The sequence below is a fragment of the Cavia porcellus genome, unplaced genomic scaffold, assembly GCF_034190915.1.
Source record: "Cavia porcellus strain 051 isolate PalLab524CR breed Dunkin Hartley unplaced genomic scaffold, mCavPor4.1 scaffold_5, whole genome shotgun sequence".
NCBI lineage: Eukaryota > Metazoa > Chordata > Mammalia > Rodentia > Caviidae > Cavia > Cavia porcellus.
Window position 1 is genome coordinate 12354532 of NW_026947488.1, and position 58726 is coordinate 12413257.

General features: G+C 56.6%; 1 protein-coding gene and 2 long non-coding RNA genes across 3 annotated transcripts; 2 read left to right on the forward strand and 1 right to left on the reverse strand.

Moving 5' to 3' along the window:
* Window positions 1-12826: 12826 nt before the first annotated feature.
* Window positions 12827-14850, forward strand: LOC134475974 (uncharacterized). The gene is made up of 2 exons (XR_010047337.1): window positions 12827-12957; window positions 14655-14850. It is a non-coding gene; the product is annotated as an uncharacterized LOC134475974 (long non-coding RNA).
* A 2626-nt stretch (window positions 14851-17476) lies between these two features.
* Window positions 17477-29197, forward strand: LOC134475976 (uncharacterized). Its single transcript, XR_010047338.1, has 3 exons — window positions 17477-17967; window positions 21474-22022; window positions 24291-29197. It is a non-coding gene; the product is annotated as an uncharacterized LOC134475976 (long non-coding RNA).
* Window positions 29198-33826: 4629 nt separating this feature from the next.
* Window positions 33827-35704, reverse strand: Cebpb (CCAAT enhancer binding protein beta). Its single transcript, XM_003467813.5, has one exon. The coding sequence runs from the start codon at window positions 35386-35388 to the stop codon at window positions 34363-34365; it is 1026 nt and encodes a 341-aa protein (XP_003467861.3). The 5' UTR covers window positions 35389-35704; the 3' UTR covers window positions 33827-34362.
* Between the last annotated feature and the right edge of the window lie 23022 nt (window positions 35705-58726).

A 58726-nucleotide genomic window follows, 5' to 3' on the forward strand; every position in this document is an offset into this window, starting at 1 on the left:
GAAGCACACTGCAGGGACACATGTCCAAGTGATGCCCTATGTACACCAACCTGCAACCAAAGCAGGACCCCAGACTCCCAGGGTATGTGGGCACGTGCGTGTTTAGAAATACAAAGATGTGGTCCAAGTGCCATGACTGCAGGAGGAGACCTGTGCATCCTCACGTAGTGAACCCGTTCCGGGACACACCAGAGGCAGAGCCGCCCACGGCCCCCGGAGGCCAAGGGAGCACGTGTTCACAGCAGCGCTGGCTGGAGTAGAGGGAGCTGGACTCGACCCACATCTCCAGGACAGGAAGGCGACAAGGCGCCCCGCACTCCGTCCACCCAGGGAATGCACAGAGCAATGGAGAGAGACACAGTCTCACAGAACCTGGAATATTACCTGGGCCAGGCGCCTGCGGGAGCCCCTGGGGGTCCCAGCACCGCAAGCTCACACACTTACAATTTGTGCAGTCTTCTGTGTGCAATATATATATATATATATATTTGCAGTTTTGTGGTTTTACAGAAGCACAAATCACGCACACAAGCCGTCTGCTCATTTTGTTCGCTGCGCAGCCTGGCACGGGGGACTCGGGTGCTGGCTGGGCCGCTCTTTCCACGACGGGCTTGCAGGTCTGGGAAGAGCGATCTCTGCGCAGTGAGATGTCTGCGCCCAGCAGCATCCCAGCTCCTGAGCGTGAGGCACCAGGGACTTTGGGCTGCACGAGCTTTGCTGTTTGTTGCTTCCATAACCTACGCTGGGCATCACAATCCGGCCCTTGAGCTTCTCTGTGCCCAGCCATCCGTGCCTCTGGGCTTCCGCCAGTTGCACTGAATTTTGACACCTCTGTCCCATTGGTGCCGGATGAAATTCTTCGTCCTCTTTTTGATGATCTTGGACTTCACCAGGGGTCTAAGGGCCACCGTGGTGCAGAGTCAGAGATGACTGCCACCCCAGTAGGCAGCGCGGGGAAGAGCTCGGTGTGCAATTCAGACGTGCATCAGGCAAATGACCGAAGGATAAAGACTCGCATGGGGAATCACACGGGCCTGATCTGTACCCTCGAAGAGAGGTAGAGGTGGGCAGGGGCATGCTGGAGGTCGGGGTGTCCTCTACTGAGGAGTTTTCTCTCTTAACCTAAGCAGCAGCTGCATCGAAGCTCATTTTATTATGCTTTAGACTTTCAGAACGTCTTAAAACCAAACCACAAACAAAAGCCATCTCCGCCTGTCTTGCTCCAGAGCACATAATGGCTCCCTACTGCCTCCCGGCTGAGGCCCACCCCGCCTCTGCTCGCCAGTCAAGGTCTCATCCCGCGCCTCAACCTGTCTTTCCAGCCCGTGCGCTCACCTCTCCCCGCCAGCCAGGCCGCGCTTCCCCCAACACGCCTGCCTCAAACATTCCCGTCTCCACGCCTGCCCTCCCACCTGCAATGCCCTCGCCATCCCCGTCTCCCTGCTCTGTGCGGGCGCGGTGCCCAGCGCCCGGGGCTATTAACTCCTGAGATCTGGGGCCCAGTCGTGGGGAAATTGGGGCACTGCTTTCAGCCCCAAATAATGTCTATCATTAGCTCCCAAAGCCACCCAAACAAACAAACACACAGCTGGGAGTGGCGGTGTGCCTTTACGATCCCAGCGCTCTGGAAGGCGGAGGTCGGAGATGGCAAGTCCCGGCTCGGCCTGGACAGTGTGGAGATTTAGCAAGTCTGTGCCTCCAAATAAAAACGCACAGGCCCTGGGTTCAATGCTCAGGGGCTCCACACACTAAACAGTGCCTCTGCGCCACTTTCAAGAGAGTCTCCCCGTGCCCAGCCATCCCACCGGCCCCTTCAGAGTAAAAATTCTGCTTGACTCAGTCCTTGTTCCTAAGCGGCGGATCTTTATCATTCCTGTTGTACACGGGTGAGACTGGGCTCAGACAGGGCAAGGGCCTTGCTGGAGACCTTCACCAAGCCCTGGCCTGCTCCCATGATCCTTTCTTCCTCCCACAGCTTCACAGCATGAGTGGCCCCTAGCATGCTCCCGCCTCAGGGCCTTTGCATTTGCTGTTCCCTATGTCTGGAATGCGCTTCTCCCAAGCACTCCCTTACCCCACTCTTTGTCCCCATTCTGGCCTCTAAATTCAGCTCCGCACTCCCGCTCCTGCCCCAGTGTCCAGACCCCACCCCATCTTTCTCTAGCCCAGAGCTCAGTGCTACCCAAACTCGCCTGCATTCGCCCTCGCTCACTATGACATGTGCAGCCCCAGCCGCGAGGCCATGTCCCAGAGCTGCCATAGCCGGTACTCAGCAATCCTGGGATCACCCCAGCAAGGCCCACAGTGAGGACACATGGACAGGGGACTCCTGACCACCTGGGCCAGAGCAGCTCCCTGGGCTCACCATCCAGCTGTCCAGGTGTAAAGCTAAGCCGGCTCACAGGGACAGGAAACAGGGACATCATCCGCAGGACGGCGCAGCCTCAGGTCCCCCTGCAACTGCCAAGCTGGTGGAAAGGGCCCGCGTCCACTGGGCATCAGAGGTGACAGTGGCAGAGACGGTGTGTGTACCTAAGTGACAGTAACCATAGTGACACTGATTGACAGTTACTATGATGACACTGACAGTAACCATGACGATACTGATGGACAGTAACCATGACAACACTGATGGAGCACTTACTGTATGCGAGCACTGTGCCAGCCAGGGCCATCCTGGGGCCTGCCAGGCTGGGCTCTTACCACGATCTGTGGGGTGTGCACCCCTTAATCCCAACCAGCACAGAGACGTCACAGGCAGAGCTTAGACGGCAGATCTGTCCCTCCCACCTCACCCCGAAAACCTGGGCTGTCTTTCTCATCTGGGTGTTAAGGGCCCAAGATGTTAAGGGTTTGTTTTGGGGTTTTTTTTTGGGTGGGGGGGGTTACTGAAACGCTTCAAGTTTCCTGGGATCTTGTTAAAAATGCAGGTTCTAAAGGCAGGTATGATGGTGCATGCCAGTACTCTGGAAGGCTGATGCAGAAAGGTCCCAAATTTTTGAGCATAAGCTTGGCAAACCAGTGACAACTATCTCAAATTAAAAAAAAAAAAAAAAAAAAAAAAAAGAACTGAGAATACAGCAAAAAGAAAGAAAAAAAGGGAAACAGTGCAGGTCCTAGCTGAGAGATCTGTGGAAGAGGAGACAGGTTGCTAATAACCTCCCAGCCCGGGGCCTAAGCTAGGGGAGCCCCAGGCCTCACGATGGACAAGGGGAGCCGAGAGCCTCCTCCCACCTCTGCACCCACCGAGTGGGGCCAGCCTGGCCCTGCAGCTGGGTTCCTCTCCCAGCTCTTTCCTGTTCGTCCTGGGAATTCCCCACAAGCACACTGTCCTGCACCCAAAGACAGCCACACAAAGCTGGTCATTGTGGCGTTGTTTGTACAAATTGAAGTCACCTAAACGTCCACCCATAGGGACTGTTAGGTAGCCCGGAATCCACGGGCCATTCCAAATCACAGAGCGAAATTCAAACACATGCGACTTTTGACCCAGTGAGTCCACTTCTAGGAACACATCCTGAGGACACACTTGTGTGTGGCAGTGACAGTTACACAAGGCTGTGTTGCAATTGGCAGTGGCGAAAGCCCGAGGGTCACCTAAGTGTCCACCCGTAGGGAGCTGGTGTGTCAAATCGGGGCTCATTTCCCCAAGGGAGGACCACGACCTGCACAGGGGAGGAGGATTCTGCTCCTGAGCCAGGGCCACATCCTCACGGTCTCCACCAAGTCAAGGAGGGAGCAGAAGCACGCTGACCCGTAGGCTCCGCAGGAAAGCAGTCGGGAGGGTCCGGCACGCAGAAGGCCCTCAGTTCCACTCCTGGAACCACAGGGGAAAGAAGGGAGGGAGGGGAGGGGAAGGGAGGGGAGGGAGGGGAGGGGAGGGGAAGGGAGGAGAAGGGAGGGGAGGGAAGGGGAGGGAAGGGAGGGGAGGGAGGGGAAGGGAGGGGAGGGAAGGGGAGGGAAGGGAAGGGGAGGGGAGGGGAGGGGAGGGGAGGGGAGGGGAGGGGAGGGGAGGGGAGGAAAAGGGGTGAAATCCCACAACCCTGCCCCACCGCTGCGTCATCCACGGCAGGAATAAATGAAAGAGAAAGCTCCCGGGCGAGGGCACCCGCCCCACCAGGGGCTGGGAGGCGACACCGGTGCAGAGTTACCCCGAGAAGACAGGTGACCCCCCTCACCAAGTCTCTTCTTCACGCACGTGGGTGCAGAGAGACTGTCACCCAACTGAAAACACAGAAGCTGCTCCTCTTCACACAGCTGGGCATCGGTTCATCTCCTCCAGACAGTGGGGAGAGGCAGAGACACCGGGATGATCCCCGTCTCACAGGAGGGGAAACTGAGGCCCTGGAGATGCAGTCACCAGTCCCAGGTCTCACAGCAGAGGGAGGCAGATCTGGGGTTAGCACCCCACCCTCAGGCCTGACAAACCGAGTGGTCTCTACTTCGTGCTTTGCATTTGGGGCCCTGTTGGAAGCTGACACAATGAATCCCCCTCTCCACGCCCCTCTGAAACAACGCGCCACCTGCTCCCCAACCAGCGGCCTCTCCTGTCACCGCGGCAGCCCCTGCCGCTCCTGGCTGAGGGACCCAAGCGGGTGGATGGAAAACAGTGTCTGCCGTCAGGTAGAAGCAGGGAAAGTGTCCCAGAGAAGAGGACACCACAGAGACTTGTCACCAGAAAAATAAATGAATGATACAATAAAATAAAAACAATCATGACGGACACTTTGGAGCCGAATGTTCCAGGTGTGATCAGGGCATGAGGGACACACAGTGGCTTGTCCAGGTGAAGGGCGGGGCATCTGCACCTGGTCGCCCAGTGCCACCCAGACCGAGGGAGACAGAGACGGAGAGAATGAGCCTGAGTGGGCAGAGTGTCTTCAGGGGTCGGCTGGGGTGACAACACCGCGGAGGCCCAAGTTTGAAATTTTTTCAAAATAAGAAGCCCGGTGGTCGCCAGGGGCTGGGGTGGCGAAGGGGATTCACAGTGGAGGACACCAAGAGCTCTCGGGGTAAGGAACTGTCCGTTCTGGCTCCGGGTGTGAGTGGCGTTGCACAATGCTGAGTGTGTCACAAGTCAGATCTGGGCACCGAGCAGGTGAGACCTACTGTATGCAAATTGTGGGTCTGTAAAAGTGACTTTAAAAACAAGAGTTGGGAGAGACAAAAAACCCCAGCAGGCCGCACCCACTAGCTGCACACACGCTGCCCAGATCGCACACACAGGCCCCCTCGGGCTCTCAGCACACGGGGGTCCTGCCGAGCCGGCCTCACCTGGCCTGCGCCCCAGTGGTCCCCGGGATGCGGCCACCTGAGCCTGCCGCCCCCAGAGCCCTAGCCTGGCTTCTGTGTGACTCCTCCCAAGCCTCCTGGGCCCAGGTCCAGGCCTGGAAGGTCCCTCGCCTCTTTTGTTGGACACGAGGAAGCAGGACTGGTCCCCTGCATGACATCTGCAGCGCGGGGGTCGCCACAGAAGCTGGCCACCCTCATCAGGCCATCCTGTCACTACCGGGGCCCAGCCAGAGCTTCGGGAGCCCAGAGGAGCCCAGAGGAGCCCAGTTCCTTGCCAGAGGCTGGGCCGGGTCATCCCGAAGCTCAACTCCAAGCCCAGACCAGCCCATCCAACCACCTCCACGTCTCGGGTTGGAAGACGGAGGCCCAGCTGGCCGCTGAGCACCGGCCCTGGAGCCCTGGAGCCCCCAACTCTGCCTGGTGGCCTTGCCCACGCGTGGCTCCCACAGGCGTGGCTGTGGCCTGCTCTCCTCACCAGCGTGCCTGTCATCGCACTGTCCCCTCCCAGGTTTCCTCGGCTGCCACCCGGCCGTCCATCAGGGCAGAGGGCCGGATGCAGGCAGGCAGGCAGGCAGGCAGGGCCCCGCCCACCCCAGCACCCCGGGGAGCACCCACATGGCACCGAGCCACAGATTCTGCCCAGCCCACGAAACTCACCTCACCCAGAGCCTGTTTCAACTGCTCCAGCGCTGCCTGGCAGCCGCGGAGCCTCATTAAGTGATGCCAGCACCTCCTACACACGGCCCGAGAAGGAAAGGGGCACCGCCCGACAGCAGGCTCCCCGCCTGCCCGGCCGCCCCTGCCCGGACGCCCGGGACCCCCAGGTGGGCACAGAGAGGCCTGGGCAGGCCTCGCCCGGCTGGGCCCGGGGGCTGGCTCCGGGCACGCCCCGCCCGCGCCTGTCCCGGACAGGCCTGCATGGGCCCCGCGGAGTTGTTTAACCTCCTTAATTAACTGGCAGTGATTAAGAGGCCACCTTGGAAGGCCCTTGGGGCTTCCAGAAGGGCTGGGGGCCCGAAATTGGGGGCAGGGCCCCTCAGCCAGGGTGGCGGGCTCAGAGCCCCACGCCCAGCCCCAGTGCATTGGGAAAGGGTCTCCTGCCCAGGCCCGAAGGCTCGCTGGAACAAGCCCACCCTCGCACAGGGGCTGTGTGGCACTGAGTAAGTGGCCTCACCTCTCTGAGCCTCAGTTTCCAGGAAGGGAGAGGATGCAGGGTGGCAGCGAGGCTTGATTAATGACTGTTTGTGAGAAGGTCCCAGAGATGCCGCTGATAGCAGGCCGGCTATTATTCTGGGAAGGCATCGCGGAGTGTCTGAGCCCGTAATTACCGAGGATGAAAACAGCACGGAGCGAGGAGGCCTCGCCCAGCCTGCCCGGCCCCCTGCGCGCCTGCCCGCCTGCCCGCCTGCCCAGCAGGGCCCTCTTCAGGGCACAGGCCCCTGAGACAGGACCTGGGGGCCTGGGCCTTCTACGCCTCCTCCTGACCCCCACGTTCTTAAGCTACACCCGTCTGCCCATTTCTTGGCTCATTCGACGATTCACTTGTTCTACCTGTGTTTATCAACCACCTTGTGTGTGCCAGGAAGCCAGACACAGCAGAAAGCAAGCCACCAGTTCCTGCCTGCAGGAGCCCAGTCTCCTGGAGAGGTAGACAGTAAACAGGGAAAATCCAACAAGAAAGAGGAATGCTAAAAACAAACGACCAACATCAGGTGATGTGAAGGGAAGACTCGGGGGAACTTTCACTCAGGAACCCAGAGAGAGCCACTCAGAACAGGTGAGGTGACATTCACTCTGAGAACCAGAGGGGGGATGCAGCCACCCCCGGGAGAGTGTCCCAGGAAGAGGCAACGCCTGTGCAAAGGGCCTGGGGTAGGAAACCAGGATGTCAGAGGGGCTGCCTAGAAAGCAAAAAGGGCAGAGTCCTGGCCAAGTGGGGTACCAGGTCAGCAAGGTCCCCGGGGCTGCAGGCAGGAGCCCCCATTCCCTACTCAGGACCAAGGGCACCAGGGGAGGAACGGAGGCAAGACCCTCTCCGCAGCACCCACACAACACACTCTGCACAGACAGGCTGACGTGAAATTCCAGGGCTGGGGCTGGGGCTCGGTGGGAGAGCACCTCCCAGAAAAATCAGGGTCCAGGCTCCATCCCCAGCACCGCAAAACGAGGAAGGAAGGGAAGGTGAGGGCGGAGAAATAACATGGTTGCATAGAGCCTAGCGGTGCCCACCCTGTCGGTGTGCAGGGCACGTTCCCTTCGGGGCCCAGATCCCAGCTCCCTGCTGCTGAGCGGCCTCGGACCTCGGCTTCTCCTCCTGCATTCCTGCCCTGGTTGGGGACGGGTGCCCCTACACAGAGGGGGAGCAGGAACACTGACCCCAGGAAACCAGTGAGCAGGAACTGTCCGAGCCCCTGCTGGGTGCGGGACTGGACAGCCTACGGCAGCCCCTGCCTTGGGGTCCAGCTCTGCCCTTGAGAGCTGTGTGGCTTGGACAAATGCCTTGGTCTTTCTGGGCCTCAGTTTCCTCACCATGAACTACGATCCATCAGGGATGATACCTCCCGGGAGATGTTATCAGGATTAAGGCACAGAAGGCAGGAGAATCAAGGCCTGGCCCGGAGCCCTGCTCGGTCCCTGATGGTGCACCGACGTCCCCAGTCCCCTCTGTGAGCGTCCCACCCCACTGGCCCTGCTGCTCCCCAGGGCTGGGCTTCTCCACCCATCCCCACTCCAGGTCAGTCTGCCCTCTCGGTTCTGGCCCCCTCTAGCAGCAGAAGGATGGCTCCCATCACACATCCCCTCTGTGCAACCCAGGCCAGGGTCCACCCGAGGGTCTGAGCATCCCGGGCCTCCTGGCTCCTTTCCTACCTCCCACCCTGAGTTCCGGAAGTTCCTGGAGCAACTTGCAGGCCTCTGCGTTCCCCCGCCCTGCCCCTGCTCCCTGTGCATGTGGTGCCTCGCACCCGAATGCCCTTCCCCCCTGGGGAGACTCCAGGGCTCCCCAGGACTGTCTTACGCTGCTCCCAACCCGGCACCTGCTGGATGGACCCTCGAAGGCCCCCACTAGACAGTATCCTGGGGTCAGGCAGAAAGATCTCTTTTCTGCAGGCCTGGAAGGGATCAGGAGGAGGGCGAGGTTTGGCGATGAGACAGGGTGGGAGCCGGGGTCGGGCAGGCGCAGCAGTTCGGCTGAGTTCAGATGACAAGGTGAGTTGAGGATTCGGGGCGGGGCCGCCGAGTGGGGCAGCAGATGGGGCAGGACTGACGGGCGAGCTGAGTGGAAGTGGGGGGCGAGCTGAGGTGAGGCGAATTCGCTGGAGCTGAACTGGGGTGCAGGGAGCTGAGGGGAGGCGAGAGGGGAGCAGAGCTCGCCGAGGTGCATCTCACACTGAAGCGAGCTGCAAGCGGTGTGTGGCCGAGGTCACGAAGCCCAGCGGTGGACAAGAGGGCCGTGAAGGCAGAGCCCAGTTACACCTCAGCCCGTGACTGAGGCTTGCTGGGCTCGACGGAGGAGCTGAGTCCAATCAATTCAAGCTGAGTTTTGTATGAAATCAAATTGAGTTAAACCAACATTTCTGGGACCATGGTAGCGGGGTCGGGACCTGGATTCAACCCTAGTATTGCAAAAATAGAGAAAGCTGGTGTCTCCCAACGTTTTTATTATCCTCTCCAGGGGGTTTTTAAACATTCTTCTCCTAGTTGCCCCTTATGAAATATTAGAGCCACAAGCAGGTGGTTTACCTGATTGTGTTTTCTATAAATGCCTTAGTTTTATACAGAAAGATACCAAGAGTCGGTTTCCACCCTGTTGGCGTGACATCTCACACACACACACACACACACACACACACACACACACACAGGAGCGCGTGTGCGTGTGCATGTGCACACAAACGACTGGCCTGGAGGGTGCTGACCGGGGTTTGGGATTCTGCTGAACAGGAACCTGGACCAAGCAGTCTCTGACCAGCACTGTGGCAAAGTCCACCTTGGTTCCAATTCTTTTCCCTTCTCCCATGTCCCCTGTGATGTGGAAACATAAAAGGACCAGCAAGCACATAGCCCCGGGCTGTGACATACATGTCAGTGGGCTAAGTTTAGCCAAAGGAGGCCCATGGAACTGGAGGAGCCAGAAGAGGGGAACAGGAGGCAAAGTCAACCAGTCTCTATCGTGTTGAACCTTGGGGGACTTGGAGGACTGTTTGGGTGTCATCGGGAGGATGACGGGGGGGCGATGAGAAGGTTCTGGGCAGGAGTGGGATGTGCCAGAAGGGAAAGTCCGGGATGGTGTATCTGATTGGCCGAACTGAGTCACATGTCTATGCTCTAGCTGCAAGGGAGGCAGGACACAGGGTCTCATTCTCAGCTGCCTTTGAGAGAGGCAGACTCTCTACCTCGCACAGCAGAGAATCCTACACACACAGGAAGGAAGTTAGAAGGCTGGACAGTTGGGAAATATTCCCAAGTTCCATAGTAACAACAAAACATTAGGCTGGATGCTGCAAGGTTGGCTGAGTGAAGGAGAAAGATCTAGCCTCGGCCTATTGGGGCTGCCACACCCAAAGACACCCACAGCAGCCCCTCACAGGCAAAGCCACTCCCAGGTGCCCAGTCTGGACAGGGCCCCACAATCTCATGCCAGCTGAGGCTGATTTCCCAGCACACATTGCCTGCCTCCTTCAGCCACCAAAGGCTGTTCTGGGGCTCTTAGGGACACCCTCAACCCAGTGTGTACCTCCAAGAGCCCTCTTTTGGAGGACAGGTCCCAGAGCTAAATAGCCCCAGATGTTTGCTAGACAGGTGGCTCGTGACTTCACCTCTCTAAGCCTGTTTCTTCACCATGGAAAGGTTAAACCATCCTGCCTTACCTCCTTCCCACCTGCGACATTAGGATAACCTGGTCATCAGGGACACAAAGATCCCAGTGACCAAGCACCAAATGGGTACTTCCGCCCCACAGTCCTACCCAGTCTCCCTGTGGCTCACAACAGAGCCAGGACTCAGCCCCAGGTGGGCTGGGCTGACTGTGAGCTCAGCTCTTAACATGGGGCCACAGGGCCCGGGCATGCCACGGCCACTCAGTCCCTACTGCGTGCAGAGGACTGCACTGGGCACTCAATGCTGATTCACAGGCTTCATCCTCACTGCTGACCTCCAGGAACAGACAGCTCCCTGTCCAGGAGAGGAGACTGAGGCTCAGAGCGGTGGGGGCTGCCGGAGGACACACAGGCGGGAAGCCGGGATTGCACCCAAGTACCAAAAGTACCAAGTACCAAGTACCCTGTGCTTCCCACCATGCTGGCGGTCAGAATGAGCAGGGACTGTCACACCCTCAGCAGGGGCCACGTGCCTGGGCCTGCTCTGGTCCCTTCGTCCTCCTTAGCATCACCATGGCCTGTGAAGGGGACTTGATATCAGTCTCTTTTTCCAGATGAGGAAACCAAGTTTCGGAGAGCTGTGTGAGCTGGAGTCCGTTCACACAGCGGGTCAGGGGCAGAGCAGGGGTGAGCCCAGGTGAGCCAGCCCCCTGAAGAGCCACCCCAAGGCCCCACCTCTGCCACCCTGGCCCCATGCACAGCCCCTCAGCACCCAAAGGGCTTCCCACATAAATAAATGCTCACCACCAACTGTGAGTGCCAGCCTTCCAGGGAGCTTTAGTGTGACCTGCCTCGGTCACCCATTGGTGTGGCCCCCCAAGGGGACCCAGGACAGAACTCACCTTTCCTTGATGAGTCATCAGACCCCCCAGCCATGACCAGGTCCCCAGCCCTGGCCTCCTGTCTGGTGACCTCAGGCTGTATGGGGAGGGGACTAGGGACGGGGAAGCAGCGGCGACAGCTCCGTGGGATGGTGGGGTCCCCTCTGCCCGTCTGCTCCCAAAGGCAGCTTTGGCAATCAGAGGAGACAGCGGTTTTACCAAGAAAAGGAGGAAGAAAACACAGGCAGAGGGCAAGACGCAGGGGTGGCATGGGTGAATCAGCACAAAGTGGACGACTGAAGCCACTCGGGGATGCTGAGGAGCTGCCAGCTGAGAGGGTCAGGATCTGGGAAGGGCTGCTGGAGAGCACTGGACGGACCTCAGCTGGGAGGAGGATGTGAATGTTGGAAGCACCTGGGGCCAGTTCAGGTCTCCTCAGCTCCCCCCAGCAGCCTGCAAGGTGGGCATCTGCATCCTGCACAATGGGGCAGACACTGAGCAGGGCAAAGCATCTTACCCCGGGTCACACAGCATCTGAGCGGTAGGCTGGCATCTGAACCAATGTTTGCGACTCAGAGAAAGGGCTCGAAGCTCAGACTTTATGGTCAGATCTGGCTTCTAACCCAGGCTCCGCAGTTTAGAACGTGCCCTTGAGTGTGTCCCTGTCCCCTGGGCTTTTGTTTCTCTGTGTACGACAGACATAGCCGTACACAAACCTCACAGATCACTGCAGGGAATCTGTAGCAGCACAGAGACCTCTCCACCCAGAGGGGCTATCATGGGGCTAGCGCTGCAAGCCCCCCTTCATGCGCCTTTGCTGGGGCGCTCACCGCCTTAGAGAACAGATTTTCCAGCTGTGAAACTTCTCCTTAATTTGAACTAAACAAACCCTGCTTTCCGTGGAATCATCCCAGCCTGGCCTCAGGAGATCTCTCTGCCCCATAGGATGGACCAAAGCCATGAGCTTGTGGAGAGGAGCCCTCAGTCACTTGGCAAACGTGCTGAGGTCCTACTGTGTGCCTAGCTGTGAACTAAGCCCTGAGACACAGAAGTAAACAAAACTCGCAGGGTCCCTCCCATCACAGGGCTGACACTCTGCGGGGAGGGGCGAGACTGGCGTTGAAAATGTAAACCCCAAAGAAACACAACCGCTGGATAATCGCTTGTTTGGGAAATTTCAATCCAGATACATCCAAATAACAGAACATGCAGGATAGATTTCCCTGGTTATCCATTCTTCACATGACGTCACTATATAGGTCAGATGAATTTCCTTCCCCCCAAAACCCTCGCAGGCTCCCGCTGTCCTCAGGATCCATGGACAAGGCCTTCACCCCTCCACCAGAGCTCAGTGTGGCCTGGGGCCTGTGCCTCTGCCTGGCCACCTGTGTGGCTTCCTCACCGTCCCTCGGATGTGTCCAGACCTCAGCTCTCAGGCTACCGCGCCGAGGGGAACCCACCTGAAGGTCCCCTCTCCTCCTGAGGACGGTCCCATCCCTCCAAATACCGACTTAGTTCTCCTGGCCTCCTTCCCTCAGTCCCTGCAAAAATCCACACCAAACGGAAAGCAAAATAGCTAGGAAAGAACATGAATCATTTGTTTACAGGCGCTAATTAATTACTAAGCCCAAAAGCTTGATTTCCAGTCTTCCCTTTTTCCCCTCTTTGCCCTTTGAGAATGTTTGGAATCCACATTGTTTCTCAATGCAAAAGTATGTCAGGTTTATTTTTAGCACACGCACATGATGGCTGAGACTGTTATTCATCCCCCTCCCGCGTCAGTGGGGAGCCAGCGCGGGCTGCTCCGAGCTCCTCAGATGTGGCTCCTTGGAGTCCAGCTGCTCAGCCGTGGCCCTTGGGGTCAGTGTGACCCAAGCTGGAGCCAATGCTGGGGAGGGGCCGGTCATCCATCCAGGCTGCAGTTCATCCTCCAGACCAGGGGCGGCGCTGTGGAGTAGAGGCAACAGGTAAAGCCCTTGGTCCCAGGCCTGCTAAGCGAAGTCCTCCTTCCTGGACAGCAAGTGGGTAGTGGGAGTATTTCAGCATCTTGACCCAGGGTGGCTTCTCTTACAAGAGGAGGAGCTGGGGAAACGTCTTCCACCAGGATGAGTCGTGCTCTGACCCGCTGATCACAAAGCCTTCTGAGCTCCCCTCTGCCCCCACATCTCACCCCCAGCCCACAGGGTCAGGCCACCCTGGCAGCCAGGCTGAGGGGCAGGGACACCATTGACGTGGGAGCTCTTGTATTTCTTCCAGCACAGCTGCTTCCAAGCCCTTAAACCTTGGGGAATCCATTTCCATCCAGATGGGGCCCAGTAGCTACAGGACTCAACCTCGGGCCTCCTGGGGGGCATCAGAAAGGAGCCATCTCTAGCAGACTCTTGCCCAGCGTGAGGGTGATGGCACAGCTGTGGAGCCAGAGGCCATCGGCCAAGTGGGCAGGGACTCTGTCTGCCACGGCCTCTCTTGTCCCCAGCGCTTGGATCCTGGGTGCTTGGGAAAGACTTATTAGCGACTGAGACCCAAGCTCTAGGCTTGCTGTGCTGCACGGTGCTCTCCCATCTTGCAGATGGCTAACACCTCAGCAGGCAGCAGGCCGGTGACTGGGATCATGTCCCGTCGAGTGGGGACAGCCACCCCTCAGCCCCAGCACTCAGGACAGGGAGCCCAAGGATCCTGCACCTTCTCATCCCTCAGGAGGAGCCAGAATCCTGGGTGTCTGTTTACAACATCCCGATCTTCGGTGTCGGCAATGCATTTTATCTTTCAGCCAAAGCACCCCACGCACCAAACCCAAGCTATCTCAAGCTCGGCCTGGCCCAGGGGTCACCAGTGGGAGCCCCCGGGTGGCTGCGTCTGGGGCTTGCCAGGCTGTGGAGGCCTGGGCCAGGGACCTGGGATGGTACAGGCAGCGCCTGCCTCGCCTGGCCCGGCTGTGTGGGAGTAACTATTATCCCAGCTTAGGGAGGGCGGGGCAGGACTCGTCCAAGCGGAGCAGAAGAGCAGAGCAGAGGGCTGTGGGCCGGCCGGCCGGTGGAGCTTTGCTTTCCACTTAATTAAGGAAGCGGATAAGAATCTAGGCGGAGCGTGGAGATAGGTGGGGAATGAGTTAGCAAACTGTGGCTGTTGATTGTATCTATTGTCAAAAGCCCAGATATAATATCAGATTAGTACACTTTGTGTGCCTATTATAACACCGTGTCATTATGGGCCCTGTCGTCACTGAGGCCCAGAGGCCCCTTCCCTCCCTGACTCTGCCGGTCCAGGCACGGCACCTCAGCCACACTCGCTCTCCACCAGGACCGGCCCACGCCCTGATCAGGCCGGCACTGTATGCCTGCCGCGGGGGCCAGGCAGGCCTGCTCGGCCACTGAGGGACAGCATCGAGGAGGCGCGGCCCTGTCCCCTGAGCACTTGGTCAGGGGAGGAAGGTTGACAGTAAATCCGGAAGCAAACAAAACAAGCAGAGGTTGGGGGAAGCCAGGGGAGAGCAGGGTGCAGGGCGTGGGTGGGGCTGGCAGCCAGGCCGTGCAGGGGCTCCAGGGAGCCCGTGCCCACCAGCGCCCAAAGGTGGGCAGCGGCTGGTCCGGGCTCCACTCCCGAGCAGCAGCCAGGACGGGGACTTGGGTGATGGTGACCAACTTGGCCACTTTTGTCTCCCCAGTGCAGGCTGTCCAGGGAGTGTCATGAACAAAACAGACCGCAGTCCCCGCACCGAGGAAGACGTCACTCCAAGAAGGGTATTAAATAAGATTTTTTGCTACCAGGAATCCAACTCAGCACCTTGCACTTGCCAAGCAGGTGCTGTGCCACTGAGCTAGGTCCCTGGCCCCGTTCAATAAATTTGAAAGCAGCATATAGCTGGGCATGATGGTGCATGCGTATGATCCCAGCACTTGGGAAGCTGAGGCAGGAAGATTGCGCCGAGTTCTAGGCCACCCGAGGCTGCATAATGAGATCCTGTCTCCAAATAAAAATAAAAGCAGCATATAATAGGACGGTTGGATGACAGTGAAAGTACAATTTCAGCAGGGAAACATTAGACACTTTCCAGAAGGGCTGACATTGAGATGAGATTGAACATGGCAAACCCAGGTGTATGAAAGAGCTCAGCCGGGGAGCAGGAAAAGCAAGTTCAAAGGCCCTGGGGTTCCACCATGCAGGGTATGTTAGGCAACAGCACAGAGCTTAGGGTGTCTGGGGCAAAGTGAGCAAAGGAGACAGAATGGGACAGGAGGCCACACGGGCCCTGGGACCCAGACAGGAGGGGCCTTGTGACCTTGAAAGGGCTTTGTGTCTCCTCCGAGGCAGGAACCAAGGAAGGTTCTAGACAGAAGGGTGGAATCTGATTCCACTCCTCATAAGCCACCATAGCTGCCTGGGAGGAAGAGGGACCTGTGGGGTGGGGGGCTCCTGGAGGGGTCCAGGTGGAGAAAGGCTGGGAACCCGGATGTGCACGTGGAGGGGGACGCTGGCTGGCAGGAGGATCTGTCCTACAGGGAGACCTGGCAGGGCCCCTGGCCATGACTGGACACGGAGCTTCAGATGATCAAGGGGCCACCTGAGACTGGCTGAGCACTGTCAGGATGTGGCCGCCATTCTGGAGAGCCGAAGGCTCTGGGGACCTGGCACTGGGGCTGCCCGCTGCCACCCCAGAGGTCCCTGCTGACCCCAGCTGGCCTCTCTTGGTCGGGCCAAGCAGGGGAAATGAGGATTCGGCTCCACCCAGGCCTCCAGGCAGGAAAGGGGTGCCCAGGGCCTTGCGGCAGGATGACACAACCCTTAATAATTTCTCCGCTGTTTTGCAATGGATTCCTTTTATCGACGGGCAAAGGGAGAAGGGTTTTGCAATTGCTGCACCGGGTGATCGTGGCTAATGCCACACACTTCCTACCCATGGAGGACTGAGTCCCAAGCAGGCCTCCCAGGCGGCACACAGGCCTTGGAGTCTCAGCTCCTCCACCTGGCTGGTGACCCCGGGCAAACCACTGCCCGTCTCCGGACCTCATCCAGCTCTCTGCAAAAAAAGAACAATTAGAGGAATCATTTTAAAATCACTTAACAACTGGTACCCAACAGCCCAGTTGGCATTTGTGGAGCATTTACTTTCTCTATTCCTGGCCTAGGCCAAGCATCTTCCATGCTTCATCTCAGTTAGTCTGCACATCAGTCTTTAAACTGTCATTTTCCCATATCACAAATGGGTAAACTGAGGCTTAGAAAGAAAAACTGCTCAGGTCCCCCAGCCCATCAGGGGTGAAGAAGGGACTTAGACCCAGGCCTGTCTCACTAAACCTTAACCCTCCACTTGGCAGGAAGGCCCCTCATCTGGAATTTAAAATGACCAGCAGAAGGTGACCAGGGCGCCTGGAGGGTACACAGACCCCGATGGCCATGACCATAAGCAGAGGGCCGCCATTGGCACTCAGAGCTGTGGTCAGTACACCAACTGTCCCAGCCTCCCGTCCCTGCTGCCCAGCCCCACAAGGCACACACAGGACAAGGGCTTTAGAATCACCGGCTGCACTGCCTGCTGTGACCTGGGGTAAATGTCTCCCTCCTGCCCCCGGGGACCAATCCCACCCCCTGCAAGTCGTTTATAGGTCACTGAAGGCCCGGGGCCCAGGGCGACCCAGGGTGCAGGCCCCTCAGGACAGACTTCAGACAGTGGCGTCTCCACCTCATGATGGGTGAAGCAGATGGGCCGACCGACGCGCAGGCCCGAAAGGGACTCGTGCAAGGCCTTCAGACACAGCCTGGGCCCGGCCTCCATGCTCACCCGAGAGGGCGCCTGCCCGCTGGAGCCCGGGTGAAAGGCCTTCCTCACAAAGCCCATCGCTGTGCCTGTCTGCACCCATCTGTCTCTCCCACGTGTCTGTCCCTGTCCCTCTGGGCCCTGTGTCCCCTTTCCCTGTGTCTCTCTTCCCGTGTGTGTCTCTGCCTGGTCTCCAGCCCCCTGCTGTCCCCAGCCCTGGGCCTCCTTCCCGGCTCTCTGACCACTGCCTGAGGTGGAGGTCCAGCAGACTAACCCTGGCCCTGCCCCGCCTCCCACCCCCTCCCAGCACTCAGGGCTCCCAGAAAAGGAGGACGGAGGGGCATCCACAGCCCCGGGATCTGCAAAGTGCCCCCCTCCCCGGGATCCCCTCAGTGGGCAGAGTGGACCCTGCCTGTGGCTTTCAGTGACTTAAGTCACTTCTCCAAGCCACACGTGGCCCTCTGTCCCTGGGAAAGGGTTGACAGAAGCTGTGAGGAACGTGTGTGTGGCCTGTGAGATCCAGAGGTCTTCCCAAGGGCGTCCGGATCCCTTGCTTGGTCCCTTAGGGACGTGTGAGGGCCTTTTCCCGCCTTGGCGTTGGCTGTACCAGAAGAAATGACAGGATTTCGGCAGCCGTCCTGGGGCTTTGAGGAGCTAGGCTGAGAGCAGACCACAGAACCATGACACGAGAAAACTGGGGGCCTTGATGGTACCGGCCCAGTACCCCAGCCCCAGCCTCCAGCTCACCAGGATTTATTGGACTCCTTTGGGCCAAGCCCTGTGATTCCCACTGGCAACCCAGCAGGGACCACGTGAGCCTGCCTCATGTTCTGGGCTGAGGGACAGATATCAGCCTAATGACCATCCGGGCCGCTGTGAAAACACGGCCACAGCCATAGCTGCAGGAGAGAGCCACACAGACAAGCCCGGAAAGGGAACGGGCAGGCGGGAGGCTCATAGGGCCATCTTGGCTCAGAGTGACCAGCAGCAGAGGCTGCAGCAGGCCTGGGGTACACAGGAGCCTGCTTGGGAGGAGAGAGAGGAAAGCAGACTGGGCACAACCCCACACCTTTGGGACTCGACCCAGCTGCAGAGGCTCTGCAGGACCTTGAGAGCAGACCACAGAGCAGACGGAGCTGCCTGGAGCCCAGGACTGAGCTTCTGTTCCCGACGCAGCCAGTACCCACTGTGCCCACTCCTGCGGGCAGGGAAGGCCCTCCAGGTGAAGGCTCCTGTTCTTCCTAAAAGGGCTCCAGCTGGGCGCTCAGGCAGGCGAGTGGGGCAGCTTGGAGGGGGGAACAGGGTCCAGGGAAGTGGACTAGAGGAGTCCCTAAAGAACGCACTAAGGAACTTCCTCTGATCCGAGACCTGGGCATCCAAGACCTGATCAGAGAGAGAAGCATTCCAGTGGAGGAAGCAGCAGGTGCAAAGGCCCTGAGGTGGGGCAGGAAGAAGGAGGAGGCAGGAGAGGAAGAGGAGAAAGGGGGAGGAGGAGGGGCACGGAGAGGAGAAGGAAGGAGGAGAGGAGGGAGGAGAGGGGAGCTCTCAGCTGCAGCACCAGCAGGCCGCGAGGAGGCTCCACTATTCCGGAGGCAGCAGGAGCCTTGGCAGGCTCCTGAGGGGCAGGTGCTTCCTGGGGCATCCAGCAGCACAGGGAGACCCCGTGCGCAGGACCCCAGCTGGGGGCTGCAGCTCCCGTGGGTCTCAGTTGAGCCTGAGCAGCACTGGGATACGAAGCAGAGGATGGGGAGCGGGCAGGCGGAAGGAAGGGCTGTCCAGGAAGGGCTGACCAGGGCAGGTACCGACGGCTGCCCCTGCAGCGTATCCCAGGGAGTAGAAATGTTTATTGTCCTGGCTTTACAAGGAAGCTGAGGCATGGTGGGATCAGTGCCCTAGCAGTGGCCCGAGCCCTCACCTGCCCCCACCTCTGTGCCCCCAGGTGCTTGTAAACCTCAGGTGCCCAGTGACCCAGGGCAGGTGCATCCTCCCGGACCTCCCCACCCATGCCGGGGACACACAGGAATCCTATCTGTCACCAACACCTCTCAGCCTCCTTGAGAAGTCAGTGTCATTATTACTCCGAGGTCCCCTGCCACAAACCCTGGCCCACCCCATGGCCCTGGCACTGGCACCTGCGGCTAAGGCAGAGCCACCTCAGGCCTGTGCTATTATCTGGCAGGAGGCACGGGGCCACATGGGGTCCCTGATAGCGTGGCCGGCCAGCTGGGAGATAACCACTACCAGATTCCAGCCGGTGATGCGTTACAACACCACGGCCAGGGATGGGGTCTGAAGGGACAGAGGAGGCTCTTGGGGGCAGGGAAGGAGGGACGGAAGAGGGTACCCAGGGCCACTTCCTGAATGGCCAGCAGTGGGCTGGTACAGTGCCTTCCCTTACAGGTCCCTGGGCATCGGTGAGGAACACAATTAGGGTAATCAAGTACAGAGTTTGGAGGAGAGGAGCAGGTGACGGGCTCTCCTTTGAGCCAAAGCTGAAGGACCTGTGAGGAGGGGGTAGAAAATGAACATGTCAGAGCCGGGCATGGTGGCTCACCCCTGTAATTCCAGCGCTTGGGAGGCTGAGGCAGGAGGATCCTTGCAAGTTTGAGACCAGCCTGGGCTATAAAATGAGCTCAAGCCCAGCCTGAACTGCATAGTGAGACCCTGTCTCAAAAAGACAAAAAAAAAAAGAACATGTCAGGGCAGGGAACAAAGCACATGCAAAGGTCCTGAGGTGGGCCAAATACGGAATGTAGAAATCAGCCATGGAGAGGACACAAAGCGAGGGCAGAGCCGTGAGGCTGGGGTCAAAGCAGATGGCCGGACCCTTAGGCTGAGCTAAGGAGCTTGGATTTTAACTAAGGGCCATGGGGAGCCATAAAAGGCTTGAGGCAGAGATCAGGGCGGACAGGGTCATATTGGAGCCTGGAGGCTCAGCTTGCCTCTGTGCTGTGCTGCGGGCCTGGAGGGCTCTGAGTAACCTGCAGCTCTGGCCTCCCAGGCCTCCCTGCTTCCAATGGACAGGGGTCTGGAGTCACGGGCTTGGCAGGCCAATCCTAGGCACCCCCGTGGCCTTGCTGCCCCCCACCTGGACCTCCCAGGGAACATTCCAGGCTGTGATTATCTCAGTGCTGAGCACTAATTAGCTGGGTTTCACCTGAGCCCTCCCGCTCCTCTTGGAGAGGGGCCCCTGGAGAGCCCGTGCCAGGTTCCCACCCCCAGGGAGGCCAGGGAGAGCAAGATGCGGCCGCAGTGCTTCCAGAACCGGGACCCAGTTAGAGTGGGGAGGAGGCTGATTCTCCAGCACCTCCATCCTACTCCGTCCCGCAGTGCCCGGTGCCCGCACCCCTTCCCCTTCTCCTGCCCTGGGGGCCCCTCCCTCCTGGTCCGCATCTGACTGTCCCTTCCTGTCCACCATCCCTCCCCTCCTCACCCCTCATCTCCGTCTCTGTCCCCAGCCATTCTCCCCTTCGTCTGGTCCCCAGTGACCTGAAATCCAGGTAGAGGTGCTCTTCTGGTCCAGCTCCTGCGGCATGTGGGGTGAGGGCCAGGCCCGTGCAGGCCACCTTAAACCTGCGGGTCCTCCCAGCTCAGCTCAGCCCTGGAGCGCCCAGCCCGACCCCGACCACAGCCCTGGGCCAGCTGCTTGGAAGGTGACCCTGATCAGGAGCCTCCTGGGACCCGGAAGCATGAGCAGAAGCAGCAGAGCCAGGACCTACACACACACACACACACACACACACACACACACACACACACACGCATGCACGCACCCCTGAGTTAGGGAGCTGTGGACAGAGGCCCCCGGGAGGCAGCACTGAGTCCCCCCAGGGGTGGGCTTGGATGCACAGGCAGCCAAGCAAGAGCTTCAGGTTTCTGTGTCTGCTCCGAACCAGACAGAAGCCCCATGGCCGCCCTAGGGAAGGCGGCTGTGCTAGAGATGGGCAGGGGCCAGCTGGGCACTGGGAGCCTCCAGGGGCACAACTGGGGCTTCTCTCATCTCCACAGGACCCCTGACTCTGCCCATGTGGGGAAAGTGTAGGGGAAATAAAAAGGATCCACCTACAAAATAAAAGCAGTAATGCTTATGGAAAACCACAAGATAGGGAAACTGAGGCAAAGAAAAGCCACAGCAAGAAGCCCCAGAGTAAAGGGATCACCAGTCAAGGACCAGGAGAAGCTGGGATCTGAGAGGTCCCCTCTTGCCCTCCTGGGAAACCCTCTGGGGCCTTTCACTCCAGGCGCTGCCAGCTGTGCCCCTCCCCCATCCTGTCCTACCCCATGGGGTGGGGTCTCCTCCCTCCCAGCCATCCAAGGGCACTGAGCCCTCCAGGGGAGAGGGGAGAAAGAATCAGAGTGCATCCCTCCTCTGCCCACCTTCCCACCTCCCTTTCCTACCCCCGCTCCTCCCAAGAGCAACAGCCCCTTCTTGCCATTCCTACCCCAGGGCCTTTGCACTAGCTGTTCCCTCCTTCACCCAACACCTCAGGGCTCTGCCCTTCCCTCCCTCAGGTTTTGTCCTTGGATATCCCTGACCTCTGCAGTTGGAAGTAGGAAACCCCCCATCACTCCGCCTACTGTGTCCTGCTGTGACCCTGTGGGCTCCGCAAAGACAGACATGTGGACTGTGGCCCCAGCTTAGGGCAGTCACTGGCACATAGTAGGTGCTTGGTCCTGTCATTGCTGGGTTGGGACTGCAGAGTCTTTTGTCTCTTTTGTTTCCATTAGTTCGTTTAGAAGATGTTTATTTACCGGGCAGTGAGCACATGGACGTCACGGAGCCCCACTTAAAGACAGGACTGAGGCACGGGGACCCAGAAACGAGCCCCGAGGCTTGGCTGGCCCCAGGGCCCGAGGTGCTAAGAAGCAGGCACAACGGGAGACGCCAATGAAACCGCACCATGCCTGGATCTCGGACTGAAGAGCTCAGCCACGCTTGGCACCGCGGGCAGTGACAGCAGAGGCGCTACGCTCAGTCCATGTGAGCCGGGCCGAGCTGAGAGCTGGAGTCCACAACACACGAGCAAATGCCTTCAGCCGCTCCGCTCACAGCAGCCCGGCCCTGGGCTGACCCCTGCCCACGTCAGCCCCCAGCCTGCGGTGAGATCCCTCAGGGAACAAGGCGGGGGAGAGAAGGGGTCAGACAGGACACTGCAGATGGACCACGAGAGCTCCGTGGAGCACAAGAAGCCAACCCGAGCGGCTGCACGGACTGACGCTGGCAGCGCCCCCCAGTCTGCAGAAGCTGGGAGAGCCGTGTGCAGAGACCCCTGCCAGGTGAGAAATACTCTGTCCAAGCGTCCAGGGCTGGCGCAGGGTGTGTCCTGTCCCTCCGCATACACTGAGCTCTCCTGCAGCCAGCTTGCACCTCTCTAGAAAAAGTTCCCATTTTCAAAGGTCTAGAAAAGAGAAGGAAGCAGACATTAGCAAAGAGATGGGACAAAGGCGGAAACAGAGGCCTGGGAGCCGGAAGCCAGCAGGAAGCCGGGGAAGGGGCCGGTCCCGGGGCAGCGCGAGGCGGACCTCAGGCTTGCGTGTTCCTAGAGGATGGATACCTCCGCTTCCCCCAGCAGTGACAGCCCATGCGTGGCTCTGGTTTGCGGGGTGGGGGGTGGGGGCGAGGCTTGCTTCCTGGTGACTTCTTGTTCCCTGTCCCCACAGTCGGCGAATGGCACTGACTCACGGGAAAAGGCTGGGGTCTGGCTGTCCTCCGGCAGCAGCAGCCCATGCATGGCACTGGTTCACCACTACAACCATTTCTTAATATAAAAATGCACAAGGAACCCAGGTGCAGTGCTGCACACCTGTGATTCCAGCCCTCTGAGAGGCTGAGGCAGGAGGATCACAAGTTCTAGACCCACCTGGGCAACTTAGTGATCTAGCAAGATTCTATCTCAAATTTTTCAAAAAGCAAAATTTAATACACAAGGCCCCGTGTTCCATTCCCCAGCAAAAGAAAAAAAAAAGGCAGAGACAAGCCAGGCAAGCATGGAAGAGCACCCCACATGCGCCGGGGAGCTCCCACGCGTGCTGGGCTGCACTCCAGGCTACCCACTCCTTGTCCCCCCAAGTCCTCCTTCATTCAGCTGCAGGTGGAGTCTGAGGCCGGAAGCCCAGGGTCGTCCTGCTTGGCTGTGGCCTTGTGCAAGGCTGCTGCCTGCTTCCCAGGGGAGGAGACAGGTCAACAAGGCACGTGGTGGGGACAGCTGCTCTCAGGGTGTTCGAGGAGGGGAGCGGTGACACTGCAGGTGACCTCATAGGGCACAGGGTCAGCCGCATGAAGACTCAGGGCTCCTTGTAGAATCCCATGAATTTTGGGTGGTAACAGCAGGCCTTAAATTGGGGCTAGGGACTTCTTGCACAGAGGACCCCCATGATGCCCACCTTGTCCCCTTGGCTTACCAACAACTTTTGCCAGCACCAGGGAGGCAAGAAAGGGCCCTCTGATGATTGAGGGCATTCAGGAAGTTCCTTTTCCAGAACTTTCCATCCCAAGCTGCTGTCCTGTGAGTCGGTGTTTGCGAGGTGGCTAGGGCACCCCCAACACAAATGGCGACACAAATGAGTCCTCTGTCTGTGGAGCACTGAGTTGACTGTCAGATACATCTGACTTTTGACTCTGCCAGGTCAAGAGTGAAAGGTCAAGGCTCTCAGGGGCAGGTTCTAGAAGGGAAACTGAGGCAGAGTGGGTGGCTCACCCCAGGGTGCAAAGCCACATGACAGCAGCACTGGAATTCGCACTCAAGCCCTCAGGGCTCCAAAGCCCTTGCAAAGGCGGTGGGAGGCGGGCAGAGGTTGACTCTGCCCGCTGCCCTGTGCCCCACTGACTCCCCTGCACACTTAGAGCTGCTGCTTCCGGCGCCCAGTCGCTGCCAAGCACGGGTTTCGCCATCGCCGGCGGGCCAGGCCTGGGAATCCTCCCAGAGCACAGCAGGGCTGGCCAGGCTGGTAAGGCCAGGTCCGAGCACCAGGTGGGGAGCACATGCCAGCATTCCTCGGAGCCAGCACACCCCACTCGGGCTCCTGGGTCCTTTATGGTTTTCCCTTTGACCTCCAGTGGCAGAGGCAGAATTGGTCAGTCCCTCCCTGTACGGCACCTCACCACGACTGCGCACTAGGACCCCCCGCGTCTGTCTGTTTACCCCTGCCTCAGCCCCTACGCCTGGGCACGCTTTCAGGGGGGTGTGCTGGTCCGTGCCCACCTTGGTGTTGAAGTCCAGCATATGTGCAGCAGACGCACAGCCCAGCGAGTCCTTAGATCTATTCTCCATGCTTTATGATTGCTCCATACTCTGGGGACCACCATCCGGATTTGTGTGCGGCATCCCAGGAGGAATCGCAGGGCTTTTTCTAGACAAGAGCTCCCCTCCCTGCCAAAGGAACCAGGATTGTGACTCTGAGCTCCTCGGCCTGCTCCCATCGAGGAGTCACACGAAATAGCCCGGCTCCCATCACTCAATATAACAATGGGGACGGGCAGGACTGAGGGTTAAACCTAAGCCTGAACCACATGCCCAGACTTATTTTGTTTTATTTTTGATACAGGAAGGACTTGAATCTGTGATCCTCCGGCCTCAGTCTCCCAGAGAACTGAGACCACAGGTGTGTGGCAGCAACCCCAGCTAGCACGATGCTTTCCAGGGTCACCTGCAAGGCACTGCTGCGGGCAGGATCGCGGGACCCTGGGCCAGCGGGTGGCGGAACCCAGATTCCTCTCTCCTCCCCTGCTGGGGCAGGTAGCTTGCTCAAGGAAGTTTTCGACTATTACAACTAAAACCACTGCCGCTGTGCTTACAGGATGCTGCACGTGTCCTGTCGGGTGACACAGAGCCGCCTGGCCCCACAGCTGGCAGTGGGGACAGAACGGTTAGAAGAAGAAATGCATCTTGAGGCTTGACTCTTGTGGAGATGCTTTTTATCACCCAGGGGTAGCGGACGGCCAGGTGTTTCTTTGCATGTAGTTTTGAGCCAGCAGTGACAGGGCTGCAGGCGCCCTTCTGCCAGCTGGGGTACAGTGTGCCCCTCCACTTACCCTTTCACTCCGGCCTGAATTGAGAGTCAGCTGTAGACATGATCCGACTTCACCCCGACCCTCCCCGCAAGGATCTCCTGCCATCACACACACCCACGCGCACCCACACATGCACACGCGTGTACTGCGCTAACATCACTTCAGGACTTTTCTCAGGGCCATTATCAAGTCCAGGCATACGGCTCCCGCCCACAGCTGCCCAGAGTGCCGGGTCCTCGTGTCCTCGTGACTGGCCACTCTGAGGGTGACAGGCCCGTGTCAAGCAGCAGGTCCTTCACTCTGGGCTTGTCTGCTGCTTCCTCCCAGTGAGCTTGGCTTCTGCATCTCACGGGGACAGGGACGAGGCGGTGCTGCAGTCCTGTGTGTCCTCTCTGGTGACACACAGCCATGAGTCGTCCCACTGCTGGAAAACGGGGACAAGAGAGGATCCCACCCCCACAGAGCTGTCACAAGGGTTACCGATCTGCAGCCTGAGGCTCACTTTGTGATTAGCATCTTCTTGGAGGGAGGTACCCAGCAGAAGAAACGCAGGGCCACCCAGCCCAGACCTGTCCTGTGGCCAGTCGCGCCCTGTGTCCCAGAACTTACACCCAGGGAGAGACGTGGACAGAGAGGAGCTGGAATTCTAGTTGGACCAGGCCCCGGGCCTGTGGGTGCTGGCTCAGCCAGATCCCCAAGTTGAGCAAGGATTCCTGGGGAGCCAGGGGGCTTTTGGCTGTCCTCTGGGGTCCAGGGCGCTTGACTGGCATCCAGTGGGTGGGGGCCAGGGATGCTTGTAATGGCCTACAGTACACAGTGCAGCCCCAGGACAACGCGTGGTCGCACTCCAAATCCCTGTGCTCAGCCAGAGAAGTCCCAGTCCACACTGAAGTCACAACCACAGGCAAAGCTGGGGTGGAGAGGTCCCCAGCTCTCTCCTGCAACTCACTTCTGCCAGGGCCCACCTGGCTGCAAAGAAAAGACAGTTGGGGACCCTCCAGCAGCACCCAGGTCTGAGGACAGTTCACATTGCACAAAGGGGGCTCTGTCCCCCAAGTCTGGTGGTTTTGTTTGTTATTTGACTTCACGAGGGTTCAAATCTGCCTCACCAAAGCAGGTTTAAGGATGTCACAACTGCCAGCAGTCACGGCCCATGCCTGTAATCCCAGCACTCAAAAAAGTCAAAACGAAAACAAAATAAAACCAAAAAAAAGGATATTGCAACCTCTGGGGAGCTGGGGTGGGGACCCCCAGGGGTGTCGGGAGTCATTTTGGCATATATATAAATTAACTATGATGATGGTAACGGACATATTACAACACACTGGATAAAACAGGAAGCCATCCGTCCAGCTGCTGATAAAAATAAATAATTGAAAGTTTGATGACATTTAAGATATTTACATAGTTACGAAGTGCATCCCCTCGAGCACTGACTAATTTCACAGGAGTAAAAGAACCCTGCAGATGGGAAGCTGGCGGGTAGCTCCTCTGCAGAGTGGTCCAGGTGGGGCCAGCACCCAGCGGTCGGACGGGAGGGAGGAACGCAGCCTCCCCGCAGTCAACCCACGAGGCGCCTTGCAGACCAGCTCCCCGGCATCCTGCAAAGCACAAGGCAGGCTGGGTGTAGTCAGGGTCCCGTGCTGCATAGCACACGGGAGGCCCTGGGTGCATCCTCAGTACAGCGGCGGGGCGAGGGGTGGGTTTTCCCAAGGTCATGAGGGTCAAGGACAGGCTGCAGCACTGGTCCAGCTGAAAGCGGACAGAGGCAAGGTGGCAACATGTGACTTCAAATCAGATCCTCTCACTGCGGGCAGGAGGGCACCTGGGGAACCTTACGGATCTGAGCAGGTGGTAGCAAAGTGTGGGGTTCGTTTCCTGATGCTGGCAGATCCACTGGAGTGATGTGGGCGGCACCCTCTTTTGCAGGCACTGTATATCAAAGCACTAAGGGAACCTGACGGAGGATCGTGACTTATCCTCCAGCCACTCAGGAAGAAAATGCTGTCTTTGTGTGGGATTGGTAATTTCCCTATCAATTTGGGATCTTTCTCAAAAAGATTTTGTTGTTGTTTTGAAACAGGATCTCACTGTGTAGTTCAGGCTGGCCTCGAACTCCTGGCGCTCCTCCTGCCTCAGCCTCCCCAGTGCTGGAATTACAGGTGTGCACCATCACGCCCAGCTCAGCGATTATTTTTTTCAAACATGAGTTTGGGGGTGCAGAATGAGACAGAGGTTTAAATGCCATTCATGGGAATGAGAACAGATGCTGGGCGCCTGTGCCGTGACTCAGCAGGTTCACCGGGAGCACCTCGAGTGAGGTGCAGCTTGTGTCTGTCAGGAGCTTTGGCCCTGCAGCACCCTCTCGGCCTGGTTCTAAGACGCTGAGAGGAGGAAACCAACTCAGTGTGTGCGAGCCTCGAGAGAGACGGTGACTGACACAGCGTCTGCTGAACAGCTGCGGTGCGCACAGCGCCCGGCCCGTGTTCGGGCACGACACAGACTCAGAGAAGCCAGGTGCGTGCAGGCTCGGGAGGCTGATGCAGGAAGAGCACGAATCGAGCCCCGCCTGGGCAACGTGGTGCCTTAGTGAGACCCTGTCTCATTCAATCAATCAAAAGCAATCAGGCCGGGGGTGGAGTTCGGTGTGAAGGTCTTGGTTCAATTCCCGGTATTACAAAAAAATTAGAGATGAGAGAAGCCAGACACAGGGTGCCCACGGCGGGATTCTTTTTATTCGAAGCACAGACACTCATTTACCATTAGAAGTCACGGGGACCCATGACAGCCTCATCCAACAACCGGAGAGGTCGCTCAGCCTGCACCTGAGCCCAGCGGGAAAGGCAGGAAGGGTCCCTCTGCCTCCAGAGAGTCGCCGAGGTGAGTGGACGACGTGAGGGACAGGCGCCCGGTGGCTGTGACCCCGGCCCCGTGCCCTCTGCTCCACAGCCCGCTGACCCTGCCCTCCAGGCCCTCTGCGGAGCCTTCCCCTTGCCAGGGCTCCAGAGCTGGGGCCGGGATCTGGTGACAGGGATAAAAATAAAAGCTCCCCAGTCACTCCCAGCCTCCACCTCGCCTCACAGAGGTCCCAGCCGGGATGGCCCCAGGCAGCCTGGCAAAGGTGCCCCCAGGCCTGGCGCTGAGGACTCAGTGGAGCAGGTGGTGGCGGGTGGTGGCAGCACAGGGCAGAGGGGTTATTCTGGGTGGCGCAGGGCATCTGGCCCCAGGCCAGCGACCAACATGCACTGCAAGCTGCAGCAGTGTCTGACCCTCTCTGGTTCCAAATTCAGGGGCCTCTCAGGGGGTCACACACAGGGGCTTGGAGGGCAGGACTTTGAGGTTAGCATAGAAGTACCCATTGCTTTCAACGGGCTGGAGCAAGCCTGACCTGACCCATAAACACAGAGCTATCGGAATCACGGGGATGGCCCCGAAGACAGGAAAGATACGTTCCCAGCAGTCTTCGTGTGCTTTCCTGACGCAATGGCAGCTCATTACAAACCTCCTTCCACCCGATGGAAATTCTCCTGAAGCAAAGAGCTGGTCTGTGCTCACAGAGGACAGCTTCACAGAAGCGTCTCTGACAAGGAAGCACTGGGCATCACTGAAAATGCAAATCACAGAAACAGCTCATACGGGTTGATTCAGTTCTGTCGAACTTCTTTCAGTTAGGTTCAACTGCCAGGAATAGGCAGCCCAAATGACAGGGACCTCAACAAGCAGAGATTTATTTTCTCTTGTGTAAACAAGCCCAGAGTGAGCCAGGCAGGGCCTGGTGTGGCTGTTCTACTGCCATCAAGTGCCTTTTGTCCTTTACTGCCATGCATGAAGTACACAGTTCCCGTGCTTCAGTATTTGCCTCATGGTTCAAGATGGCCCCTGCAGATCTGGCCATCACATCTGAGTTCCAGGAAAGAAACAGGCAAAGGGAATGTGCCTCACAGTTGAATTAGCCCCTGTAAAGAATTTCTCTGAAAGCCCCACCTACAACTTCTGTTTAGCTCATTAGTCAGCCCTAGCTGCAAATGAAGCAGGAAAGTAGGTTCTTCATCGCCTGCCTGCCCCTGCTGGCAGAGCAGGAGACCCCTTGCCCAGGTGAAGGAGGGCAGTAAATATGAAAACCCCGGAAGTTAACGGCTGCTGTAGACACAGTCTCCACCGTCGCCCTGTTTACAGGAGGAGAAAGTGTGGCCCAGCGAGCCCACATTGCAGGGCCAGGAGGAGGTGGAGCGGCGTTGGGGCGGGCATCATGATGGTCTCACTCAAGGAGATGGAGGCCCTGAGAGGGCAGGAAAGTGCCCGAGGCCACACAGCAGGCGTTACAGGGGCAGCGCTGGACCTGGAATTCTGGGCGCTTCGCGTTCCTTCTGTTACTGACATTCTGCATTCTCTGGCCCTGCCAGGGGCCAGGCATTGCTTAGGAAATCAGTGAAAAAGAAAACACCCTTCGGGGTCCAGCCTCCTACAGATCCTCTCCCCCACACCCCAGGCGCCACAGGGAAGCCCGCCCCCAGCAGCCTCGCCTCTGCCGGCCCGGCCGGTGCCCTCTCCCCTGCTTCCCGGAGAACTCTCCCCCTCTTGGCACCCGGCGCCGCTCCGCCCGCACCCCTGCCGCCTGCCCCTCTTCCTGCCTGGCGCAGCTCGCATGGCTCGGGGCCCTGGGTCACAGGCTCTCAGCCCCGCTCTCCCCGCAGCACCCTTCACCCACTGCACTCTGCCTCCTCCTGAGGCCGAGGGGCCTGTTCGATTCCATCAGCAGACTTATCAAGGACTTGCCGGCTGCCAGGCCCTGGCAGGGCCACCTGCTCACTCATCCTCAAAACAACCTCTGTTGGCCTTGCTCTTGCTTTGCAGGCCCCGGTGCAGAGGCCCTGCCACCCCACTGCCCTCTGGGTCCCCTCCACACCTCCCCTCACCCACTGAGTTCAGCCTGTCTCAGGGCCTTTGCACCTGCTAGCCCTCTGCCCCTCCCAGGTGTCTTCAATCACTTCCCCCTCTTTGGCTTCCTCAAGGCCACATCCCAGCCTGCACGATCAACCTGCGACAACGGCAGCTGAGGGGCAGAGACGTCCTGGGCCCGCAGAGGCGCCCGCTGGATACCCAGTGACTGTGTGCACAGCTGAAGGAAGGTAGACCAGCTCGGAGCAGCCCCGGGCCTTGCCAAGGCCTCAGCCAGCCAGGAACAGAGCTCAGAGTGCTGCTTTGCTTTTGCCCGGGCGACTCACCCCTCAGGGGGTGTGGATCTGTCTGCCCATAGCATGCAAGTAGGGCACACATGGACCTGGATCGAAACCCCAGCTTTGCTGCTCTCTGAGCAAGGGACGTCCCACACAGAGCCTGTTTCCCCACCCAGTGACATGGACACTATGGGCCCCTAAAGTCCTGTCCCCTGGCCCTCCGTGGCCTCCTGGATCTCCCAGCCCAGGACTCTGTCACCACCCTGCACATAGCCACAGCTTACAGAACCATCCGAAGTGGGCCAGCTGGTGGCCTGGGGACATCACTTGGGATCAGCCAGGTCAGCCAGGCCCAGAAAGAGCTGGGTGGGGACAGAACTGGCAACAGCGGAGGCAAGAGGCTGGGGCCGCGCAGGAGGTGGTGATGGAGGAGCCTCAGGCTCCAGCACAACGGGGACTCAGAGCTCTCCTGGCCACTCACCAGCTCGTGGGTTTTGCATTTTTTTTTCTTTTTTTTTGGTACCAGGGATTGAACTCACAACCACACACTTGCAAGGCAGGCGCTTATGCTGCTGAGCTAAATCCCCAGCCCCAAACAACATCCAGCTCTTGGGACAATGCCTGCACCTCTGTGCCTCAGTTTCCCCACCTGGAAGATGATAAGGAGCCCCCACGTGACTGCAGAAAAGCTGCACCAGCACCACGGCCAGGGCGGCCTCCGGACCTCCCCACCCCTCCTCCCCCCACTTTGCTTCCCGGGGAGCCCTTGTCCCCACCTGTCATTATCTTGTGCCTGTTGCTGAACACTGAGTGTCTGGCTCTCCTTATAAACTGTCACCTTCATCTTGGCCACCACTTGTCCCCAGCGCCTACTAAAGAGACTGGCACACAGCAGGTGCTCAATAAATGCTTGTCAAGTAAACGAAAAATAATGAGGCAAATAAACATCATGAGACAGAGACCAGACCACCTCAACAAGCCCGACAGGAGCCGGAGGAAGGGACCTCCGCAGGTGTCCGGAGGGAGCGGCCCCCGCCAGCCCCTGCGCCAACCCCTGCTCGTGGGTCACTCCCCTCCGGTCATGGGTCACTCTGCCTCCCAGACACCCAGTACAGGAGCTGTGGCCCTGGGGGCCTCTGCACAGAGCACAGGGCCCGGCCAGCAGGCTCCCCAGCTGTTAGTCTTCTCTGTAAGCTTGTGAGGCAGGAAGGGCCCTGTCCTAAGCAGACAAGATGGGGTCCCAGGCTCCCCACTCCCCACCAGCCTCGGCAGCCCGCACAGAACTGCCTGGCAGGGCAGACCTCGGGCCAGCGGGCTCACCTGGGCTGAAGGCCTGGGGTGCTGCCTTGCCCCAGTGGGGTACTTGGCTCTCACCCTCACAGCTGGGCCCCTCCTGCCCTCTCCCACCCCGCTCTCTCTTGGTGCAGGACTGCTGAGTGGGCCGCCCCTCCTCCCTGCAAGCCGTCTCCCTCTGGGTCTGCTGACCCACGGGGTGGGTGTCACCCCACCTGTGTCACTCCCAAGTCCTCTGGCACCGTCCCATCCACAGGACTCGCCCCGTGAGCTGCTTCTCCAGCCCTCTCCAGGATCATCAGAGGGCCTCTCGTTCAGGTTCCCTTTCTGTCCCATCCATACCGTGACACCGTGTGCAAGTCACATCACTGTGGAGCTCAGGGTCCCTGAACATGAGGCCAGGCACGGAGTATCCCCAGGAAGGCCCAGGATTGGAGTGGGGGTGGTGTCAAAAACAGCCTCGCGGCCCGAACCCTCCCCAGAGCCCGGGAATCAGATGGAGCCCCCATTCTACCTTGAATACAAACCTTCAGTTACATCCCCAGGCCTTTCATTTTATTTTGAGAGTGTCTTCCTAAGTTGCTCAGGGTGGGCAGGAACTTGCAATCCTCCTGCCTCAGCCTCCTGGGTGGCAGGGAGCACAGTTGTGCACCATGATGCCTGGCTTGATTCTCACATTATCCACTGGGAAAAGGCTGGGATGGTCCCACTGCATGCTCACGTGGATTAGAGCAAATGCGTGTGTGTAAAGCTCCCCGGAGCCCCGCTGCCCAGGAGGAGAGTGTTGGGGACAGTGGCCAGGCATGTAGTTACCAGGCTGCCCCACCCACCCATTCCCTGCTCCTCTGTTGTGTCCTCTGCAAAGCAAGCAGCCGCAGGCACCAGACAACTCTCAGTGACAGAAGAGGAGATCAGGACAGAGACCCCCTCTCCTGCAGGCCATGGAAAAACAGCCACCTCCGTGGCAGGCTCAGCTCCAGGCCCAAGGTGAGCCAGGAGACAGCGGAGACCAGTCTCATTGCTGGCACTGATGGAGCCACAGGAGCATGGAACCGACTGGCCTGGCCTCCAGGGGCCACACAGCCAGTGTCCCCTGCCTAGAGCTGAGAGCCTTGGTCAGGGCAGCAGGGCAGGTTCAGGCTAAAGTGGGCTGTGCCCAGCGGCCTGCAAGAGCCCTCATACCATCCATGCCCGACACTGGCAGTAGAGACAGGGTGTTAGTCTCAGTCCTCCCAGCGGAGGCCAAGGTCACCCTCTGTCCCCCACTCTAGGCTGCCCCAGGAATAGCATCTGTAGGCCCCAGAGGGAAAGTGGGGGAACACTCATGCCACAGGTCAGCAGACCTCAGCAGCCCGGGCCCCAGGTCAGCAGAATGAGTGGCCCACTGCTCCCCAGCTCCCCAGGCCTCTGGACCAGTCCCTCGCCCACCCACAGGCACCCGACAGCTGAAACTGTCCCCTGGCTCTAAAAACATGGGTCCTAGGGCACCCACCTTTCCGCAGGTTGTTGTGAGGTTGCAGTGGGACGGGGCAGGTCTCTGGCAAGTGCCTGACACACTCACACTACACTGAAGACCTGGGTGCCCAATGCCAGGAGCCTCCCAGCAAAAATAATAACAAGAGCAAACGCTTATATAACACCTCTGTCGTGCCAGGCACCGGAGGAGGCCGCCGCATATCCACTAACCCCTCCGTCGACATCCTCAGCTCTCAGGAATGCCAGCCAGGACTCAGCGGGCTTGCAGAGGGCAGCAAGGAGGGGCAGGAAGGGCAGAGGGATCAGGGCTTTAGAAGAGATGGTCCCAAGTTCAAGGCCAAACTCCGCCACCCTGAACACGCAGGTGAGCCTGGGCCTCAGCGTCCACGTCTGAGCAGAGAGGGCAAGCGGGCAGTGTCCTGTCAGTCCAGCTGTCAGAGAGGGTGTAAGTGCAGAACCCTCCCCCACCCTCCCCCACCTGGCCCAGTCTCCCCTTCCCCCTGGACAGGGACACACAAACTGACTCACCCACAGGTGCAGCCAGGATCCCCTCAACACATACATGTACACGCACACGCACACACAAAGTACACACAGACTCCAAGTACACAAAGTACACACACAAAGTACCTTTTAAACAGCCCGCCCCACTACACTTGCCAAACAATCAGCCCCGACTTGGGCCAAACAAGACCAAGTCATGACTCTTCTCCCAAACAGAGAGTCACAGGCCTGCCTGCCTGGCCCCCAAGAGTGGGGGGGGGGGGGGTCACAGACTTCCTGGTCCCTCCAAACCCAAGCCTGACACTTAGGACCAACCCCCATCCCCAAGCAGAGTTCCCAGATCACAGCACCCCGGGGTGCTGAGTCACCCTGAAAGCCTGACCCAGCACTCTGCACCTCTTCCCCCAGAAGCTGGAGCCTCCATCTGCCAGCGACCCTGAGGGAAGCAGCAGGGGAGGAGAGAAGCCAGCTGCGACACCCCCACCCTGCCACCAAAAAGGTCCAAAAATAACAGCAGCCCCCTCACACACAACCCCTACACACCAGAAACGCAAAACAAAACCCTATCCATCCAAAGGAAAGGGAAAAAAATCAAAAGCCAACTACTGCCCCCAAAAGGCTTTTTAACCGTCCTCAAAAAAAGTTTATTAAAAGTGTTCTTACTTAATGCTTGAAACGGAGATTCCCAAAATATACAGACGCCTCTTTTCTCATAGAAATAGATTTTTTTATAATACAAAAAAAAGGACCAAAAAAATAATAACAACAAGAGCAACCCCGTAGGAACATCTTTAAGCGATTACTCAGGGCCCGGCTGACAGTTACACGTGGGTTGCGTCAGTCCCGTCTACACACGCGTTCAGCCATGTTTAAACCGATTGCATCAACTTCGAAACCGGCCCGCCCGCCGGCACCCGGAGAGGGGCAGGGAAGGCCGAGTTCACAGTCATCCGTACACACAGGCGCTGCTGCTTTAAATAACACCACGGGCGGGCGCGCCATCTGCACGTGCGGCCGGTCTGGACAAAAATATAGAAATATATATAATAAAATATTAAGGTTACCGACGGGCTCCCCGCGCTGCCAGGCGCCCCGGTGCCAAGTTCCGCCGGCAGCGCGGAGGCCGGCCGGCAGGGGGGCGCGCGCGGGGGCCGCGCTAGCAGTGGCCGGAGGAGGCGAGCAGGGGCTCGGGCAGCTGCTTGAACAAGTTCCGCAGGGTGCTGAGCTCGCGCGACAGCTGCTCCACCTTCTTCTGCAGCCGCTCGTTCTCGGCCGTGAGCTCCAGGACTTTGTGCTGCGTCTCCAGGTTGCGCATCTTGGCCTTGTCGCGGCTCTTGCGCACGGCGATGTTGTTGCGCTCGCGCCGGATCTTGTACTCGTCGCTGTGCTTGTCCACCGTTTTCTTGGCCTTGCTCTTGACCTGCGCGGGCGCCGGCGCGGCCCCGGGGTAGCAGGCGGCTGGGGGCGCTTTGGCGTCGGCCGGGCTCGGCGTGCCAGGCGGGCTGGACGACGAGGACGTGGAGAGGCTCCCGCTGCTGCCGCTCGGCACCGACTGGTAGCCGAGGTAGGCGCGCAGCGCGTACGGGAAGCCCGCCGCCATGCCTGCGCCTCCGCCCGGCGCCCCGGCCTCCTCCTTCCGCTTGCAGTCCGCGGGCTCGAAGCCCGGCTCCGCCTTGAGCTCGGCGGGAGGCGGCGGCGGCGGGTGCAGGGGCGCAAAGCAGCCGGGGTGCAGCGCGCCCTTGGCGGTCCCCAGGCGCCCCAGGCTCACGTAGCCGTACTCGGCCGCCTTCTTGCAGTTCTTGCCCCCGTAGTCGTCGGAGAAGAGGTCGGAGAGGAAGTCGTGGTGCTGCCCGGAGGAGGCGGGCGCGGGGGCGGGCGCGGGCGGAGCCGCCTCGAAGGTGTCCGTGGCCGTGGCCGGCGCTGGGGCCTGCGGCGCGCCCAGCGGCTCCAGGTACGGGCTGAAGTCGATGGCGCGCTCGTGGTCTCCGATGCTGCCCAGCTCGCCGGCGGGGGCGCGCGGCCCGGGTCTGGCCGCGGGGGGCGCCGCGGGGGCCGCCTTGCCGGCGTACGCAGCAGCCAAGCAGTCCGCCTCGTAGTAGAAGTTGGCCACTTCCATGGATTTAAAGGCAGGCGGCGGCGGCAGGGGGAGACATGCTGGGTCCCAGGCCACCAGGCGTTGCATGAACGCGGGTGCCCGGGGAGGGGGCCTGGGGCTACCCGCTCCGGCCGGCCCGCAGGTGGCGCGGCCTCCCGGCTCCGGCTGTCGCCGCTGTGTCCCCACCGCTGCAGTGGCCGCCGCTGCCGAGGTGGCCGCTAGGAGTGCGGGGGCTGAGGCAGCTGGACCCTCGGACTGGGCCCCTTCCCGGTCCGGTGTGCGGCTCTGACTCGCTAAAGTTTCTCCGGAGCCCGGTTATTTATAAGGCGGCCCCTGACAACGGTGCGTCACGCCGCCCCGGGCCCCTCCCGCCGCCGCCGGAACGCCACGGCCACGGCCGCCCAGGACCCCCGGGGAGGCGGCAGCGGGGCGCAGTAGCCCCGCACGGGTTCCGGAGCGCGCCCTCCGGGGGGGGGGGTCGCCCAGCCCCGGGGGGCCGCGTCGCGCCCCCCGGCCGCCCCGGGATTGGGGAGGAGAGGGGGAGGCGCGACCCCGCCCCCGGACCGCCCCCTCCGGCTGGAGGCTGCTCCGCAAGGGGCGGGAGGCGGGGAGGGGGCGACCCGAGCGCCTTCCCCCGCCCCAGACGCGGCCGCGGCCCGCCCCCTGCTGGAGGAGGCGGAGGCTCCCGCGCCCGGCGCGGCCCGAGGTCCGGAGAGGGCGCTGCGCGCCGGACCGCGCACCCGGCCCCACCTGCGGACCCCGGCCCCGGCCCACCCCGCCCCTCGCTGCCCCCCGACCCGCACCCCGCTCCTGGAAGGAGGCGACTCCTCGCCTACGGGACCCCAAAGCCGTGGCCACAGGACGCCCCCGGAGCAGGGGCCTGGGCGGGGGTCGGCCGCGCCCCTCCCGGGCCCGCCCCCCGCACCTGCCAGCGCTCCGCCGCGCCCGCTTGTCTCCCGCCCGCTCCGCCCGGCCGGCCCGGCTCGGCGCGCGGTGAGGCCCCGGCTGTGCCGCGCTGGGTGCCCGTGCCCGAGGCCTGTGCCTCTCTGAACCTCGGTGCTGTCTCTAGGAGTGTCGTCCCCGCCACAGGCTCCCCAACGCAAGGCGACGCGGCCCCCCGGGGCCGGGCGACACCCCCGGAGGGCGCGCTGCGGAGCCCGTGCACAAGAGACTGTCAGGCCTTCAGACTATAAGAGAAAGTCACCCCAGAGAGGGCCGGACCCTGGCGGTCCCCAGGTGTCCCGAATAAAATCCTTTGCATGGGCCCCCTAAAACGTCTCTGCCAGCGCCAGAGGCCATTTGTGAAGCTGTTTGTGAGGCTGCTGGGAGGGATCGTGCAGCAGAGAGCAGGGCTCCCCAGGTCAGCTCGTCCTGCACCTGCCGGCCAGGTGGGGTGAGGTGTGCTGGACCTGGGGTCAAGTCGCAGCCTGCCGGGAAGGACCGTTCCCTGCTCAGGCCAGGCTGAGCTGACCCCCGGCCCACTGACCCCAGCCATGGCCCCTGAGGGCTGGCGGGCGTTTCTCAACCTTCAGTGTTATCTGCCTGGCCGGGGTGACCTCTGCCCCCAAGAGCTGGAGAAATGACATCTCTGATGCCCTTGGCAGTGGGGGAGGGGGAGACAGGACAAAACACTGGCCTGCCGGCTCTCTGGGCCTTCCCAGCAGCCTCTGAGCGGGGAGGCACCAAGGCCCAGGGAGGTGTGCGGACATCCCCAGGGGACCCAGCCAGGTCTTCCTGCAAAGAGGGACCCTCAGGGCTAAGCTAGAGGGCCGCAGCCTTCAAGAGGCCTCCCCACCCACCCAGGGGTGAGCTGCCTTGCTGCCGTAGCCCAGCCACCCGATCCCGTGGGCTTGTCTGCCTCAGTATCCCCAACTTTGTGCTCTGGGAGGGTTGGCCCTTGAGCACTGGGAGTCCTGTGCCCAGCAGGCTTGGCACGGACTGGTGCAGAAGTGGCCCTACATCCCCTGCTCAGCCCAGGTCTCAGCCCGGTCTCTCTCCTCCAGGAAGCCCTCCCTGACTTCCTGTGCAGCCCCGAGCCATTTCCCCGCCTGGCCTTCTCCTACTGTGACCGCCCCGGTGTCACCCGCCATCTCACTTTCCCCTCCCGTGCCAGCTTTCCCTGGGCAGTGACTGGCACTCAGAAGGTGCTTAACAGATGGCTGACGGATGAACCAAAGAGGCTGAAAAGGTGGGATCCCCTATCAACTGGACTTTGTGACCTTGGGAAAAATGGGTTCCCTCAGACCCCCACCCCAGCATTTCAGGGTCAGGGGTGTGAGTGAGGCATGTAGGGTCTGAAGCTAATTGGAAGTCTGCTGTGTGTCCTCAGGCAGTCATCTACCCTCTCTGAACCACTTTGTGTGTGTGTGTGTGTGTGTGTGTGTGTGTGTGTACTGAGGAATGTATCCAGGGTCTTCACACTGAGCTACAGGTCTCACTAGATTGCCCAGATTGGGTTTGAATTTGCAATCCTCATGCCTCAGCCTTCAGGGCTGGGATGACGGGTGTGTACCATGCCTGGCTTCCAAATCACATTTTAGCTCTGTGTGTAATAGCTTATTTCATCTTTTTGGTAATGTACAGGAAGTAGGGGGTATTATCACTCTACTTTACAGATGAGGAAACTGAGGCCCACTGGAAATCTGCTCACCATCACCTTAAAGAGGTGGGAAGGAATAAAGTCTCTCCTGCTCAGCCTTCCCCTTTGGGTTTTTGATAAATTGCAACAGGTCTGACACTGTCACTTTCTAGATGAAAAATCTGAGGCACAGAGAAGTGACCTGAGGTCCCAGAGCAAATCAAGTGCCACCAAGTCAAATTCCACCTGTGGGAGGCCTGGCACTCCAGCTCCGGAGGTGCTTGCCTTCCCTGTGCTGCCCCCTGCTGGGCCCTTGGCCTTCCATGGGCACCTGTGCCAGCCAGGTGTCCCCGAAGGGGAGCCAGGCAAGGCTTGCTGCTGCCGCCCTTCACTCAACAGGCCGCCTGCCCACCGGACCTGTCAGCCCCAGGGGGGGAGCCCAGCCTGGAGGCTGGGCAAGGAGCAGCCACCAGCCACATGGGTGTCATGAGGAACTGGCCTGGGAAGTCTCAGACTGCAGCCAGTCGCCAAATCCAGCCCTCCTGTGGGTTCAGTTTGACCCCGTGGTTTTTTGCTTGTTCTTTGAGGAGTTTTGTTTTGCTTTGTTTTCTGTTTTGAAGTGACTATATTGCTAATGTTTAAAAACCAGTCAGCTTTACTTCAAAATTCAAATGTCCCACTTCTCAAAACCAAAGCCGTTGAGCACCGTGGTACACACCCGTGATCCCAGCACTCAGGAGGCTGAGGCAGGAGGTTGCCCGAGTTTGAGACAGTAGTGAGTACCTGGCCAACCTGAACTGCAGAGTGAGACCCTGGCTCAAAAATAAAGGAATAAATCCCAAAGCCGTGGGCTGAGCCACGTGGCCTTGGGGCAGTGGCAGGAGCCAAGCAGGGGCTACAGAGGCATTTTTCAACCTGTCTTCAGTTTCCTCCTCCCCTCGTAGCAGTTTGTTCTCATCCCCATCTGCAGGAGAGGGAAACTGAGGCAGCTCACCCTCCCATAGGAGGCCGTGGGCAGCCTCTGTGACAGATGATGACAAAAGGATTTGCAGAGGGACAGAGAGGTCAGCCAGCTGCAGCTGGTGGGGCCAGAAGGCTGTGAGGGCCCCTCCAGGAGCCTGGACCTCAATCCCTGGTCTATAAAATGGGGCGTTAATACCCCCTCAGGGCTCTGGGCCAGCGGGGGCCTCTCTGCTGCGTCCTCCTGGCACTTTTGAGTGACTCAGGCCTCCAGCAGCCCACACGGGCTTGGCTGTGGCAGAGAAAAGTCACCCAGCAGGCAGGCAGGGAAACTGAGGCCTTCAGGGGCCGGGACGCCCCCAAGCTCACAACAAACTGGTTTAAAAAAAAAAAAAAAAAAAAGCCAGTCTGAAAAGCCCGACCCCTGATTCCAAAATCTGAGTCCCCACCATGCCTCCTACCCGGAGCCTCAACTTCCCTACCTGCCAAGTGGGTTGAAGGCAGCAGAGCTTAGATGCCAGAGGGGGCTGTGGAGGCCGAGGTTGGGGTCCTCAGCACACAGACCAGAGAGTGAAACTTGTCTGGGGCTGTGCTGCCCCCGCGTGGCTGACTCTGGGACTGCAGGAGCGATTCAAATAAACCTTTTGACTTGAGGCCCAACCTTGTCCAGCGCCCTGGACGTGACAACTGCTCACGGGTGTGAGCAGGCCGCTGAGAGGGACAGAGATGTCCGGTGAGACACGAGACACCCAGCCCTCACGTTTTCATTCACCTATCAAGCGTTTTGAGGCTGGGGCTCAGACATCGGCGACCTTGTTCTCGTGGAGTGGAAACCCGCCTGGGAAGACCAAGTACAAAGAAGATAATTAAGTAAGCGTGAGGCCCTGAGTTCAAGTCCCGGTACAAAGATAAAGGTAAAATCTATACTTATTAGGTTCTGGTAAACACATTTGGGAAGGACCTGGAGAGAAAGAGGCTTCCGGGGAGATCTGACTTTAGTAGATTCCAGGGGCCAAGGGAGTCTTCACTGAGGTGCTATTTGCTCAGTAACCTGAATGCAGAGAGAGGCGGGCCACACAGGTCTCTGCAGGGAGCTAGCACTGGGCAGGAGGACAGTGCATGCAAAAGCCCTGGGGTAGGGTGATGTCCACCTGCATGGTTGTGGGGGAGTAGAGAGGAAGGCGGCAATCTTACACAGGGCTTTGTAGACCGCTGTAAAGACGGCTCTCCCTGTGGGTGATCCGGAGTGATCCTGAGCAAAGGAGGGCAGGACCCGACTTCAGGGACACGGGATCCCTGTGACTGCATGACGCAGTGAGTGGAGGGGAAGGTGGGGAGCAGCAGGAGGCCCCAGGCAGGCAGAGGGTGAGGTGGGCACAGCCAGGGTGCTGCCTCGGGCCCGCCAGGAAGCGGTTGGACTCAGAATCTGTTTCCTGCTCAGACCTTTCGGATCTGCTGCTGGCTCTGATTACAGACCGGCCCCGTGATGGGCCACCCACAGCCACCTGGAGGGGCAGAGGTGACGCTGCACCTATTAACACGTAACACTGCTGGGCAGCAAAGGCTGTGGGCCCCCAAGCGAAGAGGAAACCAAAGCTGGGGAGAGGACAGGAACCCTCGCTGCCCCAGCCCCGAGGCCTCTGAGGAAAGAGGGGCAGCCTTCTCCCAGAGCCGGGTCGCACTGCCTGGCAAGAGCAGCTCAAACCTGCAGATGCACGGTACCCACGGACAACCCTAAAGCCCCACAGAGAGAAGCACCTGTGAAGGCGGCCGTGGACGGGAAGGCTGCGCTGGCTGACGGTGAGCCCTTCAGGCTCAGACGTCCTGCAGGAGCCTCCTGGGAGAGGGCAGCTGAGCCCAGACCTCAGCACGGCTGCTGGCTCCATCCAGCAGCTCCCAGCTGAGTTCAAGCCCACGAAGTGCACTAACTGCTGCAGGCTGAACGGGTCTGGGTCCAGCCTCCTCCCTCAGCTTCAGGGGAATTAGAGGTGCAGACTCCCTGAGGTTACCCGCCACCCCACCATACAGCTACTGCCGGCTTCCTGGGGTAAATCAACAGGGATCTGGACTCTTTCCACACATGGATATTTTTAAAATAGAGGATCATGATGAAAACCATGAATGTCCAACATAGGAAAGAATGGAACCCATAAAACAGGGTTAAGCAGATCTCCAGGAGACTAAAAATTCCACAGAAAATATCCACAGCAGAATAAACCAATGTAAGGACAGAATCTCAGACACAGAGGACAGGCAGGCAGTAAGCGATCATGAAAAAGAAGATTTCTTATAAGTAAAAAGGGACCACAAGAAGTCCATCTGGCAGCTGGCAGATGATGCAAAGAAGAATAATATAAGATTGATTGAAGTCAGTGAAAAAGCAGGAGATAGAACAAATGATATAAAAAAACATGTTCAAGACTTCATGGCAGAAAACACCCCTGGCAGGGAAAAATAATTTGATATACAGATAAGTGAGGCATATGGAGCCCCATTAGCCATGATCAAAAATAATCTCCACATATAATAGTCAAGACTGATTCCAGAAATTCAACACAAGAACAGAATATTAAAAGATGTCAGATTCACGGACTGCAGGAGGCGAGAACCAGGCCTCGCCAGGAAGTGATCCCAGCCAGGAAACCGTATCGTTTCATGGTTTTGCTGGGCTGGGTCTTATTCTCTTTTGTTTTGTTCAGTTATATTAAATCTGATGGTAGGAGCAGCTATTTAAAAGACAGCGAGGCATATCATGGTAGCCATCTTGGATGTACTAGTGACTTGTCTTAAAATCCTTTACTGCATTCACTGTTTGGCTTTATTGTCTCTATGCTATTCTGTTCTGTTCCATTTTTACTATGTCCAAAAGTATCTGCAGCTATTTTGAAGACAACAAAAGGCATTATGGTAACTATTGTTGGTTTTGTAAGGTTTTGAAGTCCTGTATCACTTACACTGGTTTATTTTTGATTGATTCTATTCTGTTTTATTTTTCTTGGTTTTATCCTCTTAAAAATAAAGTGCATTAAAAAATAAACTGTGTTAGAGAAAAGCAACAAGTCACCTCTAAAGGAAAGCCCATCGGGATCACAGCTGACTTCTCAGCACAAATCCTCAGGTCAAGGAAGGCCTGGAGTGCAGTATTTCAAACCCTTAAAGAAAACAGCCTCTAACCCAGATCGATATCTTTCAAAACTGATGGAGAAATAAGATAGTTCCATGACAAAGAACACCTGAAGAAATTCGTGAGCACCAAACAAGCCCTCCAAAATGTCCTGAAGGACATTCTAGAAAGAAATAAAAAGTGCTCCCACTCCATGAATCCCAACGGAAGGAATCTACCAGGCCAGGCAAGCAGTTCAGCAGAGCAGAGGGAGGGACCCAGGAAAGGAAAACATGACAAGGATACGTCAGTACGCATCAGAGGGGGCCACCGATGTTCACAGCTTCAGTTCACCGATCAAAGACACAGACGGGCAGGATGGATCAGAAAGCAGTATCCACAGTGTGCTGTGTACAAGAAACACAGTTATTATAGCCGGGTGTGGTGGCTCACACCTATAATCCCAGCACTCCGGACACTGAGGCAGGAGGATCGTTGCGAGTTCGAGACCAGCCTGGGCTACAAATGAGCTCAAGGCCAGCCTGAACTGCATAGTGAGACCCCGTCTCAAAAAGACAAAAAAAAAAAAAAAAAAAAGACAGTTTTTCTTTCTTTCTTTTTTTTTTTTTTTTTTTCTTTTTTTTTGGTACCAGGGATTGAACTCACGACCGCCTGCTTGTAAGGCAGGCCGGCCCTTATGCCGCTGAGCTAAATCCCCAGCCCAAGAAACACATTTTTTGAACAGATGTGTTTGTGGTCCATGCAGATGTCATGTGCTCCAGGTGAGTGATTTGGGGGTGACAATGCAAAAGGTAAGTCCCACTGTAGCTCCTGATTGACGTGTTTTGAAATTCTGTTTTAGTTTTGTTTTTTTTTTTTTTTTTTTTTTCTCCTTGAAATAAAATGGATGGGGGGGGGAAGAAATACATTTAATTCAAAAATTCATAGACTGAAAGTTAAAGGGTGGAAAACAGTACTCCACGTGACAGAAGCACAGAGAAAAGCAGGTGGGCTAGTGTTCTGTTTGCAACCAAGTGGGTTTCAAGCCAAGACATTAAGAGACACAAAGGTCACAATGCAAAGGGAACAATCCAAGTGGAAGATATAGCAATCTTGGGGCTGGGGATTTAGCTCAGCGGCATAAGTGCCTGCCTTACAAGTAGACAGTCGTGAGTTCGATTCCCAGTGCCGATAAAGAGGAAAAAGAAAAAAAAAAAAAGATATAGCAAGCATAAATATGTGTGCACCAAATACCAGCATACCCAACTACATAAAACAAATATTAACAGACACAAAAAATCAAATAAACACTAATGCAATTTTATTAGAGGATATTAAGACCCCACTATCACAAAAAGATCAACTTGACAAATCAACAATGGAATACCAGGGCAGGGATTTAGCTCAGCAACCCAAGCACTTGTCTGGCAAGTGTGAGGTCGTGAGTTCAATCCCTGGTACCAAACAAAAAACAAAAACAAACAAACAAACAAAAAAACCCAATGGAACACGAGAACTGAACCAAACTTTTGAATAAATGGACCTACTAGATGTGTGCACAACATGCAGACACAAATGAGAATACATATTCCTTTTCAGCTGCACGTGGGACATTCTCCAAAATATATCACAGACTTGCTCATAGAACGTGCTTAAGTAAATGCAAAGGCACGGAAATTACGCCATGCGTGTTATCAGACCGTAGGGCAGCGCGGCTGAAAGTCAGTGGCAAAAGAAACCACAAGAGCTTCATTAAAAACATGGACATTAAATCACCAACGGTCACAGATGAAATAAAAGAAGAAAGTAGACAGTTTGTACAATTAAATGATAATGATAACACCAGGATTTATGGGACACAACGAAAGCAGTCAGTCCTGCAGGGAAGTTGATAGCAGTGAACACCCGTGTCAAGTCAGACAGATGACAATGTGAACCTCAGGCTTCTAGAAGAAGAGCAGGCCAAGACCAAATCTCATGCAAGAGAGGAAATTATAAAAGCTTAGAGCAGAAATTAATGCAGCGCAGAAAAACAAAGAATCAATGAATTGAAGAGCTGGTTCTCTGAAAGATTAAACAAAACTGACAAATCTTTTGACAACTTCATCAAAAAGAAAGAAAGAGAGAGAGAAAATCCTCAAATCCATGCAGTTAGGAATGAAAGGAGGTAAGATCAACAGACCCTGCAGAAATCCAGGAGACCTTCTATACCTGCTTCGAGAGCCACTATTCTAATAAGATGAAAAATGCAGAAAAAACAGAGACGTTCTAGATACATATGAATTAGCCAAGCTGAATCAAGAAGATATAAAAATCCTGAAAGTAATATCAATCAATGAAATTGAAGATATAATTAAAATCTACCAACAAAGAAAAGCCCCAGTCCTGATAGATTTATTACTGAATTCTACAAGAAATTTAGAGAAGACCTAATGCTACATCTCAAACTCTCTAATGAAATTGAAAGGGACCAGGCGTGGTGGCTCACACTTGTAATCCCAGCACTCGGGAGGCTGAGGCAGGAGGATCGTTGCGAGTTCGAGGCCAGTCTGGGCTACAAAGTGAGCTCAAGGCCAGCCTGAACTGCATAGCGAGACCTCGTCTCAAAAAGGACAAAAAAAGAAAGAAAAGAAAAAGAAATTGAAAGGGAAGAAAATCATTCCTGGAAGCAAACATTACCCTGATAACAAAACCAGAGAAATTTCCAACTAAGAAAGAGAACTGCGGGGCTGGGGATTTAGCTCAGTGGCATAAGCGCCTGCCTTGCAAGCAGGCAGTCATAAGTTCGATCCCCAGTACTGATAAAAAGGAAAAAAAAAAAAGAGAGAGAGAGAACTGCAGGCCAATCTCGCTATGAACACAGATGCAAAAACTCTCAATAAGACACTGGCAAATGGAATGCAGCAAGTTGTAAAGAAGATTATACACCATAGCCAAGTGGGGTTCACCCCAGGGATTCAGGGGTGCAAATCATTAAGTGTAATGCACCACATTAGCAGAGCCAAGGACAAAAACCATATGATCAGCTCAAACAGATGCAGAAAAGACATTTGACAAAGTCAACACCCATTCATGATAAAAAAAAAAAAAAAAAAAAACCTACGAAGTTGGAATGGGTGGTCCTGGATCTCAGTCTAATAAAAGTCATCTACGACAAACCAACAGCCGGCATCATACTAGCTGGACAAAAGCTGAAAGTTTTCTCTCTAAAATCAGGAACAAGACAAGGATGTCCACGGTTATCACTCTTACTTAATAGAGTTCTGGAAATTTTAGCTACAGCAATTTCACAGCACAAAGAAAGAAAACCAGGCTGCAGATTTAGCTCAGCGGCTCAAGTGCTTGCCTGGTAAGCACAAGGTTGTGAGTTTGATCCTCAGTACCAAAGAAAAAGAAAAGAAACAAAACCAATATAGACAGGAAAGGAAGAAGTTACATTATCATTATTCATAGATGACATGATACTCTACATAGAAGATCCCCAAAACACCAAAAGACTTCTAGATTTAATAACCAAATTCAGTCATGTAGCTGGGTACAAAAATCAGCACTCCAAAACCAACAGCCTTCCTGTACATGAATAACAAATTCACTGACAGAAATTGGGGAAAGGACACCTTTCACAGTAGCATCCAAAAAAATGATGCACCTATGACTCAATCAACAAGGGAAGTAAAAGATCTCTACACTGACAACTCCAGCTCTGAAAAAGATTGAAGAGAACGTCAGAAAAATGGAAGAGATCCCTGCCCTTGAGTAGGGAGAACCAGCATCGTGAAAAGCCACACTTCCAAAATTGTTATACAGATTTAATGCAATCCCAATCAAAATTCCAACAGCATATGTCATAGAATTAGAGAAAACAACCCTAAAATTCATCGGGAATCAGAGAAGACCTAGAATAGCAAAGACAATTCTGGGCAACAAAGGCAAGACAGACGGCATCACAGTCCCAGAGCTGAAATTACTACAAAGCCAGTGTGATTTTTAAGAAAAATAACATGGTACCGGCAAAAAAAAAAGAGAAAGATCCAGAGATCTGAAGATCAGTGGAACAGATTAGAAGACACAGAAACAACTCCAAATATATTAAGCCACCTTATCATTGACAAAGGTGCCAAACACATTCACTGGAAGAAAGACAGCCTCTTTAATAAATGTTGTTGGAAAATCTGGCTTTCCACATGCCAAAGGTTAAAATTAGACCCATATGTGGGTTCAAAAAACTAGGACTAGAGGATCTATTTAACCCAGCTATTCCCCTCCATGGTATCTTCCTGAAAGAATTAAATGCATTATACCACAGCGATATGCCCACACCCATGTTTACAGTAGCACAGTTTATCATGGTCAAATCTTGGAAACACCCCAAATGCCTACCAGCTGGTAAACAGCTAAACAAAGTATGGGTTCCTATACAATGGAGTACTACTCTGCCATAAAGAAGGATACGCTTGAGGTATTTCTAGGTAAATGCATGTCCCCCACCAGCTACATGGGGTGATGAGCACTTGAACCCGGGCCAGGAGACCCAGGAGTGAAGCTGTGTACCACACTTCAGTTCCTTGTAGTCATCTCCAGAGGCTGGCAACGAGCACACACTTAGCAAGAGCTCCAGGGCCTATCACTAACCGCAGAAAAGCTGTGGGGACCTGCTGTGGCTGTGGTGTGTCTGAGCACCTGAGGACCTAGGCCTTGGGACTCCGGTGCTATGTAAGGTGTACCCCAACACCTGGGCCTAAGACCACCGCCATCTGCCCATGGCCCTGTGGCACAGGGAGACAGCCTGTCTCTGCCCTGCTACTGGCGGCTGCTCACAAGTGTCACAGTGACTTCGTCACGCATGCGGGCAGCCCCTCGGGAGGCTGCCCAGGTGGCCGCTGGCCAACGAATCATACGTCTGCAGATTTAGCTCTGGGATCCCCCACGTGGCCTCTGCACCTGTGGCCTCTCGCGTGCACGCAGCGAGGGGGCCTAGAGTCGCGTGGGGCGGGATGGGGTCAGGCGAGAACACCCACGCGCCTTCTCGGGTCAGGGTTACCTTAGGGTTTCAGTCTGGAAAGCCAGGCACAGCAAGGTCCCACCTCCACACCCTGCGTGGCGGGTGCCCTGCCCTTGGCACCCTTCCTCCCAAACCCCCAGCCCCGTGGAGATGCCCAGAGACTGCCCAGATGCCAAGGATGCCGCCCTTCTGCGGATGATGGCCTGCGATCTCCCCGCCTGCATCCCGCCCCACACGCACGGGAATCAGGTGCTGGAGGGAGGGCTCCGGGATTGGGAGCCCAACCCCCACACACGCCTTCCCGCCAGCTGCCCCCTCGGGCACCTGCCCTGGCACTTCCCGGAGTCGCCACTGTGTGGCGATAGCCTAGACCTCTGCAGCCGCCCCCCGGGTCAGGGCCCCAGATCGCCACCGTCATAAGGAGCCCCCAGTTCAACTTCGCTATCCCGCCACCTCTCGCCCCCTGCGCATGCGCGCCCGTCGCCAGGCGGGCGCCCCCGTACTGCCACCGGGAGCCGCTGCGCCGCGCGGGGGCGGAGGGGCGGGGCCAATGAGGGGGCGGGGCCAGCGCGGGCCCCGCCCCGAGGGCAACGGGGCTCGGCTCCTAAGCCCTGGTAGCTCCCCCACTCAGAGGCAGACATTCTATTCTTTTTTTTAAAATATTATTTTCTCTGCATTTTTATTGTTAGGAGTACGTGTTTGCAGCACGTGATGACCTCACTCAAGGCGGGGCGGGGGGCATGTCCATCACTCCCTCCTCTGTCCTTCCCCCCCCCACGCCTGTCCCTCGTCTCCGCACGTCGTGTCTCTTTGCCTGTGTCCCTGAAACACACTGAGGCCTGTGTTGCGGCGTAACTCGCATGAAGAGTTTTATGCGTGAGTGCAAACCCTTCGCTCTGCAGCCGGAGTCCTAGACCCACGCACGCTCTCGCACCCCAGTGGCCCCTGCCGCCGCCACCCGGCCCCGCCTCCAGTCCCCAAAGCACCCTTTCGGGCCCCTTGACCTGGGAACGAGCCCAGGCTCTGAGGTACTCAATTTGACAAGCACCCCGAGGTGGCTCTGCTGAACGCCTGTCCTTCTGCCCCTGGACAGCCATGCCCAGGGATTCTTATGTTCCTGTGACCCCACCTCCCTGGCACGACCTACCTTTTAATTATTTTAATTTTGAAATAATTTCGCTTACAGAAAAGTTAAAGATAGTCCATGTATTCTCTACGACCCCTAATGCTATCATTCTGTACATTTAACTTCTCTCCTCTGTGTCTCAAATTAATGCCAATGCAGTATCGTTGTCTAACCTGTGCTGCTATTCAAGTGTCACCATGTGTCCCTGTAAGGTCCTCTAAAGGCCCAAGATCTGCCCACTGGCATTTGGCCGCACAATCCCTTAGTGCCCCGAACTGGGAACAGTTCCTCATTCCTTGTCACTTGCGGAAAGGTCAGGCCCTTTGTGTTGCACCCTGTCCCCAGTTTCTGTCTGCCTGAAGGTTCCTGGGCTTCACCCAGGCTCTGCCCTTTATTGGGACCTACAAAAATGACACTGTCCTCACCATGTCCCAGGAGGAGCCGCTGTCCCCTGCTGAGAAGCAAACACTCATGACTTGATCAAGGTGACATCTGCCCAGCTTCAAAGTGACAAGGGACTGTTCTCTTTGTAATAAATAAATACCTTATGGAGAGAGATTTGAGACCATTTTACCTGTTTTGTCTCTGATTTCACCTGCTAATTTACCAGTCTAGGATGCTTGCCTAAATTAGTCAATTCGCTGCTGTGTAACAAATCACCCCAAAGCTTAGCAGCATAAAACAATAATGATCCATTTTCCCATTATTTTTGTGGATCAGGAATTTGGGACCAACTTGGTTTAGAAACTCTCAAAAGGTAACAATTTAGATCAAGTTTTGTGAAAGCTCAGCCAGGCCTGGAATAGTACAGTGTCACAGAAAAATAAAAAGCTGTCAATGCAAAGCACACTTTTTTCTTTTTTGTTTTTCTTTTTTTTTCTTTCTTTTTTTTTTTTTTTTTTTTTTTTTTTTTGGTCTTTTTGAGACAGGGTCTCACTATGCAGTTCAGGCTGGCCTTGGGCAAACTTGCAACAATCCTCCTGCCTCAGCCTCCCGAGTGCTGGAATTACAGGTATATGTCACCACATCTGGCTTCACACATTCAATTTTAAGTTTTCCAGCACCTAAGTAAAAATGCAAGTAGAGCCAGGCATGGTGGCAAACACTCCTAATCCCAGTATCCGTGAGACTGAGGCAGGAGAATCATGAATTTGAGTTCAGATTGAATTACATAGTAAGACTGTCTCAAATAAAATAAAAAGCCAGGTGTGGTGGCACATGTCTGTAATCCCATGTAATCCCAGCAGTCAGAGGCTGAAGCAGGAAGATTAAAAATTCAAGCCTAGCCTGAGAATTTAGCAAGACTGAAATGAAAAATGGCCTGGTGACACAGCTCAGTACAAAGGCCCTGGGTTCAATCCCCAGTTCTGAAAACAGACAAACAAAAAAGGTACAGGAGAGTAATATGCATATTTTATTAGCCTGATACAGTGTATCTAAATCCCTTTCTTGAGCCGGGGATTTAGCTCAGCAGCACAGCGCCTGCCTGGCAAGCACAGGATTGTGAGTTCGATTCCCAGTACCAAAAAAAAAAAATCCTCCTTTCTCACCACCCATGTGTGGTGATACCCATGAGATTTCCCCTCCTTGCTGTGTGCTGTCACTGGAATCCAGCACGGCTTCCACATGGCAGTGCTCACACAGACTCACTGCTCTGCGGGTGCCCAGGACCGTGGCCATGTCACCCAGATGGGGGGACGCTCTATGCTAGGACACTGGCCCTAGAAGGCCACTCCTACGGGCTCTGTCTCTCACCGTAGGGCTTCCTGGTGCGGCTGCTCGAGTGTCCACTGGCCAGGACACTGCATCCCCAAGCACAGTCCCAGAGGGGCAGCAGGAGGAACAAGGTTGGTTATGACAGTGTCAGCCACTGCGTCACCTGACCTGGTTTGGTCACCAACGCCACCTCTCCCCAGGAGACAGGAATCAGACTCCACTCTGCACAGAAGAACGCCTAAGCAGCCGTGGGCACATGTGGAAATGTGACTTCATTCCCCAGGTGAGAGCCCATGCTGCCCTCCAGCTGGGTGCCCGTGGACCCGGATGTGACCAGCACGGCTGCTCTGGGCCTGGTGCTGGCTTTTCCACGGCGAGCTGTTCCGGGCTCACTGTCTATTTTTCTTCCCCCAGCTCTGCTTCTTACTGGAGAATGGCATTCTGAGGCCACAATCCGGGTGCCATCCAACTTCTTTACCTTCCCAGCCCAGCCCAGCTGCCCATCCCGGCAGGTGTAAGTGGCAGCTGGAGGGGCGCAGTCTGATCTTTCCTCAGGCCTTAGCACCCCCTTCCTCTGCGTGGTTTTCCAAATAGCTCTTCTTGTCCACTGCCTCCTTTCCACCAATGCGGCCTCCCTCTCTGTTGGTGTTTTTTTTTGATTTTTTTTTTTTTTGTCTTTTTTGTTTTTATCGGTACCAGGGATCGAACTCACGACTGCCTGCTTGCAAGGCAGGCGCTTATGCCACTGAGCTAAGCCCCCAGCCCCTTCTGTTGGTGTTTTTAAAACAGGGTCTTGGGGTTGGGGATTTAGCTCAGCGGCATAAGCACCTGCCTTGCAAGCAGGCAGTCGAGAGTTCGATCCCTGGTATCGATTTAAAAAAAAAAACCTCAAGAACAAATCCCTTCTTTAAAAAAAATAAAAAAGTAAACAAACCCCTTCTTGCAAGGGGCAGTGGCACCAGCTGTAATGGAGGCTGAGGCAGGAGGATGCCAGCCTGGGCCACTTAGCAACTTAGTGAGACCTTATCTCAAATAAAACATAAGAAGGTCTGGGGATGTAGCTCCGGGCAAAGGCTCTGGGCTCAATCCACACTACTCTTGGGAGGAAAAGTTCCTTCTTACCTTGTCAGGAAGGTATTTTCTGACTTTTCTTCTGCTGATGTGTAGGAAGAGGGTGTGTCCGTTACTTTTCGCTCTTTGTTGAGACAAAATACCCAACACCCAGAATTAGAGAAGGAAAGGTCTGTCTCACAAGGCACAGGGCATCAGCTCACGGCAGCAGCAAACAGCAAAAGCAACAATAGGGGGAGGAGCAGGTCTCCCGCCCCCCATGTTGTGTGCGGGGGTTCCCCATCTCCCCAGGGCGGCTGCAGCGCTCAAACCATCAACCCCAGCACTAGACAATGAGCCAGTCACAAACTCTGCACGCAGCCACCTCCGGAGGCCCACTCCCATCACGTCATGAACCTGTGCAGACATCAAGACCCAATCCATAGCAGAAGGTTAGCCTTTTGCCAGTGAGATTTATCATTTCTACCTGTTAAGTGTGTGACTCAGTGGCACCGATTAAATTCACAACGTTGCGTGCCCACCAGACCTACCTAAACCCAAAACCTTCCCTCACTCCCAACAGAAGCACCCCCACCGCCAGCCCCTGGCAGCTCGAGTCTCCTCCCTCCTGACCTTGTGGTCTCTGCGTCTGTGCTTTTGCTCCGCGGCTTCTTAAGCCACCCACAGTCGCTTGAGGGCTCCTGCTGGAAATTCCCCACGCCTGGCCCAACTGCACCGCAATACCACTTGGCACCAGCAGGTGTCACCAGAGAATCCCTGATGCCGCCCAGGGCCCCAGGGCCAGATTGGAGAGTTGGTTTAAAGGGCCTTGAAGGAAGTTTCCAAATTCTTGTTCGACTAACGAAACTGCAGCTACATCCTTGCCCCTTGTTAACATGGGCTATGAAAATGGACTCCAAAAAATGGAATTGTAAAGGTCAAAAAAAAGTTTAAATCGCAGGTGAAGTGGTGCGTGCCTGCAATCCCTCCACTCTGGAAGGCTGAGGCAGAACTATAAATCAAGCCTGGGAAGTTTAGGAACTCAGTGAGATCCTGTCTCAAAAGCAAACGACAAAAATTGTTTTAATTTAAGGGCTAGATATGTAACTCAGGGCCAAGGCCCTGGGTTCAGTCCCCTTACTGCAAAAAGAAAAGAAAAATGAACGGCATAGACTCCTCTAACTTGCTAAACCTGGTTACCTGAGTAATACAGGACCCAGAGCCTGGACAGGAGCTAGCCGGGGAAGGAAGCAGGCTCAGGGTCCAGGCTGAGGCTGATCAATGACCCAGCCGCACTCACCTGACTCAGTGAACTCATGACCTACAGGCTGGAGACTGTTAGAAGGACTCAGCTATCAACAACCTCCTTGTCAAGAAAACATGCTGGGCCAAGAGATGCACACTTGTAATCCCAGCACAGAAGAGGCTGAAGCAGGAGGATCACCGTGAATTTGAGACCAGCCTGGGCCACACAGTGAGTTCAAAAACAGCCTTAATTATATAAGAAGCCAGGTGTGGTGGTGCATTCCTATAATCCCAGTACTTGGGAGGCTGAGGCAGGAGGATCGCCATGAATTTGAGGCCAGCCTGGGCTACATAAGTAACTTCAAGACCAGCTTGAACCTGACTCAAAAAAGACAGAAAATAAAACAAAAAAATTCCATAGCAGGACCCTGTCTCAAAAGTAAAAGCAAATCAAACACACAAAAATATTGTTGAAGATGTAGGGAAGTAAAAACCTGTGCACTGGGCCAGGGATTTAGCTCAGGGGTGTGAGTGCCTGCCTTGCAGGCACAGGTTTGAGTTCAATCCCCAGTACAAAAACAAAAAACAACAAAACAAAACCTATGCACTCTTGAGGAGACTGTAAAACGGTATGGAATCCGTGTGGAGAATGGTATGCAGGGTGGGGGTCCTCAAAAAATTAAACACAAAGCTCTACCCACAGTGCTGTGCACCCATAATACCAACGCTCAGGAGGCTGAGGCAGGAGGGTCCTGAGTTTGAGCCCAAGCTGAGCAATTAGTAAGACTTAAATCTCAAAAGAATAAGAAAGGCAGGGGCCTAGCAGAGGACCCTTGGGCGCAGTCTGCAGTACCAAATAAATGCACAGAATCACCATGTGACTCAGCAGTTTCCGATTCTGGGTACAGAGCCAAGGAAACTGAACATGAGGTCTCAAGGAGGTATTCATGCACACACGCCCGGGGCCTCGGCTTTCACAACAGCACAGCCTGGAAGCCCGCTCCTTGCGCGAGGCACGCAGTGTGGCATCGCAGACAAGAGGTGGGACGGGCCGGTGGCCAGGGCGGAGGGGCAGTAGTCACTGTCCAGCACGGACAGAGTTTCAATTTGCAAGACAAAGAGGCCTGGGCCTGGTGGTGGTGACGGTCACGAGTGTATTTACCACCTCGGAACTGTACCCTGGAAAATGACGCAATTTTTTAAATTGGGGGCAAAAGGTTAGAAAGGAGAGTTGCTTTTTAACCCAGCCAGCCTCAAGACCAGGTTGCCAGGAGCCTGAGGTGACTCAGCAGGGGACCCGCCCTGGATTCCCTGGGGTGCGGTTGAGGGGCCGCCTCCCAAGGCTGACCCGCCCATTTCCCCTGGGGGCTTGGGCTCCGCGTGAGTCAGAAGTGTCAGGCTCCTTGTCATAAAGCCGCAGCTGGTGCCAGCAGCGCTGGGGCAGCCCAGCCCCATTGGGAGCCAGGGAAGCTGAAGATGTGATTACGACAGCACATTCTCGCGTCCCCTCGTGCTGGACATGCAGGACGGCACATACTCCCATCCCCGTCCCCTCCTGCTGGACACGTAGGTAGGTTCTGGTTTCCAGCGAGAGGCCCAGCCATGGCCCGATCCCCTGCACTTACTGCCGTGGTGGCTTCTCCGGCTGGAGAAGACCGGGTGGACAAAGACCTCCCTTGTGGGCCACTCTCCTGCCCCTCCCAGAAGTGCCGTCCCCACACTGCACCACACTCCTCCGGGCAGTTTTTGGGAGACATGGAATTGTTGGGATGAATGACAGGTCCCTGGGTGCTCCAGGTGCAACGTCAGGAGGAGTCTGACTCCCATTTTTCCTTCTAGGATTGGGATGAACCCAGAACTCTGAGGTACATCCCCAGCTCTGCCCCCTGCTTTTTTGTGTGTGAGACAAGGTCTCACTAACTTGCACACGTCGGGCTTGAATTTGTCATCCTCCTGCCTCAGCCTCCCAAGTAGCTAGGATCACAGACATGCACCACCATGCTGCTCCCCCAACTTACTTAGGGACCTCAGCTCTGTTCCCACCTGGACTGGTAACTGTCATGGGTGGCCACGGGTGCAGCGGGAGGGCAATGGCCATGAAGAGCAGCCTGCAGGCAGTGGGGACATCCCGGGAGCCAGGACAGGCCGCCAGGGAGCACCGGTGCGGGAGCTCTGCGTGGCTGTGAGCAGACTCCAGAGAGGACCCTCCAGGCAGGTCTGTGGGCGCTGCTGCTTTGCTTCCTTGGGCAGCTGCGAGTTCTCTTTGTAAAGAGGAGGTACGGTGATGTTGGCGATCTCCGCCTTAAAAATAAAGCTTCAGGTGACTCCTGGGACAGCTGGGGGGGTCTGAATGTAAAGAAACTGAATTAGAACACCGTATCCATGTGTCCACACCACATCACCTGATTGTGTCAAGGGGACAGTGACCGGGCAGAAGTCCTCGTCCACTGGCGATGTGAGCTCAGGATTCAGGGCTGAGCGGGCCCTGTGTCCCGTAGCTGATTCACACAGGGCTCAGACAAACGCCAGACACAGACCATCACAAACCCTGTGTGGCAGAAGGTACCTGAGAGAAGGGGGTTATGGTACCACTCTTGCAAGTTTTTCTGCAAGTTTGGAATTCACGCCTGTAATCCCAGCACTCAGGAGGCTGAGGCAGGAGGACTGCCGCCAATTTGAGGCCAGTATGAAACCCTGCCTTAAAAAAAGGGCCAGAAAGGGGCTGGGGATTTAGCTCAGCGGCATAAGTGCCTGCCTTGCAAGCAGGCAGTCGTGAGTTCGATCCCTGGTACCGGTAAAAAGGAAAAAGACAAAAAAAAAAAAAAAAAAAAAAGGGGCCAGAAAAATAAGAGTTTTAATCGTTAGGCCTGCTACTCCCAGGCAAAGGGAGATTTGTTACATGTAGGTAGAATCAGGGCCACCCTTGAGGCCCATCTACGGAGGACGATTCTCAGGGAAGCCGCTGCAGGAAGGGAGGTTCAGTGCTGTGCACTGACTTGGGTCTGAAAACACCCACAGGCGATTCTGGGGAACAGTGGTGGGGCCAAGGCCTCCTGCCTGTGGCTGCTGGCCCCAGCCCCTCCCCCAGCCGCAGCCCCAGCCCCTCCCCCAGCCGCAGCCCCAGCCCCTCCCCCAGCCGCAGCCCCAGCCCCACAGGGCCACCTGGCTCTCACCGCAGGGCATGCAGGATGCCAATGGCCAGAAGGAACAAGCAGCCATTTACCAGAAGCCCAGGCTGGTGTCTGACTTGCTGGGATCAATAGAGTGAGGGCGGGGGTTACGAGACATCTGACCCCGTGCTCTGGGGTGCTGCCTGAGAACCGCATGTCCCGTTCCTGTCTCTGCTAGTGATCAAGAGGCCACGTTGCACGATGCTCCTGCATCCAACTGTCAGGATCCCGTCTGACCCAGACGAGGCCATCTGGGAGGAGGTGTCCACTCTCCTCTGCCTCTGCTGGAGAAGACAGGCAAGAAACCAGCTCTTAGGGACTCAAGGAACTTGCTAGAAGGGTCCTGGGAGCCTCGGGGGCTCACGCCAGTCTCTTCTACGGATCCGTGCCGGGAAGACCCAAGGGTCAGCGGTGGGAGCCAGAAAGTCTATGCCGGCAGGATGAAGGAGCTGTGCTGGTGGGATGAGGGTTCTACACTGGAGCCAAGAAGTCACACTCACAACAAAGAGCGGGGCTGTCCTGCAAGGCACCACAGCCATCCTCAGTGACACGAAGGCCCCAAGCTCCTCCGATGACAAGCACAGTCGGGTATATGTCAGGAAGCAGCATGACGAGTTCATCCTTTAGACCAGGCAGCACATGTCTTCCCCTCCGGAGCCAGGAAGCAATGCTCAATTTTAAGACCAAAGCTTCTCCAGGAGAACCAACAGCTCAGACAGCAACTCGTAGGAGAACCCACAATGCCTCCTTAACACCTCAACCCTCAACACCTCCCTTCTTCTCCACCTATTTATCCTGGCAACCCTCCTCAGGTGGAGCATCTTCTCTCAATGCATGCTGATGTAATCCAGCTGGCGTTAAGTTGACCACCAGTTCTCAAACCAAAACACACGGTGAGTTATGTGCACTACATCGGGAGACCCTGCCCCCAAATTTTCAAATAAATAAATGACCGAGGGATCTCGGTTCACAAACTTCATTTGTTGCACGATTCCGGGAAAGACAGGCACGGACATGTTAGTTCAGGAAAGGTGCTGGTCATGTTCATCACTCGATGAAGAGTTAACAAGCACAAGCAAAATACTGCCACACATTTCTGTTTAGGAGCCAACTTTCAGGGGCCAGGGATACAGCTCAGCAGCATAAGTGCCTGCCTGGCACGCGTGAGGTTGCAAGTTCGATCCCCCATAGGAGGAAAAAAAAATGAGAAACCAAATTGCTCAATAATAAAAGCGCTGGGGATCTGACCTCTCTCTCTCTCTCTCTCTCTCTCTCTCTCTCTCTCTCTCTCTATCTCTGTCTCTGTCTCTCTCTGCCTTCCCTTGTGGCTTGCCTGCACCTGCCCTTCCCCAGCCCCCCAGCCCCCCCCCCCCCCGCCTCTGCTCCGTGACCCCTCCCCAGGAAGCCCCTGCTGTCTCCCGCCCACACGAAGCGGATTCCTGCAGCCACCTCTGCCCTGTCCTTCATTTACTCATCCAATACTCATTTGGCCTAACTGGTGTTGTGTGTTCTGGGCCTTTAATACCTCTTAACCCCATCTCTCCCCTACCTACCTGCAGACCCCTTGGTCTCTGCTGCAGCCCTCCGGCCTCGGATCCACGTGATGGGACATTGGACCTCAGCTGGCCTCGTTGGGAGGCGGTGGGACCTTTAAGAGGTGGGCAGAGCGGGCGGCCCTTATGTCACAGGGGGTGTGTCCGTAAAGGGACCCCTTAGCTTTCCAGTGCTGTTAGCTCTTACCAGAGGGCTGACCAAAGACACAAGCCTGGTCCCCTCCCTCCTCCTCTGCCATTCAGTGATGTCCATCAGGTCCCCACCAGAGCTGAGCTAATGTGAGCGCCACGCCCCGGAACCTAGTCTTTCTTTATAAAAAAGGCAGGACACTTCATTACAGTAACAGAAAACTGACTGATACAGACTAGGTGTGATGGTGCACACCTGTAATCCCAGCACTTGAGAGGTTGAGGCAGGAGGATTGCTGAGAGTTTGAAACCAGCCTGAGCCACATAGTGAGCCCGTCTCAACCCTACCCCCTCAAAAAAAGACAGAAAATGGACTGATACCACTTCCTTTCTGTTCCTTGAAGACACTGAGCGCACTCCTGCCCCAGGACCTTTGCACGTCCTCACCTGGGATCTGCACAGTGGCTCATTTCCTTTGAGTGTCTGCTTGATGTCACCTCCTCAGACAGGCCTTCCTTGTCACCATCTTTCTGTTTCACTTCTCCCTACCTGACATTACATCTATACCTGTTTCTTGCCTGTCCCTTTTACAACCGAGGGCAGGGCCATCACCACCTTGTCCATAGTTTGTTGGCCAGCATTTTGCAAGGAGTCCAGCCCACAGCAGGCCTCAGGACAGACCTGGGGAAGACATGAGTGGAGGATCTACCTCAGTGCGACCTTCCAGGGCTCTGTCCTGCTGGACACCCTGCCTGGCTTCGCAGCCCGAGTCTGGGAGCTGGTGCTGCCAGAGAAGAGGGAACTGCGGTGACAGAGCAGGTCAGGAGCTGCAGAGTGCGGGACAGCGCTTCCTCCCACCTCCATGGCCAAGTGTCGCCAGCAGCCAGGTGCCATGTCCCTCTTCACAGCCTGCGCAGCTGCCTTCCCCCATCTGGCAGGTGGACGGGGCCTCAGCTGGCTCAGTGCTGGCCTACAGCCACTCGGCTGCGAGAGTCCAAGCTTCAAAGGTTGCTCCTTCGACCACGCATCACCACGCTTGAGGTCGGCACCCACCCTGGGTCTGGTTTCACTTGTTTTCTCTTGCTGGCTTTGTCCTAATGTGGTTGCCAAAGTCACCTGTTTGGGTTTTTTTGTTTGTTTGTTTTTGAGTCAGGGTCTCCCTCTGCAGTCCAGGCTGGCCTTGAACTTGTTTTGTAGCCCAGGCTGGCCTCAAACTTGCAGCGACTCTCCTGCCTCAGCCTCCCAAGTGCTGGGATTACAGACAACATGTCATTTATAGGCCACCCGACAGCTCAGGAACTCTAACACGCATCTCGCACACAGGATGCCCACAGCAGAACTCAGGGTCCCCCGCCCTAATCTGGGATGCATCTTGATTTCTTCCATCTCACTGGCACCTCCTATCCACTCCTCCTCCCAACAGCCCTGCCCTTCATGGCCTCCCGCTTGAGGCTGTGCAGCCACCTCCCAGTATCCAAGCTCCAAGCCGCAGAGCCAATCTCCTCAGGCACCCATGGGAGCCTATTCAAGTGCAAAGTCAAGCCTGGGCCCAATTCTTCAACAGCACTGCCCTGGGAACTCTCCTAGTGGTAGAAACGTTCTCATCACAAACCTCCAGCCACTGGTGGCCACTGAGCACTGGAGACATGCCTCCCATAGCAAGATGATTAAATTATATCTTCTGCAGTTTAATTGATGTAATAGCCACTGGGCTGGCAAGGCTGTGGGAAACAGGTGCCCTCAAGCAGCTGCTGAGAACCTATGTTGGTAAATGATCCCAGTCACAATACCTA

Excerpts from the sequence above, each read along its gene's own strand:
- Cebpb (XM_003467813.5), bottom strand. The coding sequence starts at position 35,388 with ATGCAACGCCTGGTGGCCTGGGACCCAGCATGTCTCCCCCTGCCGCCG.